We start from the raw sequence: 72,089 nt of genomic DNA on the forward strand, positions 1-72,089 counted from the left end.
TAGGATGCTAACATAAGAAAAAGTACCCCTCACCTCTCTCTCTCTCTCTCTCTCTCTCTCTCTCTCTCTCTCTCTCTCTCTCTCTCTCTCTCTCTCTCTCTCTCTCTCTCTCTCTCTCTACATATGAGGGGAAATGAATGTAAATGAAAATTGGTTGAGGAGGAGTGAACATAAATAGAAATTGATTGAGGGGAAAGGATGGGTTGGCAAAGGCAAAGCTTTGGTCAGAAGTTCGGCGCCAAGGTCGTTCACCGAAGAGAGAAATTGAGGGATAAAATATTAGGGTTCAAATTCGTTCTTCCTGTAATGGAAATAAAAATTGGTTGAGGAGTGAATGGAAATTGATTGAGGGAAAATGATGGGTTGGCCAAGCTTTGGTTAGAAGGCCGAGATCGTTCGTCTGAGGGAGAAATTGAGGGATGAAATGTTAGGGTTCAAATTCTCAATTTCTCCCTGTCATTCACTTCCCTTCACACGAATAGAGAGAGAGAAAGGTGAAAGGGGGGTCTCTTTACTTTTTCTTATGTCAGCATATTTGTAGGATGTCATGTACTTAATTCGAGCCTAGTTGACAGTCGTAACCCTAAGCCCCAATTTGTTCAGCTAAAATCTGGCAATTTTTGGTCGGAAGAATTAAAATTGCTACTAAAATAAAACTTACAAGATTAAAACTGTCAGTCCAGTTGGGACTAATTTTGCCACCTCCTATACATATAGAACTAATTTTGCAATTTTATTATACTGAAGTATGAATAAAAGTATATTCTACAACACTGTTTTATTGTGTTAACTTCTTGTGTAAATTTGTGTTGTTTATATCCCAATAAAGCCACAAACCAAATTAACAATTAAGTAGTTAGATTGTGCATTGGATGACAGCTACAAAACCACTACTGGAGGTTGGATCTGAAATATTTCAAGTTGAGAACCTTGAAACTAGCCATTGAATGCTTAATTGAGACTTGCACTAAGTGTTATATTCATTAGGTGGGTGTCATGTTTCACAGGTCACAGATGTGGGCTGTTTTTGCAACTTTAGTGGATGGTTGACATGGGATGTCAAGCCAACTAAACTGGCTAGCGAGTAAACATCATACAGAAGCCTTTGAGACTTGATCGATATAACTGGTATTCCTCGGTTCCGACGATATGGGATCTAGTCCTTAGACTTGAGGAACTATTACAGTCACATATATGTGACTACTATATTTTAGATTTGGCGAAAGATGATAGTGTCTATTATGTGGTTGTTAAAAGTCTTTGCAAGTGCAGTCAGAGTACAACGAGGATGATGGATTCCAAGAGAGGATTCATCACCTGTCAATATTTGACAATCAAATCTCCTATACACGTTTAAGCTCCCTGAGTCTATGGCCACAGCAAGTGACCAAATAGGAAATGGTCTCTTGTGTCAATCAATGGAGTAAAAGTGTTAAGAGTTATGAGCATAGTTATCTAGTCCAGTATGGGAATTGACGCCCAATTGCATGCCCTAAACTTAGAAGGGGAGATAGCTAATGATGAATCATACTTGTATGGTACTCGAGAGCCTAAATATTCACGCCAGCATTCACCTAGTTTCTAAATCATTGTTTGACGGTCACCCAAGTTGAAATTAACCTCGTAGTTAAGCCATGCCCAAGACCTTGTTTTCGGATTTATTTTTGTCCAATAAGACTTTAGTGGAAGGTTAATTTCTCACTCACAATATACTTTTTACATAAACGTTCTCACTAGACAAATCTGTACATGAATTTGAGAAAGATGGAACAATTTTAGCTATTTTCTCTTCGATTCAACTACCTCAAGCCTCTTTTATATATGTAGGAATAAGTCTACAAATTTGGCTTTTATCCTTGCCTTTCCTCCTATTTTGTCCCTCCAAAATCAGTCCTCTTGGTTAGTTTCCACGATGAACTAATAGAGGGACGAATTTTGATGAATTTAAGAAACGTCGAGGATGAAATTGATGAAGTCAAAATATGGAGTACCAAAATTGATTTAGTGTCTAACTTGGGAGACAAAAAATGAAATTATCCTAGCTTTTAAAATTCCAAAATCACCTTTTAATTCAATCCATGTCTTTGTTAAAATTTGATTACAATAGAAATTTCAATAGTTTTTAAATAAATGCACATTTACAACTTTTTTTTCCGCTCTTGCCTCACTCAATGTTCATTTCTTCTCATATTTCATTTTTTTTCTCCTCCCACACCATGCTTGTTTCTTTTTACAAACTTCTTTTGTCTATTCATTTTAGTAATGTTTATTCTTAATATGCTTGCGAGAATTAGTCAACTTTTTCAGTTCATTGTTGGGAACTAGCATTTTTAGTCTCATAAGTTAAGTTCATGTTACTTTTGATCTAATTCATTACGGGATTGACACTTTTACTTTCATAACTTACAAGAATTAACATTTCTGGTCCTCAAGCACTTTTTTATCTACAATTTAACGATGTAGTCACGTGCCTAGTACGTTGCAATAAAGTACTTTTGGTTGGAAAAACATTGGCATTTTCCCCAGTAGTAGCATATGAGTGTTTCATTTGGCCTACTTGATTCGTTTGTGGAAGACATGATTCTTTATATTGCTTCTATTTGACTTCAACTTGTACAAATATGGGAATGATAGAATTTAATTTTTGTAAGAGAAGCGAAAAATCGCTATACTCTTTTTCCCTAATTTCCCCCTCAAATTAGTTATATTTTTCCCCAAAAATAGTCCCAAGCTGAAAAACAAAATAATTTTATCTTCAACCAAAAATACTTAACGATCACATGTTAAGCACGTGCACTATACAGTTAAATTCTAGACAAAAAAGAACGAAGACCAAAAATGCTAATTTTTATAAATTGCAGGACTAAATATACTAATCTCATAACAAATTGAACCAAAAGTAAAACGGATCTAAAGGACAAAAAATATTATTTCCTCATTCATTGCTAATGACTGGCAAAATACAAGTCGAAGCTAGTTTTTTTTTCCAAGTCTTTTTAAAATTGCGTTAAGTTCCAAATTCCGTCTTGCCCAGAAGATGGGGAGAATTGTTTGCTTACCAATTGTGTCCTTGAATATTCACTTATTTGCCATAGAAGGCCCTGTTGCTCATTAACAACTATGCTTTAGTTTGTCTTCTACACCAAGTGCGACTGAAGGAAATTTTTTCTCTCGAAGCGAGGATGGTGGCAGTGTTGAGGAAATGGTCCTTCTAGTCCACAATCTCCACCGCAGGACCCTATCGAGTTAACAACGGTTGAATTCACATCCGATCCCTGATTGGTTGATTGTCTGCAATTCTACTGAGAAAAACAGGAAAGAAAGAAAAAAGAAGTGTCCTATTATTTTAACTTGATTTTTGCAAATTTTCTGGTGTTATAATGATGTCCACATGGGCAAGTGCTGAAAATGTGAAGGCTGCTCAAGGTTTGGATGATATGCCAAAGGTTATTTTAATATCTGTTAATGGGAGGTACTTTAATGGCGAAGTGCTGAAAATGGTTTGGGGCATTTTGGGAAAATATAAATTGGTCCACATATTAATACCGAATAATAGTTAAAAGTAAATAATATACTATTTATATCCATTACTTTATCAATACTAGTAACATAAAATTGAGTCACTAAATATTATCACTTTTAACCTAATCCCAACAACTATCCAAAAATTATCTATACCACCTAAATCTCATCATTCTAAGTAAATGGGGCCTTAATGTTTTCTTACTAATAAAAAGTGGGATTAAGAAATAAAACAGACCTTCCTTGAAATCATCATTTTGTGTCAATTTTCCTTCGTGTCGACTGGATGACAAAAGTAGATGTTCATATCCCCCTAATGGAATTTCATGCGCTTATAGACAAAAATAGCGATGTCTTAATCTGTCAACAGTAAGTTTTTGCATTGATATAAGAGCAGGTGAGTTCAAAACAAAACTTGACCAATTTGGGCTGCAAAGGAACCCACCAGAGGCTGCTCCAGCTTAGGTCACAAACAGGAATCTGAGATCAGCTTCTGTCAGTTTGGCGAGGGCCTCTGAAGATCCACCCACAGTCCTGCAGTTGAATAGCCCGGTTAATCAAAGATATGAATGGAAAATAAAACAAAAGATCGTGGTTGAAGTAGGAGGATTATGAAAAGTGGAAGGAAAAGCAAAAGATGTTTCAGGGTAGGTCCATTAAGTACTCTTAGGTATTTATACTAACCGTTGTGGCACGTCGTTTTTACGTGCATAATTGAATAAATTTTTCGCATACATTAAGATATATTAGAAATAATATTATAAATAAAGTAAAATATATAAATCAATATATTACATTAAAAATAAAAAGTAAAGAAAAAAAACTTATTTAGCAATTAATGTAAAATATGGAAAGTTAACTAAGTTATTTCATCGGTGGCATTTTTGACTTCAGAGAAAATTGGTGCAATGGTGTCATTAACCGTCGTTTGTGAATTTGAAAGACCTTTTCTTTTCATATAGCATAGATATACATATACAGAGAGATGAGAGAGAGAGGAAATGCACAAATAAATACACATCTTAACTTCCTGGAGGGCACTAAATAGAGATGACACTATAATCAGAGTCCAGAAATTCAGAATCAGCTACATCAGCTTCTCCATATATATTTCACACACAAGAGAGTTTATTTTCTTCTCTTATTAGTAAGTATATTTCACTAGTTTAACATAAATAACATCAAAGAGAATTTAAACTTACCCTTCAAACACTAGTTCCTTCTTCTCCTGCAACTTCAAAATCCTCTCCTCTATTGTATTTTCAATAATAAACCTAATAATCCTAAGAACCAAAGACAACAATAAATACATAAAAAAAAATTTACTGTTTGTAAATGGAGATACATGATGTATTAATGACTGGGAAATGGTCAGAGAATACAAATCATGTGTTAAACTTACCTGATTGGTTTATATTGGCCTATTCGATGTATTCTATCCTGAGCCTGCCGCTCCACAGCAGGATTCCACCAAGGATCCATCAAGAAAACCTGGCGACATCCAATAGAAAAAGAGCCAATGATTGGAGTGAAACTAACAACTAGAAAGAACAATGAGGGCCATTAAATACAACAGAATCTACTCTGCTAATGAGTTCACGCATGATAAAAGTGATATGATGATCACATCCTCCTATTATGAGCCAATTGAAACAGGTGTGCTTTGCTTGTATTTGTTTCTAGCTTATCTTGTGATACATGAGAGGATTCTGAAAAATCCCAGGTGAAAACAAGAGCAAAGTTATTTCGCAGACAGCATATTAATACAATCATCTTTCAGTCAATAATCAGGACTAGAAGGATGTGAGAATGACATAATAGGATAATGAAATAATAACTGTCTAAAACTAGATCACGACAGCGTAACATAAAAACAAGAGTCTTACATGTGATGCTACAGTGAGATTGAGGGCAACACCCCCAGCTTTCAAGCTCATTAGAAAAATTCTGCAATTAGGATCCTCAGTAAATCTTTTAATAGCAGTATCTCTTGCTCCCATGGACATGGACCCATCTAACTGAACACAGTTCACCCCAGACTGAAAAGAAACTGAAATTATTGTATGGTTTTTTCTTGCCATAATACACATGACAACAAAATCCAAATTTTTACAGATACTCTACCTTCTGAAGTTTTTTCTTGCCATAACACACATGACAACAAAATCCAAATTTTTACAGATACTGTACCTTCTGAAGAGCGTAATGTATGAGATCCAGAAAAGACGAGAATTGGCTGAAGACAATACCCTTGGCAGAGCCATCCCTTTCAACCATAAATCTAATTTCTTCTCTCTGAAATTAATTTAATTCAAGAAATGAACAAATGCAACAGATTTATGTAGAATGCATGCTACACAACTTAATTTTAGCTGGCAAAAACAACAGAAAGCTTTATATGTTCTTGGAAAGTAATAGTAGTAGTAAATACCTTGAGCCATTGCACATAGGCAAAATTACAAAAATCGAGAAGTATAGAAGAAAAGGTAGAAGACAAGAGATTGTTCCAATACTATGTTAATTCCTATTGCTACCTTCAATGTGCAACGGAACTTCTCTTTATTAGATGAGACTAGTAATACTGGTCAACGGGAACTATCATCTTCAGAACCAGATGGCATCTGAAGAGGGCGTTATCAGCCTCATTTCATGGAAATATTTGCGAAGTTGGACTCTTACTCCATGTTTATAGGTAGGAACTTTGAATGTACTTAGAAAAGTGCAGAAAGCCAAACTTGATGAAAATCATATCTACTTGCATTTTTCTACTATAAGAAAATATTTCAAAACAGATGAATCAATCAGAATCTTTCATAATATAGTTTTTGCAAATGTTTCCTTCATGCTTTCAATGTCAAGCAAATAATGAAGCATGACTTCCACCATATTTTCTTCATTCAAATGCAAGATCCAAAATAGTATGTTCGGACTTCAATGTAAAACAGTTTGCATCTCAAAAATTCCATCACAATCGAAAACGAGATAAATCTGAGATTTCAAGCCGCTTGGGTAAAAGACCATCTTCCTCCAAATTCTTATTAAAAGTTCTCATTATCAGCTCTAATTAACGCTTTTTAGTTTCCAGAGAATTTCAAAATGTGAAGAGAAATAAAGAGGCAAGATGCATGAAACTTGCAATGCAACGGGCAAGCACAAGCACATTCTTAGAAGCCACCCAATCGCTGAACAGGAGACAACAAGCTTGGCACTGAAACTGAAAACTATGGATTGGGGCTCTGGTCACATCATAAGGGTAGTTTGTAATGAGTCATATGAGCAAGGTTATATATGGCTGATAATCACAGGCATGCTGGTGAAGTACCAAGATCCTAGCCAAAGAAGGATCAACTTAAAGTGGTGCAAAATAATGTCATAAAAGGGATGACAGTACAGCAGAAGTGAAGGTTAAGACCAGTGAAGGAATGTGACACCAAGCACCATGAGGCATTGACGCTGGCCCAACTACACTATCACAGTGAGAAGATAATATGGCATTGTGAACTTAATTGTCACAATTCTAATAACCGGCTTACTTAGGGATAGTACCTATTCGTTGTTGAAATCCAAAAACAGAAAACCCAACCTAAATGAAAAGGAAAAACAAAGGAACAAAACTTCACCTATCAGAACATTGAATAGAGAAAAGCAAAAAAATTAATGCATTTATCTTATTATTGCCAAGTTACGCTTTTTGCTTTTAGTTCCTATTTTTTCTCGTCAGTAGGTTGAGATGATATTTCAATTTCACATACCAAAGCATCTATTTTTGTACTTGTCTGGAAGTCATCAAGCTGAATTCTATTCAAGATACTTGACGGTCTGAATCCTTTAATAGTTGTTTTTGAATTCTGCCGTTTGCCATCCTTGGTGGCAGTGAAATCAACTGTGAGTGGCTTTGAACAAGAAGGGCAGGAATTCTGTCCCATGGTAGCACCAAAATCTATCAAACAAGGTTTGCAGAAAACATGGCCGCATGACGTGACCTATTCCATCCCAAGAAAAAAAAGGAGATAAAAGTTATAAATAATTAAAAAACTAATGGTCCATGAGTAATGCAAAAACACATTGAGGCTCAAAATAAACTTTATCAGAGCAATTTAGAATATTAAACACAGCAGAAATCCAAATAGATTTGCTTAACTATCTCTAGCTTTTCAGCATAAAATAGGCTAAAGATTTAGTGTCGGCTAACATATGAAATATTCCCTGAAATCAAGAACAAGTCAATGTAATAAATGGACCTCAATAACAAAAAGAAACCGTAGTATCTTATAATGATATACCAATCACCAATGAGTATAATCATACATGCAACATAAAATGCAACTCAAACATATAAAAACATGCTTTCACTTATCAGAATCCAATCAATCTAAATCTACTCGAGACCATGTAGTGACGTAATACTGTATAGGCAACATGAAAAATAGTCTCCATCAAGTATCTAAAAGAAATGTGAATTAAACTACTTAAACATTCATTAAGCATCAGTTCAGACAGTGAAAATACAAATTAGCATCAATAAGCGTCGATTAAACACACATCCATGCAGGCTAGTATGTAAATAGCTGCTCTAAAGCTAAAAGATTTCTGAAATAGGCTTCTTCAAATGAAAATGTGGCACATTCTGAAAGAGACTTTACAGAACTAGACAGATGATTTAGTCAAAAGTTTGGCCCGGGCTGCCTATTGCCTATGAAAAACCAAAACTACACAACATCGAATTAAAATAACAACTCAGTGACTCACCACAGTATCTTCTTCATGGTCATTACATAAACTACATTTTTCATCATTGCTAGTATCAACTGTTTTACCCTTTCTTTCCATCGAAGTAAGAGAATATTCGACAAGGTAAGGATGATCAACTGCCTGCATTGCATAAGAGAGATCAATCAAACGTAGCACAATGCAATATGGACTAGGTTGAGGCGCCAGAATAAGCATCGTATACTTGATGCATAGGACCTTAACAATTTAGAATAAACCAAAACTAATTCTGCAATTCTATCAACATGAAAGATGTTCCATAGCTAGAAATAACATTAGTAAGTTTGTTGCCAGTCCTAGACATAATAGCCATATATTAGCATACTAGTGCTTTGATTGCACAGAAGGTAATATGCATGTTTTTTTCTTAGCTATCTTTTTCCGCAACTCTTTTGTTTTGGATTCATCATAGGAATTATTTACTCCATTTGTTTTGGATTCATCATAGAAATTACTTACTCCGTTTGTTTTGGATTCATCATAGAAATTACTTACTCCGTCTGGCCCTTCTGAACAAAGTAAGACTTAAACGATGCACTTCTCTAAGAATTATGTTCATAGCCATAAACAACCTATGTTTTCCTACATCATTTTGGACCGAGAACCTAATTATAAGCTTATACTTTTAAAATATCGGAATCAATAATAACAGGAAGTTGCAAGTAGAAATTAATTGTTTCAAGTAAAATGTGTGTGCAATGGACAATAAAATAATGTGGATAACATTGTAATTTTCAATTTGCATCTTATAAAAAGGAAAAAGCAAAAGTATGCAGCAACTCCAAAGCCTCCATATGCTTGACTCACAAAAAACCGAATGAGGTGTCTAGTGTAACGTAATTTCCAACTTCAATCCCTATTGACTGTATCCTCCTTCAGTTCATAAAAGAGAGTTAGCTCACTTGTTCATATCCTCCACATCCACACTTTACACAAGGACATAGTAAACTTGTGGATGAGGATAAAACAATGAGGGGGAAATTGCAAACTATCATTTGGACTGGAATCCTTCGTTCATATCATATCATAGCATACAAAGCTTTTTTTAAGGTTAATTACTTTAATGAAGAGGGGGCTTTTTTCATTATAGAGGCTATATTGAATAAAGCTGAAAGAGTTTGGCAGGCAAAATATTCCACAAATAGACTACTGTTTAATCACAGAATGATATGAAAGCTGCTATAATATTTATTTGTATTATTTTGCAAAAAAACCGATTCCCCAACAAAAATATATAATGTCTTTTGAAATAATATATCTGAGATATGTTGCTGCTTGTTGTAACTCTACGCATATAGAGGGAGAAGGCAATTGCCAAGCAAGTTCTCTCTCCTTTCTTTATCTTCTTCTACCTTGCTTATCTCAATAGAATGCTAGTAAATTAATATTCTCGTTAATGCTATTTTTGGTGGATTCATACTATAAGCCTAGCAGCGGAAAAAATTCTGTTTCCCTTACTGCTTTTTCTCTTACTCTTTTCTTCCAACATATGGACTTTCATTTCCCATTAAACATTCATTAAGTTGGCCCCACTGATAAGTTGTTATTGGCATGGTCCTAAAAAGCAAAGTGTGATAATGTAAATCATTTACATGAAATGATTAAAAAGCAAATTCTGTTTAATTTATTCCTGGAAGTCTCGAACAACAGATATGCATAACAATGACAAATTCAGGGTGGAAAGCATCAAGATCTTAGCACATAGGGAGATTCCAGAACCTGTCGGAGGCGCGTCAGAAGATCAAATATGTGGGCGTAGTTATTCAACACTGTTCCCGCCTCAATATATCTGCATAATAAAAAATAATATGGTCCAACAACACAAGAGAGCCTTAAGTAACATGGGAACATTATGTAAGAGTGTGGCAGAAGAAAAAAGAAACAAACGAAAAAAAGAAGAAAAAAAAAATGAATTGTTCCCAAAGAACACTTCCAAATCAGAGAAGCACACTTAAGCACTAGTCCCTAAATTAGCATATAGAATTTATGACTAGCCCACCTACTTAGGTAGGCACCAAGGTAAATTGTGAACCATTAGGTGGGACATGATGACATCACAAAGTGAAATGCTGACAATACCATATATTTAATGGTTTGCACCCACTAGGTAGACAGGTACATGACCACTTGGGTGGCATAGCATGAACCACCACTTGAACTCGGGATAAATGAAATTGTTTAGCAATTATACATAGCTGTAGCTTAAACAGTATCAAGCCTCCGATCTATTAGTTAAAAAGAATATAGCAGGAGAAAAAGATAACATACGTATTAAACTGTGCCTGACTCTCGTTGTACAATGCTGTATAATAATCTTCTTCAACAACATCCAGAGCATCCCGTCTCAAAAGTGCCTGAATTTCAACAGATCTGGTTTTAGTAAAATACTAAATCAAACTAAATGTTCAAATTGAAATGGCTTGCTTAACCCTAAAAGCGTACAATTCTAGGAGGAAGTGCAAGATCAGCTGCCCTGCCCTTTTTGGTACGTCTCAACACTATGGTTTTCAGAATTTTGTGCTTTAACAAAAGCATGGCGTCTCTACCAGACCCAGTATTTCCAAAATCTTGTATTGGTGAGGAAATATACTGAAACAAGAAAAAGTTAAAGTCACCAACATTGCATCATGTGTAAAATACAAAATGTGGGGCTGAAAAAGAAAAGTGCAGCTAGTGTCAGTTGACCTACTTACTTTATTCCACCAGCAGAAGTGCCGAACATTTCTATGAGGACAGCCTGGACATTCAGCTGAGGTGCTGTATCATACACAAGGGTCAGATTTTTTTGCTGATAAACAAATTTGACTATGATGGATAAAAGAACCAGAGAAGCTAAAAATAAAAGGACAGAAGATGACTGAGGTAAAATATTTCTTTCATGGTGGCTCAGAGACTTAGCAATCATAATTTACTCAACCGATCAATCCAATAGCTGTCATCGCAAATGTGTATAAACAGACACATGGTAATTAGTAATACTAAAACAACACATTAACAACAGAAGGAGGCAACGGATATTGCTTTAAAACACAGCATGCTTCCATGATACCAATTATACGGGGGGTTGTTTGCAGAGGAACATAATAGGAGGACTGTGAAAAATCCTCCATATAATTGGTACCATAGAAGCAAAAGAAAATAAAGCATGTCCCCTTGTTTGATATTTTAAAAGGCAAGGAAGTCAACTTCTTACAGTCAATGCCTCTGCCAACTCCTCAATATTAGGAGGGATTGAAAATTTTACATGAAGGGAGACTCACTACTCTTCACCTCCCCCCAAATCATTGCATCCTACCAAACAAAAGCAGAGGTATATAACCCACACGCAACCTCTTTCTTCTTCCAATACCTCCTCCAAGCCTTCGACCTTCCCTCCCCAACATATCCTAACCCAACATACTATACTTGTTTTGACTGCAATGAGGAAAAATAAATTGAGCCTATGGTTTTGATGACTACAAATGAAGGAAATCAAATTCTGACAGAAACCTGCACTCATCTACTATTGACTGCAAAGAACAAGCAGAAAAATTTCTTAGTAAAGAAGGCCTAAAAGTTTATCCATGAAAATAACGATGTTATGGGAAAGGAGGGGAAAAAGAGAGGAAGCAGGCAGAAGGGGCCTTCACCTCTAAAACTATCATGAAATGCTTAAGCTATACCTGTAATCAAGAATACGGCAGTCACAGTCCTTGCAGAAATAATAAGAGTAAGGAACTATCTGCAGAAAGCGAACCTGCACAAATTACATGTGCTTTGTTAGGCTAAACAGAAAACTCTAGCCAGCACAATCCTTTTCAACACTGACGTACAAGTGAATAGAGCTCCCCCACTCGATTCTGAAGGGGAGTGCCACTTAAAGCCCATTTATATGAAGATTGCAAAGCAAGAACAGCTCTAGTGGTATTGCTGCGTCTATCTTTTATATAATGAGCCTGTGTGAAGAAAGTCGATCAACAAGAAAGCAGTCACTTATACGGCAAAAAGAGAAAGAAAAACAATGGATGGCTGACAAAAATTAGTCATATTGACAATTGGGTAAGATGAATTCCAGACAGACGGCAAGAAAGTGAAATCTAACCAACCGGGCGAGAAACAGACAAATTGCCAATCACAAAGAAATTAAGAGAGACTTTTCACCATCTTTGCCCTTGTTATATAATTTATTAAATAGTTTGAAATGTTGTGTAGCAAAACGAATCATGCATGACAAAATGCTTTAAAAAGACGCTATAAGGTCTTTAACATAATCAGGGAACGTTCACCATGCCACATCATTAAACAAATAAATGAACTATTATCTTAATGAACTTGAAAAACTAATATATATTACAAGCATAAGGAAGATCATAAACATCAACCAACGACTAGAGGAACATAACAATAAGGTAACAGTTTATTTCTCATTCTTGGTCCTTTCAAAGAAATCCAGTATCATAAAAAATAAAATAAAATAAATGCATGAGAAAGCAAAGACTAACACCACATCATTAAACAAATAAATGAACTATTATCTTAATGAACTTGAAAAACTAATATATATTACAAGCATAAGGAAGATCATAAACATCCACCAACGACTAGAGGAACATAACAATAAGGTAACAGTTTATTTCTCATTCTTGGTCCTTTCAAAGAAATCAAGTATCATAAAAAATAAAATAAAATAAATGCATGAGAAAGCAAAGACTAACACTACCTCATCCAATATGATACGCTCCCATGTAACAGAATGCAAAATAGATTTTCCTTCAGATGAGAGTCGCCCAACCACAGCTGAATTCTCAATGGAATGGTCATTTTCCATTTCCTTGTTGCCACTGCCATGCTTCTTTCCATCATTTCGACCTGTACTCGTGCTTACCTCAATGTCGGATATTTTCTTTGGCTTTTGTTCTTTTCTCTGCTGCTTTGACTGCTTAGCGGTCTTAACAGCACCAGGTCCACATATGTACTTCAAGTGAATTTTCAACTTACGATCGTAGAATAATTTTCCACAGTACTGGCATTTTTCTTTAGGGGGCATTACGTATTTTCTGTATTCGGCCTCAACAATCGAATACGTCGTTATAACAAAGTCATACTCAGAAAACTGATAAAGATTTTTTGCTCTGTTGGCACCATGATAAACCAGCACCTTGGTGCTTCCTTTTGAAGTGAACCGGTCGATCTCACTTACCCACTGCATCACTGCTACCAAGGGGCATATAATAAGTGTGCCCTTAATTGCTGGTAACTCATTTGTGAAACTGGCTGAAGATGGGGGCAACTGATGCCCAATTCCTCTCGAGATACTTCTTTTAAGAAGAACAAGTGCTATTGCCTGGAGAGTCTTGCCCATCCCCATCTCATCTGCAAGGATGCCTCCCCTGACAGCAGATTCCTCTTGTTTCAAAGACCAAGCTAACCACTCTTTCTGGTATCTCAGCAGCGGTATTATCAAGTCATCTGAAGGGTCAACAGTTTCTGCCACCATTTCATTCTGATTTATCAAATCCATATCTAATTCCAAATTCTCTGCAACCCATCTCTCATTTTCTTGTTCCAATACTTCCCACATCAGTACACTTTTATCCCGTCTCTTCTTCCTAGTCTTCTTTTTTCTCTCATACTTCTCCGAGACATCAGTAAAATTAAATTCCTCTGAGTTACCATACATTTCGTTCTCAATTTCTCCATTAATGTATTCTTCTTGCTTGTCCTGAACCTTGTGACTCCATCCTCCCTCGTTCTTCAAGGAGTTCCTTTTCCTTCTCCTGGGGACATTATGCAAAAGATCATCATTGCCAATTTCAACTGCAGCCTCTAACGCAAAATTTAAGTCCCAAGCCTCTTCCCTTCTATCATCTTCAAGACCATCCGACAAATCTTCACCTAAATTCACAAGATGCACAATGAGTGGGACCTCCAAAAGGGGGGTTGGGAAGGAGAGAGAATGGCTAGAGAAATTATGAAGTGACAAACTAGAATTTCTCCTTAGACAGAAAAGAAAAGTAATTGCCAGTTCTACAATTTGAGGAACAGTAAATGCAATTGACAAATCAATAACTATATTATAGCAAAACAAGTTACCCAAATCAACATATGACTTTACCAAGATTTCAATATCCAAAAGTAAGCATGCAAACCAATTCCTATGCAGACAACATTATCAATGATAATACATGAAGCAGAATTTGATCATCACATTTTTCTAGTGAGGTTTCATCATCATTATTTTCTTTCATTTCCCTTACATTCATTGACGTACTTTTAGTAACTTCACTAGAATGATCCATGAAATCCCTTCTTTGTTCTTCCATTTTTTTTCTTCTATTTTTGCTTGCTCTTCCATTTTTGCTTGCTTTTCTGTATACTCTACAATTTTGAATGCTTTTCCTTTCCCCAACCAATTTCTAAAAATTAGTTTAATCAACCCGGAGATATCAAAAGAAAAAAGATGCAATTTTTTGATTCTGTCCAAAAAAAGAGGGGAATGCGCATTTGTTTGAAACAATTTCCAAATAACTATTTTACGCCTTTGAGCCCGCATAGAACCTTTGATTATATCTCGCTCAAAGTCTGATTGTTGTGAATAGCGTATCAAAGTCACCTCGTCTGTTTCATCGGGCGTATTAGTATCCGTAGTATTAGTATTCGCTGAAACTTTTCAAAAAAATTCAAAGTCGGAGAACTTCATGAAAATAAATTAAAGAGACAAAAAAAAAAAAAAAAACAATTCAGATGCAGAAGCGAGTTTTGCAGCTATAGCACTTTTAGAGTTGCCTTTCTTCAGGTTAAAATAAGATCTATTATCTTATAAGTTACAAACACATCTCACAAATAGTTGGAGCTTGCAACATCATTTAAATATTCTGAATTAGACACCCTCTCTCCAGGAAACCCCCCAAATCAAAACCACATACACATTCACGCACATACCTTCAACACTGTGCAAATAATAATCAGAATCCGAGGACGTCGCCCCATGACCATCCTCATCAGAGCTCTCTCTGTACTTGAGCTTCTTTTTCCCTGCTCAATTTCAGTTCTCAGCGACCATAGACAGAAACAAATATTACCATTTCCACAAACCCACAACCAGACCCACACGCACACACATACACAACCTTATACACCAGTTCTACACACACAGAGCGTTCACCACAGAAAAATAACCCAAAAAAAACCAGAAAAAATAACAACAGAAAACGGAATGGAGAAATAAATTCTATATTAAAAAAGAAACACAGTCCATACCTTTGGAAGAAGAAGGGCCCGCGGCATGAGAGCGGAGCTTCATTGTTTGATTCCTGAAGCGGAACGAAGAGTGAAAGGGAAGTACAGGAAGTAGGGTTTAAACAATTTTGTGGTTTGTTTGGTTGAAACGGTTCAGTAAACGTGTCTGTTTGTATTTCTCCTTTGCAGACGCTCTCTGTGTGTATGTGAGTGGAGAATCAAAAGACAAAACTCAAAAGGAGAAAAAATAGAAAGCGGGGGCGGGCGTGGGGTAGTTGGGTGTGTGGGCCATGTCAGAAATTTCCCGGCGGGAAAGACCCCGAGAAAATTGTATTTTCTTTTCATACTAATTCCCGATATTTGAGTTTAATTATAAAATAATTTTTTTTATTTTAACTTAGTTAATTTAATCCATAATTTTTTTATAGGATTAAAGGCAATTTTAGTCCCTTAACTTCAGGCACTTCTCATTTTAGTCTTGTAACCTCTTAGGGTTCCATTTTAGTCCTCTATAACTTTAAAAAGCTCAATTTTAGTACACATTTGGTTGGAAATTTGGTTAAGTCACCGAAAAAAGGCACCTGGCCATAACATGACTTTTTAATTGGGGATTTAAAAACGCGCTTACATGGCGGAGGACGTGGATTAAAAAAAATAGGCAATGACGTGGATTTCTTATCCACATCATCTAATGACATGGAATTGGGGGGAAAACACAGATTAATGCATCGATCTTCAGCCCCTAATCCCTCTTCCATCGCCAGCCCTAAAAAACGATCTCCTCCCAACACCTCTGTGAAGAAAAGCAAGATTCACAATACACAAGTGAAGGATGGTGTTCGTTAGGCAAGAGAGGTATAAGGGTATGCCTCCTTCTTAATACCGTAAGTGTCTGTTCCCTTTTTCTTCATTTTGTGTACATAGAAAGGGACCCTTGCTGGGTTTCTTTGTTTATTTTGTGTACTGTGGACCCTCGCTAGGTTTGTCTCATTTTTTTTTGTGTTTGTCGACCATTGTTGCTTTGTTTTATGCTTTTAATGGTTGTGATCTACAGTAACTCGTGATTTTTTTCTTTGTGTTTTTTTTTAAATTACAGACCCTGACACTGATTCCATTATATTGTCTCTGCATTATAATGGTGTGGTAGACATGTCTCTGAAGCTATGTATGTGGGGGGTAGTGTCTCTAAATATGATTATGTATTACCCTAGGAGATCAACATTGAGACTTTAAACCTATTTTGTGATAGTCTTCGGTTAGGGAAGGGTAGGTATTTTATATAATTGTGAATAAAGGCTTTAAAATGTTAATTGATAACAATGATATGAAGAGGGCATGGAGGAAAATTAAGAAGAGCATAGAGATGTTTATTATGTTGAAGTTGAGGGGGGTAAGGGGCTTGCAGAAATTGAAATGGTTTAGGGGGGTGAAGGGCTTGCAGAAACTGAAATGGTTGAGGGGGGTGGAGGGCCCTTTACTTTTTTGGGGGGCAAAAGTATTGGGGGGGGGGGATATGCTTGAAGTTGCAAAAAGGCTGAAAATTGCTGAATTAATGGCTGAGGGTGGTCATGATGCTGCAGAGGGTGAGGGTGGTCATAGTTCTGCAGGGGGTGAGCGTGAGGGTGGCCGTGGTGCTTCAAAGGTGAGGGTGTTGAGGGAGATGAATTGGTAGATATGATTATGAGGGACTAGAGGCTAAATTAATGGCTGCAGGAGGGGGGGGGGAGTGGTCATGGTGATGAAAATGGGTGGGTTGAAGGGGAAAATGCTAGGGATTCAGACAATAGGTAGTCTAGTGATGGTGAAGAAGTGGATCCGGCGGATAATGAGGGTGACTTAGATGAGAAAAGTGATTCAAATAATGGGGAGGATGAGGGACCTTCACACCCTCTTTTCAATGTAAAAGAAACATATGACCCCACATTTGAAATTGGCATGTTGTTTAGCAATAAAAAAGAATTTAAAACGGCCTTACAATCCCATGCAATCAAGACTAAAAGAACATTGAAATTTACGAAAAATGATAAAAGAATGATCTATGCTGAATGTGGGGATGTTGATTGTGAATGGAGGCTGCATGCAATTAAAGTAAAGGATGAGGAGACATTCCAAATCAATCTACTAAAATCTCACCACTCATGCCCACAAATTTTTGATGTGAAAAATATGAAGACAAATTAATTGAAGGATGGGTACTTTCAGAAATTTAAATTTGATCCAAAAAGAAATGTGAAACGGTTCAGAGAAGATGTAATAAATGAACTTAGGGTCAATGTGTCAAGACAGTAGGCTTATAGAGCCGAAAAAGCTACACCAAAAGGAGGAGAATCCATACTAAGGCAATCGAGGATTAAATTTAAGGGTTGAACTGCGGTGACCACTTAAAGATACGCATTGGAGAACCCTCGATGAAAAGGATCTGTTTTAGCCATATTCGTGATAGATCTTCTTAGTTATGTAGTTTGATGAGTACATGCTTAAAGTTAATCACACCAATGGAAAAGGCCCCTCGTAAGCCTAGCCGGAAAAAATAGGATCGGATTGCCTGCGTGCTAGGATAGCCGTGAGAGAATTTGCCGGCTAAAGTAAATTTCAGATGTTTCGCCAATCATTTTGTCTCCTCCATTCAGAAATTTATTACGCAATTTCCTCAGTAAAGACATGGTCTGTCAAAATAGTTCTATGACTCTGATAATATTTTCTTTGCTGCCCATGGGGAAAGTGGCTCGATCTTCTCCTAGGAGGGTCACCAATAAGGTGTGCTAGAAAAGAACGACGTCGATCTAGGGGTTCCGGCGGCTGAATGTTCTTTGTAGGCTTTGGAAGAGGTTGTGGGGCCATGGACTCTTTTTCACCACAATTTCTTATTATGATTGTCATTTAATTGTGAAATTATTAAAAAATATTAAAATTACTAATATGACCAAATTCGGATATTTGGATACAATAGACAACAACTCCTACTCGGGGTGTAAACAAGTCGAGCTTGACCTTTTTTGGCCAGCTCGAGCTCGATCTGACGAGCTAGAGCTGATTTTTTTTTTTTATTATTATTAGATTAAATCATAGAAAACTCCATATTTTTACATAAATTTATAATTAATAAAATAGACTGCATAATGTATACTATGTTATAAATATACCAAAATATAGTATGAAATTTTAATTTATTGTTATAAATATAAACTACTAACCAGTTTAAGTAGTAATATAATTAGTAAAATACACAAAAAAAATTCATACTGAATAATTTAAAATTTGTAAAAGAGTATCAATTATCTGGAATAATGCAATTGAAATATATAAAAATATTTTATAGTTGAGATTAATATTTTCACAATCTGCAATAAATTTATATATTTATAAATGTTAGTATTACTTTGATGTAACTATCATTTTACATTGTTGAACAACATGGGTTAATCAGGCCATCAAAATTCAGATTAGACGTTTATATATGATCAAACTTATAGAAAAATATATTTGGTAATTTTTTTTGACTTATTGGATATACAGATGTCGAGATATCATACTAGAAATATAAAAATAATCATTCAAAATGGTGTATCGTCAAATCAGGCCATGTGATTTTAAATCATACCGTCATATATGATCTAATGGATACAGTGTTATATATATTTAAATTTGGTATGAATTGCGTGCTCGGATTTTAAGATATCCTAATTGTTGATTAAACTTTTTGATATCATTATATATATGATAAAATAATAATTAAAATTGTTCAACCGTCACTATTATTATTACTATATCATTATTTTTAGATTAATTCATAGGAATCACTAAATTTCAACATTAATTTATAAGTAATAAATATATTGCATAATGTGTATGTATGATATAAATATAAAAACTCAGAAATAGATAAAAAAAATCATAAGTTAATTACTTGTCAATTTAAAAAAAGTATAACATAAAGTTTATATATGTAAATAATAATAATTTTAACTATAAAAAATATTATAATTTACTAAGTTGTTGATTAAATTTATTTTTGTATAAAGATTAAATGTATAAATAAAAGTACCATAATTTATTATTATTCAAAATAAAATGTATGGTATTAATTATTAATTATAATATATGGTCAATTTTGAGTATAAAATTGATAAAGTATTTATATATAAAAATTTTATATATAAAAAAATAGAAAAAGCTCGTGAGCCGGATGAATAGAGATAATTGTACACAATAAATATAATATAACCAACAATTCATATGTGCTTCTTAAAAGAAATTGATAAATATATATGCTTACACCAAAAATTAAATATTTTTTAAAAAATGAATAAATATAAATATTTTATCATATCTTTTTAAAGAAAATATATTGAAAAAAATCTAATTACTCATTTTTATTTAAAAGAATAAATAGTTAATAACTTTATTTTATTACCAAATTAGTAAAATTTTTGCAGAAATTGTTTTGTGTATTTTTTTTTACTGATTCACTACTTAACTTTGAGCCTGTAAAATATAACAAAATTCAAACTATTTAATTGACTAGTTATATATTATTTTATTATAATTAAAAGATATTTTTTGATATTAAGAATATTTTAATTAAACTTAAAATGCAAAATTGTTAGAAAAAAAATTCTTTGAACTATATATACAATATAAGACCAATATTGTCCACAAATTTAATTATAGAGGTAAGCGTTACATTTGTTAGTTTATGGGGTAAATATTAATAGTTCAGGAGTAAAGTATATTTTACCCTAAATATTATTAATTTCTTTCATACTTTTAATTTTTATTCATTACATGTATTCATCAAAATAAATCATATTCTAACCAATAGGTTATTGGATTTTTTAAAAAAACTCTTTTAGATAATCATATTAATTGATTGAAGAAAATTGTAACAATTAGACAAATCCCCCATTGTCATAAATGATTGTCCAACTTTGACTCCTTTAATTACAGAACGTACAAAAATAATGATAATTCAATAATAAATTTTATGGTAAAATATATTTTGTCCTCCTAAATTATTTAGGGCAATATTATTTATAAATTTAATTTTGTAGATAAATGTTATATTTATTAGTTCATGGGAGTAAATATTATATAAAAAGTAGTTAGAAGGGCACAGTCATTTTACCCTGAATTTTAAGCTTCTTTCCCCATAAACTTTGTAATAATAGTATTATAAATTGACGGCACAACATATTGTAGCCAACGACAAGCCATGGAAATCTTAGCATTCTCCAACATCATCCCCGCCACCGCACTTGCATCCATGCCATGTGGTGGAGCCACCACTTTCCGGCGTCCAAAACCCATCTCCGCCGCTGCTAATGCTAAACAGCCACCATCACGATCGCGCCACCAAAAACTTACCCACCAAATGCCACCAGAAAAAGTTGAAGTCTTCAAGTCACTTGAATCATGGGCCTCCAGATTTGTATTACCACTCGTCAAGCCGGTGGATAAATGCTGGCAGCCTAGCGAGTTTCTGCCGAACCCCGCCAAACCTGCCGACGACTTCATGGACGAAGTTAAGGCCCTACGTGATCGGACAATCGGGCTCCCTGACGAGTATTTTGTGGTATTGGTGGGGGATATGATCACCGAGGAAGCACTACCGACTTATCAATCTATGATAAATACATGTGATGGGGTCCGGGAAGAGAGTGGGGCAAGTCCGTGCCAGTGGGCTGCTTGGGTTCGGTCTTGGGCTGCCGAGGAAAATAGGCATGGTGATTTGCTTAGAACATATCTTTATCTCTCTGGCCGGGTTGATATGTTGATGGTTGAGAGGACAACACAACACCTAATTAGAGCTGGAGCGGTGAGGAGATATTTGTTTTCTTTTTTCTTTTCAATTCTCACTTTTATTAACTTGAAACATGTGAATATTTCCGTCTGAAATATTTCATAATCTTTTCATGCCCTCATTATTTTTTGGGATAATTACACTCCCCTCTCCTAGAGTTTGGTGAATTACACGTAAACTCACTGTGATTTGAGAAATTTCATCTAGCTAGCAACCTTGAGTTTTGCTTCTATTTAACAAATATATTCCTTCATTAGTCAAAATTCATTGAACTTACTTATGTTAACAAACTTCAGAGGTGTTAAAAGTAATTTTTCAAATCATAGGGGGTCTACATATAATTACACCAAGTTTCAGAGGAGGAGAGTGTAATTATCCCCTATTTTTTGTACAAACATAAGTAGGTTTAATGCAATTTACCCTATATGATATTGCAAGTGAGTAGATTATCTCCCTATGATAAAAAGATAACAATTTACCCCTCGTGCTTTATAAAATGAAGTTATTTACCATCCTGTCTAAGGAGGTAAATTGTTTCATTTTAAAAGACAAAGGAAAGGTAAAAATTGTTGTATTTTAAAAAATATAAGGTGATAAATTTTTTTTTTCATAAAAAATAGTTTACTCATTTATAATATCACACAAACTTGTTTTTCTCACCGTAAGTATATTTTAATTCTTACATAGAACATAATATATTATTGAGGATTAACTCTTCACAGGACATTGGGTTGGACAACAATCCTTACTTAACGTTCGTGTATACATCATTCCAAGAGCGAGCTACATTTGTGTCTCATGGTAACACAGCTCGACTAGCAAAGAAGGCTGGGGATCCAATTCTTGCAAGCATATGTGGGACCATTGCGACTGACGAGAAGCGCCACGAGAATGCATACGTAAGAATTGTTGAAAAGCTACTCGAGGTTGACCCAAATGATACCATGTTAGCCATAGGTAACATGATGAGGAAGAGAATCACAATGCCAGGTCACCTAATGTGCGATGGTCAGGACCCTATCCTTTTCCAGCATTTCTCAGTCGTGGCTGAACAGATTGGGGTTTACACGATTGACGATTACATGGAAATCCTGGAGTTCTTAATCGGACGATGGAGGCTAGAGAAACTCGATGGGCTAAAAGGGGATGGGAGGCGCGAACAAGAATACGTGTGCAGTCTACCAACTAGGATGAGGAAACTGCAAGAGCAAGCAGTTGAACGAGGTAGGAAAATGGAGCCACATGAGCAAAAATTTAGTTGGATCTTTAACAGAGAAGTTACTATTCAGGTTTAAATGCAACAGGCTCATTGTGAATGTATAAATAGGTAAAACTTGAAATTCTAACCCGAACCAAGTTTGGCCGAACTAAATTAATCATAGAGCAAGTTGAGTAAACCACTCCCCTAAACAAAAGAGAAAGGCAGTTGAGTAACTCTCTGACGCAAGGGACAGAACTGTATATCAAGAAATTAAAGGATGCTATATAACATTAAGTACATTGGTATATATATATAATGGATGGGGTTAGTTTGTTTCCAGGCTATGTATACCATTTCTTTTTAGTAATATATCGATTCAATTAATACATTAATATGATTAAAATTAATAAATGAATAAAACAAATAAATAACTCATATAAATATTCAATGAGACAAATACTCACATTATACGAAAAAAAAAAACCCACAAATTCAGTTGAACTAGAAGCCACATCTCGATTTTTTCTATAAAATCTTAGTCTTAAACTCAACCACAGGACTAAGGCATTATTGATTGGCTATACCATTTCTTTTCTTGTCAAAACTCTTAGAGGCTGTTTGGTTGTGTTTTCATTTTCATTTTCAGTTTTCAACAATTGGAAATGTGTAGAAAAAAGTTTTCCTAAGCATGGAAGAAATTATCTACTCAGAAAGCATGGAAGAAAAAAGTTTTCCTAAGCATGTGTTTATTTTTTGAAACACAAGAATGAAGTTTTTGTCACATTTAAAAGGTTCAAAACACATATTGAGAAAGAAACTAATTTTTAACTGAAACCTCTAACGATCGATAGAGGTGGCGAGTTTACTTCTATGAATTCAAAGCCTTTTTGTGAAAAACATGGAATTTGACATGCTATGACTGTTCCAAATATACCACACGAAAATGACGTTGCAGAAAGAAAGAATAGAACAATTCAAAAAATATGGCGAGAATGATGTCGAAAAGTATTTCTTTACTAACTACACCAGTTAAAGTGCACAACGTATAATATGATTATTCCTTTTGTACTTATTTTGTCATGGTCCGTAATTTGAAAGAGCATAAGCTATATGCTCTATTTAGTGGGTGTTTAGCTAAGTTTATAAGCTAATCGAAACATCTTAAAAGATGTTTGAGAGTTTACAAGCTCTAAAAAATTGTGTTGTATTTTTTTTAAATAGTTTATAAAATCTCAAAATAAGATGTTTTTGAACTTATAATCTCTTTAAAAAAAATTAACTTCTCAAAATAAAATATTTTTGATCTTATAATCTCTTCAAAAAAAAGTTAACTTCTTTTAACTTTTTCAAAACATCTATAAGCTCTATAAATTAATATGTTATGAAACAAAAAAATCCTTATTCCCACACAAACACACTCTCTCTCCTCTCTCTCTCTCACTCACACACATACACATTCTCTCTTTCTCTCTATAATTTAAAATATTTTATTGCTATTTATTCTTTTGCATTTAGAAAAAATACTTCATTATTTAATAGTAATATAGTTAAATATAAAAAAAATTGCTATTTATATTATATTTACCGAAAAACACAAATTCAAGATATTATAAACGACTAAAAATAGTTATTGATAAAGGAAATATGAATTATATATCTATATTAATATTCGACTAGCAAAAATATAAGAAATACTTTTATATTTTTTGAAGAAATTATCTATGGACTTTTTATTTAGAGTTAAACTAATGTGAACTACTTATGAAAGTATTTTAAAAATACTTAAATACAAAATATGTTAAGAAATAACAACTTATTTCAGCAATAAAAGACCTTATAATGCCAAACACCCTAACATTTTATAAGTTTTAACATCTTATTTTATCGAAACGATTTTAAATTTTATTTTTAAAATAGAATCCAATATTTTATAATCTCGTAAAATATCTTATAAAATGCAGGAGCATATAAAATATTTTAATAAATTTAATCAAACAATCATTCCGACATTATGTTAAATGAGATCACATGAAGTTAGGTGCTACTAATAATGACTTGAAAAACCCCTACTAAAAGAGGGAAATGCTGAGAACAACTTTTTGCAAGGGAAAGGTGGTCAGGTCCTCAACTGCACATTGCATTTTGGGAAAAATGGAATTTTGGTGTTGTATGTTAGGAAGTGCATGGGATATTTTTAAGTCTTGTCTGAATATATTTTTATAATTTTAAATTTTTTAATATTTTTAATTTATTTCCGAATCGAATTAGATGAAAATTGTATTTGATTTGCACATAACTCAATTAAATTTCAAATTCCTACGGAAAAGGACTAAAATTAAAAATTTAAAAGATATATGACTAAATTATAAAAATTAATTCGCGCAGGGCCAAAAAAGTCATTCCAATAAGAGGATGTTTGGCTAAGTTTGTAAGCTTCTCAGAACATTTTAAAAAAATATTTGAGAGCTTATAAACTCTTAATATTTGTTTGGTTTATTTTTTTTTAAAGAGTTTATATGAGGGTAAATTATATTTTTGGTCCCAAAAGTGGACTCGGTTCCAATTTTAGTCCATACTAAGGGCAATTCGCACATTTGGTCCCGTAAGTGGATTTTTTTTTCAATTTCAATCCCGGTTAGGGATTTCCGTTAAAACTTAACGGCAGCTGCTGAAATCCGTTAGGTGCTGTTAAATATGGAAGGAAAGCATGTAGAATTGGAGGGAAAGCATGGAGAATTGGAGGAAAAATCAACAATTTGGTGGAAATTACACTATACCCAAGTAACGATTACAGATATTTATCGGGCACATGCTCGGTTAAAATGATACCCACCATTGACAGGCCAAGTATAGCTTGATCTTTATTTTGTGTTGTTGACGATGCTCCCACACTCATTTTATACCATATGATGAGTCACTATAGAGTTCAATGAGTACTCAACAAGTTCCAATATTGGCCAGATATTATTTATTTCATAGTTATATTTTGCAAAAACTATAATTTTAATCATGTAACTTAGGAAGACTGACATTTTTTATCATAATTTGGGTCTGCAATTTTTTTAATTTTTATAATTTTAGTCCTTTTTCAGCCAAATTTATAGGAAAATCGTATGCGACTTACACATGATTTTAATATTAGTCCTGTAAATCAATTTGTATAGTCAAAAATGCCAACTCCCAAAAATTATATAATTAAACATGCCAACTTCTCCTAATTAAAGACTAAAATTGCAATTTTATTGGATCATGTGCCGGCCACATGTAATTTTCTGACCAAACTGACTTTACAATGACGAATTGACAAAACTATAAAGTTACAAGACTAAATTTCAAAGATCAATTCGTATAGTATCAAAAAATACCACCTCCATAAACTACACGACTAAAATTACATTTTTTTTCCTATATTTTATATGCATGTGACTTTGTAAATGATCTTAATATCCCAAATAATTTTTCGATGAAGCATTATAAAATAATTGAAGTGGATCATTTTAAGCAGTCACTAAGCCAAAGGTTGAGTGGTTGGTAGGGCATGCTAAGGTAGCATTAAATAAACAACCATCGTAGGTGTCTTGAACGGCAACTACACCATCCTATACGTAGGTAGTAAATGTAATGGAGGGCGTTTGGTGATTATCATATTAGCCTTCGCTTGATATGATCTTTCTACGAGTCATTAATACGTATATGATTCATTTCATTACTTTTATTATTTTTTTATTATTTGGTATTTAATTCTACACTCACACAAGGTTGGCCTCAGTAAGTGGTTTGAACTAACCTTTCTCCTGTCCTGAATGACATTCTTTCATCATGAATAAAAGTTTCCTTGATTTCAAAAGAAGAACAAAAAAAAAAAAAAGAAATATTGACTCTAAAATCACAAAAAGTGTAACGTGTGGGACGTAAATTACAATTTTTGGCTTGAGAGATCATTAAAATGAAAACCTAACTTTTGAATTGTTAGCTTGCTTCATCAAATGACTACTTATCTTTGATTGGTCACAAATGTACTAAAATAATTAATAGTTTAACAATATTTTCTATTTCGAACTTTTCGATGATAACAATATAAATTGAGGGTTAAATCCATTTTGACCCCCTGTAATATGTAAAAATATTAAAAATTCCCGTATGAAATTTTTAATATAAAAAATCACCCCTATGTTACGAATAAATACCGACCCTGGTCAATTTGAACCTATTTTTTTAGAAATAATGACTAAAATACCCCTTCTAGTCAACTGGTCAAGCTAGGCCTATTAATATATAATTTAATACTATTAAAATATATTTATAATATATAAACATATAGTTTATAAAAAAGATAAAATAATAATTATAAACCCCGCCACCCCCCACCCCGTCTTCTCCCCCCACCCACCCCCACCCTTCTCGTGCCCTCCCTGCGCAGAAAATGGGCGACGACCGTGAAAGGGCATGTGAGGGAAGGACAAAAGTATAAGAAAAAAAAAAGGTACTTTCATATAAAAATCGCAGTCAAAACGCGTGTGACTCAAATTTTATACGAAGGGGTTTTTTTGAACTTTATTTTATATCACAGGAAGTATTTGATACTTTAATTTTTATAGGAAATTTTTTTAACATTCCTATCATCACATGGGGGGTCTCTGAATTTTTCCCTATAAATTGATGACATAACTTTAGTTGTAGCATCAGGTCAATAGCCATGAAAACTTTACTATTCTCCACCACCATCATCCCACTTGCATGCGGTGGAGCCACCACTTTTCGACGTCCACAATCCATCTCCGCCATCTCAAAACAACCGGTGTCAACACTGCATCAACGTAGAATTACCCATCCAATGCCACCAGAAAAACTAGAAGTGTTCAAGTCACTGGAATCATGGGCCTCCGATTATGTACTGCCACTCCTCAAGCCCGTGAACAAATGCTGGCAGCCGAGTGACTTTCTCCCTGATCCCACCCAGCCTACTGACGACTTCATGGATGAAGTTCGGATGTTGCGCGAGCGTACGATGGGGCTTCCGGATGAATATTTTGTAGTATTGGTGGGGGATATGATTACTGAAGAAGCACTACCTACATATCAATCTACAATAAATGCATGTGATGGGATTCGAGATGAGAGTGGAGCAAGCCGGAGCCCATGGGCTACTTGGCTGCGATCTTGGACTGCAGAGGAAAATAGGCATGGAGATTTGCTTAGGACGTATCTTTATCTTTCGGGCCGGGTTGATATGTCGATGATTGAGAAGACAATACATCAATTGATTGGAGCTGGAATGGTAAGACACTGTTTATTCTTACTTTCATTCTCAATTTTCACTTTCATATTTTCAAATTGAGCACATTATCTCCTTATAAAGATAATATAGCAATTTACCCTCCTGTACTTTTTAAAATGAAGCAATCATTCTAAAAAGTATAGTGAGGTAAATTGTTGTATTTTAAAAAATACAGAGAGATAAATCGCTATTTGTTTTTTCATAAGAGAATAATTTACTCATTTGTGATATCACAAGAGGATTACTTGCATTTTTTCCTTTTTTTTTTTTTTTATCTCAAATGCCACCAGTTGAAATATTGTAATAGTTTTTGTGTGGATTGTAACTAATTTTTTTTTTATCACAAATCCCACCAGTTGAAATATTGTAATAGGTTTTATGTTATATATATATATATATATATATATATGATATGCATATAAATATGGATATGTAAAGCTGTGTATATTGCATATACAATCACATATAAGTATAAAAATACATCTATATATGATTCAAATAGCAATTTATATATATTTTTTAAAATAAAAATGTTTCATTATTTGGTTCTTACGGCTCCCAAGTTTGAAAAGTTGTGGTATGGAGTGTTGACGCGGCTTGTTACTTGATCGATCCCCATGCATAAAATATTAACTTTATATGAAATTCATAATTTTCTTTTTAAAATGCATCTTGCTAGGATATGGGCCCTTAGGGCATTATAGACTGGACATTATATATCTTGTGCTATAGAGGGGCAAATATTTTTTAGTCCCATAAAATAAAGACATAATTTTTTTTGGTACCGCAACAATTATGGCAGGTGATATTTTTAGTCCCATGAAACTCAAAATCTCGCCTTTTTAGTCTAAAAATGTATGATTTTGGGACATTTTCGTCCCAAAATTCCAACAACCAACACTACAAGAAAATGACTCAATAGATATAAAAAAAAATTGATACTAAAATCAGTGTCGAGCTAATTAGTAAATAAAACTTTCGTTGTTAATTAAATTATTTAGCATATAGTTTAAACAATTTGTTGTTAAATTTGTTAGTAAGTAAATTTTCGTTGCTAAATACACTATCAAATAAATTTTTTGTATTAAATAATATAGAGTAGCAATGAGAATTTTACTTGTTAATCAGCTCGGAGCTAATTTCTTATCATTGCTATTGAACTATTTTCTTATAGTGCAAGAGATCGTGATTTCGAGTAGTGTGGATATAGGTATATATCTAGTCTATTTTTAATAGCACGTAGTCTATTTCTTTGTTTACTTTGAATTTATTGATTGGTTTAGAAATTATGCATTGCTTACGTGAATATTAATAATAATAATATGTTAGTTAATTTAAAATTAAATAGCAATTTATTTTTTAAAAAAAGTAAATAAATCTTTTACCTCTCACCATAATATTTATTCTAGGGGCTTGCTAATTTAAGTATTCATACTAATTAAGTACATTTTTTAACTTTTATATCCTTGATTCTAAAGAAATGTCTATGTTAAGTTGACATTTTTTTCTTTAACTATTATCCAATTTGCAAGTTCCTATCTTCATTTTTTTGTGTTTTTTGTTTAACTTATATATTACTATTTTTTAGAGATTAATTTACCCATTTACAATATTATAGAGGGTTTTTTGCGTTTTTCCTATTAAATAAATATATACACATCATGTGTATAATTCTTTGAAAATAAAACAAATGATATGGACATGTAGTAGAAGATATTTTGTTGTCCATGAAATATCAACTTCATTTATTGATATGCATCAACCATCCATAGGATGTCGGGTGGGACAACAATCCTTATCTAACGTTCGTCTACACATCATTCCAAGAGCGAGCCACCTTTATTGCTCATGGTAATACAGCTCGACTAGCGAAGGAGGGAGGGGATCCGGTTCTTGCAAGGATATGTGGGACGATTGCGGCCGACGAGAAGCGCCATGAGCATGCATATGTGAGAATCATCAAGAAGCTACTCGAGATCGATCCAAATGAAACCATGCTAGCCATAAGTAAAATGATGAGAAAGAGAGTCATAATGCCAAGTCACCTAATGTGCGATGGTCGGGACCCTCATCTTTTCCAACATTTCTCATCCGTGACCGAACGGATTGGGGTTTACACGGCTATTGATTATATCGAAATCTTGGAGTTCTTGATCGAAGAGTGGAATTTGGAGAAGCTCGAGGGGCTAAAAGGCGACGGGAGGCATGCGCAAGAACATGTCTGCGATATACCGACTAGGATGAGGAAAGTGCTGGAGCAAGCGGTTGAACGAGTTGGGAAAATGGAGGCTAAAGGCCAAAACTTCAGTTGGATCTTTAACAGAGAAGTTACTATGTAGGGTTAAATATAACAATTCTCTGTGTGAAAATATAAAGTTAAAAGGGTTTTCTTAAATAAAGAAAAGACAATGTGCGCGACCCCCTGTTGCATAAGGTAGTGATTTTTAGTCTTTTTAACTAATATTATGATTTAATGTTAGACTTCTGTGTAACATATGTTTATATAAGATTATCAAAAATAAAAACAAGCTTTTTTTAAATATGTCAAGTGAAATTATTTTATATTAAAAAAGAAAAAAAGAAAAGAAGCATTCCGCCTCTTGGAGGCAAAATGCTTATCTTGAACATTTCAAAAACAGAGGCTTTATGAGGAGAAAATAATAAACTTCAGCACATTTAGGATCTGAATTAATGATCTAACAAGTGCAATATATTTGTTGTTTGATTGGTGTATTATTTAGAAAAATAATTAATTACATGATAAGTATATCATATTTACTCTATAGTTAGTTAAGTTAGAACGAGATTGATTTAATTAAAAAAAAATTGACATCAACAAATACTAACTAACTACAATAGCTGCAATGGGTGGAGGACATCTATGAACTACCTACAATGGGATTTGTATCGGTAGATTTTTTAATGGGTGGAAAACATCCAAATTCGAACCCGCTACAATAGCTCATACCCAAATACAGACTCAATAGTTTTTATTAGGTATAGGCCCGAATTCATACTTTTTGGAATAAGTAACAACTATTAATATTTATTGCGTTCAGCTCCGAATTGAATGATGCCCGCCCATTCACATGTTTATGTACATATTACTCGAAAACTTAAAGACTCAAGCTAGATAACCAAAAGTTTGGAAATTCTGACTCGGACTCGATTCGACCAAATATGAACTAATCATATGGTAAGTGTAATACACTTACCGTATAATAGGTGTACAGTTCAGAGCAGGTAACCAATCACATAACAAATGTGATACACTTGCTTTATGATTGATTTAGTTTGGTCAAATCTGATTCGGGTATGAATTATTTTGAAATATGAAAAACCTGACAATGTATTATGGCACCAAATCTACCCACAAAAACCAAAAAATTAGGAGAGAGAAAAGACGAAGAAGAAGATGATGAACTGTAAAAGAAAGAGGGGAATTTTATAAAAATTGAAACAGATCTGATACCAACTCCTCTGTACATCTCCTCAAACTAGAATTCTCACTAAGTACAACACTCTGTTCTCTAAATTTACACCTACTGTCAATACTAATTACACTAATATTTTCACTCTCTCTCACTGTTATCCACCTCTCTCCCCATTCCCATCTCTCCCTCCCTGAATTCATCGACAACTCCTTCACCCTCTGCGCTGCACAATCCAACAAATCTTGATGCCTCACCTCATTTATACCTTGTGAAAATTCTTCCTCAATTGAGCTCCAAATCCCCTGATCAAGAATACTCGTCGGCGAGCCTGTGCTGTTCATGATCATTTTCACATGGGAAGATTGAAATTCCTGGAGAAAACGATGTCCGAGGAGCTGTTTAGCTGTCCATCTCTCTCTTGGATCAACCCTCAAACACTTGCTCAAGAAATCCCTTGCTATATCGGACAAGAACGTTGGAATCCTAGGCGTCTCGCCCGAAAATGCAATCCGGTGAAGTGTGGACGGTTCGTTAGGCCACGGGGACTTCCCGGTGGACATCTCAATTATCGTGCAGCCCAGAGCCCAGATGTCAGCCGGGAAGCTTTGCTCCTCTCCACGTGCGACTTCCGGCGCCATGAACATCGGCGTGCCACCGATGGATGCCTCGTCGGCTGCCTTGGCACAGCCAAAATCAGCGATCTTGACATCTTCTTGGCTCAATAGTATGTTGCTCCCTTTAACATCGCAATGCACTATTCCCCTTGAGTGCAAGTACTCTAGTCCCTTTAGTACACGACTCGTGTAGTAACCGATTGTTGATTCGTCTAAGCGGCCACCCTGCCGGCGAATTTCATCAACAAGCGTGCCGTCGGGCGCATACTCAATCATAAGATTGAACAGAGCCTTGCCATTCTCTACGCTAACGCCGCACCCCTTGTAACCAATAATATGAGGGGAATTCAAAGACGAAAGAATTCTCTGCTCACTCCGTAAAGACTTTGACTGCGATAGCTCGGCTGATTTCACCGCGAAGGTATCGCCGTTCCGGCGGCAGACAGCGGTCGACACGGTGGCGGAGGCTCCCTGGCCTATGGTGTGGCCTCTAGTCCAGTCCATTTGGTGTGTTTTGTGTGTGTTTTTGACACGTTGTAAGTTTGGTTTGGAGCAACATATATATATAAGTACGGAATGATGAGAATTATAAGGTGGCAATTTGGGATTTATACAAATGTGAATATGTTGTCCAAATTAGTTGGGAACTGGTGAGTTGAAGGTTGCTTTAACGGGAACTTAAAACGTGGCGACATATTTATGGTTTATTGGCCAATGAGAGGCCAATGGGGTAGGCCGATGGGGGTCATTACATGGCCAGGTGGGCTGTCGACACGTGGCAACTTTCCGAACAAGGATGAAGAGTCGAGAAATATGATTACATGGACCATACCACATCAAAATTTAAATTAATTCAATCAATTTACAACACGTAACACTTCAAGAAAAGAAAAAACACTGTTTTTGTGATAGCATTAGTTTAATGGAAATTATATTTAATTTGTAGTTGCTAAATATCTCCAATCGCAAACATTTTATCCTAACCTTTTATGTTATTAAAAAATATAATTAGTAAATCCTTTTGAAAAAAGATCGTTGGCGAGAAATATTAAGAATATTAACAAATTTAAATTATACGCTCTCTATAGTTTAATTTATAAAATTTTAATTGACGACAAGTGCATAAATTTATTGTAAGTATGACCTGACTTAATTAGAATATTGATGTTCGTGAATATGAGGTCGGGAGTTGTAATTGCATTTATACATGGATATTAATTTATTTTAATAGTAGTTATTTATTTATTGTAATAGTAATTATTAATTAATATATATGATGTAATTATAATTAATTTACTAAAAAAAAATAAATTATCGGCACCGTATAATAATTGTATAGTGTAGGTAGGTGGATGGCTGAGATTGGATAATCGAAACTGGATGCGTGAATTTGTAATGAAGTGGGGAATGACTTTGAAGAATAAAGAAGGGAGGTGTGGTGGGTGACTGCTGAAGTGGGTTGAGCCAACCAACCGATGTTTGATTTTTATTTGAATTTTTGTACCTTTATTTGGTTCACACCTTTGAATTTTTTAAGGGTTCATTCCTCAACATTAATATCTCCTTCCCACATACATAGTCAATTTTTTTTAAAAGAAAGTCAAAGTTAAAATAGGTAACTTTGTTCAACTTGTATAGTTTAATTTAAGAATAATTACACTGTTATTTCGGAAATTTGGTGTAATTATATGTAAATTTATTTTAAATTGAGAAATTACATCTGATACTTCTGGCATTTGTTTTTTGCGTAATTATTTATAGACTCATCAGTTAGTTAAAAATCATAAAATTTACTGATATTAACAAACACGTTGAATGCAAATCTGTATTTACTCCAAGGTCACTTATTACTGGCATATTGCGAGTCAAATAAATCTTTTTTGATCAGACTATTTTTATATGGTATCTTCACACGATAATGCATGTGAAAAGGTATATATGTATTTTGGGGAAGCTAAATTTGGACCGTGCCAAGAATATTTGTTTTCATGATTGAATTATGAGGTGTGATTTTGGTCTTTTTCATGATCACCTTCTAGATGAAACACAAGCAAGGAACAATCATTTTTTTGAATCTTAAGACATAAACAATCCATCTCATCAACACTAAAATCGTGTGTTGTAGCAGCGCTTCCTAACTTTGAAAGGAAGAATAATTAACTGAGTTTCACTGAGGAAAATACGAGAAAACTAAAGGTTGTCACAATTCATTTTCTTCTAATCAATAAATCGGTTATATTTATTTTATAAATCTCAATTCTAATTATTATATATACAAATCAGTATATCAATTATCATCACGTAGTAATATTTAGGGTTAACGACATTTTATCATTCGAACTTTGATCGTTTTAACACTTTGTCATCTAAATTTTTTTTTTCGATGTCAACTTACTGTCTCAACTTTAGAATATTCTACAATTTGTCATTTATAACTGTCCCCTCCCCCCCACCCCCAAGTATTTTATCGTAAAATATCACATGCGGGACACATGTGATATTTAAAAGGTTATGTGATGTGATATTTTAATATACGCACAACATGTGATGTTTTTCCGACAGAAAAAAAAAAAGAACAAAAAACCTGTCATATATAGCAGAGTGCAAATTTTGCAAAGTTGAGATGATAAAATATAATTTACTCTAATATTTATAACTGACAAACAACTATTATTATAAAAATAAACCAACACCCATATATAAGCATGGGATTTAAATTCATAATATTATAATTGAGTTAATGCAATTTACCTGATACCGCAAACAAGTAAATTACCCCCTATGAAAAATAATAGCAATTTTTCCACAAAAAGGTAAATTGTTTCATTTTAAAAAACATAGAAGATAAATTGCTGTATTTTTAAAAATACAGAAAGTTACATTATATTTTTTTTATATATAAAATAATAATTTGCTCATTTATAATATCACAAAAAGTATACTTATAACTTATATTTGTGAAACGTTGGACTGTCGTAACTCCAAAGATGTATGTAGCTAGGAACGTCACTACACATGATTGGTGACTACTTATTAAGAAAGCTATTGAAAAGTGATGAGCTACTTTTGATGACTATGGATGACATGTGTCCCACTCATCACTACTTATCCAACTTAAGGGTAGGAGGGATATTGGGAATGATCCATTTTCTTGAGTTTTTTCTTTTTAATTTAAAAAAAAAAAAAGTTTGTGCCATGTCAAGTTTTCAATTAGTTATATTACCATACTTCAAGATGAAGCCTAACATCATTAGAAAACTTAGACAAGTAATTAAAGTTAGTTAAGTTAGCTAGTAAAAAATTATTTAAATAATAATAAGAAGAAGAGATAATTACACTGACACCCATAATTTATGATCTGTTTATACGAACGATCTTTATCATTTGTAGTAATTACAAGAATAGGCCTCGAAAGCTAAAAGAGAAGTGTGATTTTGTGTAATGATGTTGATTTTCTAGGGGTGTATGTGTGACTTTTTAAAAAATTAAGGGGGTTTGTGTAAATAAAATCGATGGTTTTCTAGTGGGTATGTATGTAATTTTCCATCACACGTGCAAAGAAAAAGTAGAAATTGTAGATATTTTTTTTTTATTTGAAGAGATAAACTGTTATTAATTGAAATAACTGGATTACAATCGTTTTCGTCAAATATCGATAATACCTAACAAAGACAATTATAACAATCATACCCTGATCAATAACATCATATCAATGGGATTTAAACAACACATATCATTACAGTGGGCAATACCTATTATGCAGTATAACAACATCCTACATGTAAAGCGTTGTGTACGAAACCACGACTCTAAGATCATGGGCCTCAATTTCGCCAACTGAACTAAGCCTCATTGGCTGAAATCATAAATATCTATACTAGAAAAAGACAAATTGATTTGAGTTGATACAAATTAGAGAATTAGGAGTTGATAGAAAGACAAAATAAAGAAGAATATGTTTGAAAGAGGTTTGGAGTAGAAGTCAAAAGGCATTCAAGAAAAGGGTTTCATAAGAAGTTGCAACTAATTTTACCAAAGTTTAATTGACAAACACTAGACAACAAATGGTGGAATTTAATTATAGTTGTAAATTAAAAAGGGTTCTTTTATTGTGTGTTTTTTTGGCAGGTTAGTCCATCTGCTGCCCATTGCCAACTCTATTGGTTAGCTCTAGTTATCTAAACCATACCCCCTCTGTCAATATTTTAATATTTAATATTTTTTTTATCTGTAATTTAAGTTTAGTATATTTTTAATTTAGGGATAATTACACGTTTCTCCCTTAAAGTTTGGTGTAATTATATGTAGACCTTTTATAGTTTGGGATAAGTTACTATATTAGTCAAAATTCACTGAATTTGCTGATATTAACAAAAAAAATAAACTAAATAAAAATTGATATTTACCTTCAGTTAATTGATTACTGAATTATTGCAGGTCAAATAGTTTTTTTTAGAGCTAAACTACCTTTATAACGGTAAAGATATACCTTCTCATGTGCATTAACGCGTGGAAAATTTTAACATGTAATAAGTTAATATAAACTTTTTCTGATTTCTTTTATTTATATTAGCAAATTCGATGAGTTTTGTCTAATGTAGGAACTAATTTGTTAGAGGGAAGCAAATATCAGGAATGTTAGATGTAATCACCCAAACACAGGGAGTCTACTTGTAATTACACTAAATCTCAGGGAAGAAAAGTCAATTATTCCTTTAATTTAAATATTTATGAAATTCTTAAAAATAGTTCAATTGCGTATATCTGAGCAGTTGCCGCACTTTATGGTATGAAACGTCGTTAGGTAATTAAACTCATATTTTAAAAATATTTTAGAAAATATCAATTACATAACGAGCATATACTATAATTATATAGAGTTAATCTCTACAATATCATCGAGTCAATTGCTTATTTATGTTGATAATGATGATCAAGTACAAAATAATCTACACAACTAGCCCTCACTTGTATAATGAGTATAGACACCGATGGGGTAGGAGAGCCGTTAATGAATTTTAGGTGAATGACTACGCAGTGCATGGCGTAGCTTTCAAGACAACTGATGATTGACAAACTGTTGTGCCGTAGGTCAAACTGAGCAGTTGCAGCACTACTTTATTACAATTAGCTTATGATTAATTGCATTTTATTGTCTGAAAATTTAAAAGAATTATATATAATAAATTATAGGGTAAAATATACTTTGCCTCCTTGAATTATTCGTCATGTAATATTTACTCTTGAAGTAATAAATGTAACACTTATCCCGTTGATTGACAAAAATACCCCGCAAGTCTTGATCAATAATATTATTTTTAATATATTTTAGTATTTTATACGTTAAATCATCACTAAATTATTTTTAATTAATTTTTTTAATAAGTGAAGAATTTAAATTAAAGTGGAGTATAAATTCATATATATATAGTAGATACACAATAAATATAATATAACCAACAATTCATTTATGCTTCTTAAAAGAAATTGATAAATATATATTTGTGTGATTAACCAAAAGTTAAATATTTTTATAAAAAAATGAATAAATATATTTTATCATACTTTTTAAAGAAAATATGTTAAAAAAAATCGATATTTATTATTTATTTTTATCTAAAAGAATAAATAGTTAATAACTTGATTTTATTACCAAATCAATAAAATCTTTTCATGAAATTTTTTTGTGTATTTATTGTACTCATTTATTAGTTAACGTTGAGTCTGTGAAAAAAATAAAATTTGAGCTATTTACCTCATTGATTATATTTTACTTTATTATAAATAAAACATATTTTTTTCAATTAAGAAAATTGTAATTAAACTTAAAATGCAAAATTACTAAAAAAAATTCTTTGAACTAAATATGTATATATATGTAATATAAGGGCAATATTGTTTAAAAATTTAATTGTAGAAATAAAAGGTAATTGTTACATGACGAATAGTTCAGGAGCAAAGTGTATTTTACCTAAATTATATATATTTTCTTAATATAACTCAACCACTCGTCAAAAGAAAGTGTAAAGAGTAAGTGGTTTCACAGAACATAAGTTGCACCAACCTTCTCCAAATGGAAGATAATTAATTAAGGGAATTTGATTTCCAGTCCTATAATATAAGGGAAATTACAAGATTGGCACTACTGGCCCATTTGGTATTGTTTCCAAATGCACACTGTTTTGGATTTTGAAAATAGGGTTGATTATAGTTTTCTTTTCTGAGATTTGGTGTAATTACATATAAATGTTTTATGATTTGAGAAATTATATTTAGTATTCTTAATATTTGTTTTCATCTAACAAATTAGTCCATTTGTTAGTCAAAGTTTATCGAATTTACTAATATTAACAAAAAAAATTTATATTTACCCCGATAGATTTATTACTGACCTGTTGCAGGTTAAATAAATTTTTTTATAATTAAATTATACACCTTCACGTGTTAATGTATGTGAGGAGATATATCTTCACTGTTATAAAGGTAGTTTAGTCCGAAAAAAATATTTGACTTATAATAAGCCAGGTAAATATTAATTTTTCTATTAACATCAGCAAATTCAGTGAATTTGACTAATAAAAGAATTTATTTGTTAGATAGAAACAAACTTCAAAAGTTATATATATAATTTTTCAAACTATAGAAAATTTACATATAATTTCATCATATTTTAAAAGTGGAAAACATAATTATCCTTTAAATATGTTTGGTCAGGCACTTCCATTGAGAAGGCGCAATCCCACTGGCAAATGCTTCACAAAGCAATCTAGTGGAAATGGCTTAAGTGAAATACTTTTTATGCCCTCATAATTGTTTTCTTTCCCCTGTGCCAGAGGCGTGCAAGTATTCTTGTAACGTGACCTCTTACCTACAGTAAAACAACCTCTTCTCATTCAATCTTCTGACGCCCTGTTTTATTATATTAACGGATAATTATACTCATTTTTTCTAAAAAAAGGTTTTGTGTAGTTACACGTAGATTAGTTTGAAAAATTATATCTTATATTTTTTATATTTGCTTCTGTTTAAAAAATAAGTCTCTTTATTAGTTAAAATTTACTGAATTTGCTTATATCAACAAAAATTGATATTTATCATCGATGTACTTATTACTGACTTATTGCAAGTTAAATAATTTATTCGGACTAAACTACCCTTATAACAGTGAAGATATACCCCTTCACATACATTAATATATGAAAAACTATGAGGGTAATTTGATTATAAAAAAATTTATTTGACTTGCAATAAGTTAACTGGGGCTAAAAATAGATTTTTTTTAATTGTTTTTGTTAATATCAGTAAATTCGATGAATTTTTAGTAAAGAAAGTACTTATTTTGTTAGATGGAAGCAAACCTTAGGGTGCAAGATGTAATTTCCTAAAATACAGGAGATCTATGTGTCATTACACCAAACTTTAGAGGAGAGGAATGTAATTATCCCAAATATTAAATGTTATGTATCATTTTTAAGAAATTAACTTATGATACCAATAAGATTTAATATTTTTGACCTAATTATATGCAACTTGATTACTTTAATTTGTAAAAATTAGAAAGTATCAAATGGATTTGGAAATAAATTGTTGGATATAATACAAATATATTGAAACTTTAAGGTACTAAATTGAAATTTTATAAAGTTATTAGAGTTAAATTATATAAATTTAGAAATTGAGGGCCAATTTTTAATTTTAATAGAAGTATAAAAAAAATAAAAAGAGAGAAATAGAAAATTGGGAGTCTGATGTGGTGGTGTGAAGACAAAGTCACACGTGTTGCCATTTCAAATTATTGTGTCAAGATACATACATATCTATATAAACAATGGGAGTGTTTGCGGATACTTTAAAAATACGTTTTTCAATTTTGAATCCCCAAAAAATATTTTTGAAGTGTTTGGATGTATTTTCAGCTTTTTGAAACGGCTGAGCAAAGCATTTTTAAGCCAAAAGTTCGAAATAGTTTGGGGGGTGCTTCTAGCACTTTGGTTTTTTGCAAATAAATTCAACTCTATTTTGGTTGTTTTACCCTTGTTATAATAATTTTAATTCAACTTTTATTATTTTTAATTTATTTTTATAATTGTACATTTAAAGTTGATAATTTGAACAATTTAACAATAATCAGATTTACACTTTCACATATTTAATATTTTAAATTTTTTAAATTTTATTTGCTATTACATCTAATTATATTATTTCGTTCACATATTATAATTTGATTAAACACAGTTTTTGTAATATTTTTTAAAAAATAAGTATTAAATATACTAATCGGAATAGAATTTATTATTTTTTTGTGAAAAAATAATTATTAAAACAAACAACAAGTTAAAAAATAAGAACAAAATAGCATTTGTTTAACATAGGGAAAACAATTATCTTTAATTAATTAAGTTTATTTTGGAAATGATTTTTTTCTCCAAATATTATCAAATTTAGTTTTTAACTAGCTTTTAATTTTTTATAGAAACACTACTCACTTTTGATTCTACTATAATTTTCAACTTTTTCTACAAAAATCACTTCTCTATAAGTAGAAGTTTTTGCAAACACTCCCAATAGTAGGCCCAGAAGGTGTTTGGCTAAGCTTATAAGCTCCTCAAAACATCTTATAAGATGTTTGAGAGCTTATAAGCTCTAAATATTTGTTTGGCTAATTTCTTTTTAAAGAGTTTATAAGATCTCAAAATAAAATGTTTTGGATATATAAGCTCTTTTAAAAAAATTAACTTTCCTAATTTTTTTTTATAAAATTTTATAAGCTATATAAAATTAATATGCCATAAGACAACATCGTTCATACATGACGTGGGGATATTTCCTACATCCCTTATTGAGACCTTCACAATTGGGATTAAGACCTACAGAGATCAAGACAAACAACATTTCTGAAGGTATGTTTAGTGAAAGGTAGGGCCTTGGAGGACCTATAGCGCGAACGTATTGGAAGGTTATGAGAGACCTCTGTACACAAAGGACGGAATGTTAGAAAACCACTGCCAGAGCCGCCCGCACTACTCTGTTTGCACAATGTTGGTCCCCTGGACCACCTCTTGTCTTTATCAGCTGGGCTAGTACCCTCCTGCAGAGACTCTTCAAGCCAAAGAAAAAAATACGTGAGATCATACCAAAGCTAGAAAGGATGTTCAAAATCCTCCGTACTATCAATCGACACAGATGCCAATGGCATAACCTTTGACAATTGGGATCTTGCGGATATATACTTCCCACATAACGATCCCGTAGTCATTACTGTAGATTTAGCCAACTTCGTCGTACAGAAGGTGCTAGTAGATAGTGGTAGTTCAGCTGATATCATTTTAAAAAATGTGGTAGAAAGAATGGGTTTGCTTATGACGGATATAAAACCAATTAATACCCCACTCATGGGGTCCGGAGGGGGAAGCATAGCCCCCGCATGAGTCATAAGCTTGCCAACATCCCTTAGAGCAGATCCATGCCAAAAGACCATAATGGTCAGGTACTTGGTTGTTACATACCTTTCGCATATAATATTAAACTGGGACAAATTGCTTTAATCAGTTTTATATGGTGGTATCAACTTATCACCTTAAAGTTAAATTCCCCAATAAGCAATGGAATGAGACTGGTGAAAGGAGACCAGGAACAAGTAAGGAAGTGTTACATCCCAACAACAAAGGGAAACCGTGTGCCAGGAAAGAACTTTGGAGCCAAAGAGAAAAAGAAGATGGCATACCTTGACATTCAACCAGAGATCAAGAAGAAAAAGATGAAAAGAAATTGAGACTGCTGAGCACAAAATAATTGATTTGGTCCCAAGAGAGAAAGAGCGTACAACTCGGATTGAAAGCCAACTCCCCGAGGACATGGCATACGACTTGTAGAATTCCTAAGGAAAAATGTGAATATGTTTGCTTGGTCAGCATCCGATTTCCAAGGTATCAGCCTTGAAGTTATTGACATCGACTGAATGTGGATCCGAACGTGAAGTCGATAAGGCAGAAGAGAAGAAACTTTGGGCATGATAGGAACCTGATTATTGAGAACGAAATGAACAAATTGCTGGCAGCAAGGTATGTCCAAGAAGTCCAATACAAATGTGGTGATCGTCACCAAACCCGGGGAGAAATGGAGAATGTGCATTAATTTCACAGATCTCAACAAAGCTTGTCCAAGAGATCCCTGTCCCTTGCCCTGCATGGACCAACTAGTAGATTCAACTGCGGGCTATGCACTCTTGAATATGATGGATGCTTTTTAGGGATACCATCAAATACTTATGGCAAAAGAAGATTGTGTGAAAATTTCATTCATCACGAAAAATGGCACATACAGCTACAGGGTCATAACTTGCAAACTGAAAAATGCTAAGGAGCAACCTATCAAAGATTGGTGAATCAATGTTCAAATAACTGATTGAAAAAACCATGGAGGTGTATGTTGATAACATGTTAGTTAAAAAAAATGAAGCAGACACAACACTTGAAACATTTGGAAGAGTCTTTTATGATTATGAGAAAGTACGAAATAAAGCTGAATCCAGCGAAATGCGCCGTCAGGGTCAGAGGAGAAAAATTCTTGGGATAGATGGTCACTGAGAGAGGAATAGAGGTCAACCCGGAGAAGATCAAAGCGATCTTGCAAAATGCCAATGCCAAAATCCGTGGAAGACATCCAAAAACTGGCAAGAAAAATGGCATCTCTTAGCAGATTCATTTTAAAGGCTGCAAATAAAGATTTACCCTTTTTTAATATCCTGAGAAATTTTAAAAATTTTGAGTGGACCCCTGAGTGCGACAAAGCTTTTAACTATTTGAAAGAATACATGTCTTTACTCCCCTACTAGCAAAGCTTATAGAATGAGAATCGTTATATTTGTACTTGGTTGTGACAAAATATGCTGCAAGCTCCATTTCAATAAGACTTCTGAATCGTGACCAGCGACCAGTTTACTATGTGGTCGCATGTTCAAAGGTGCAGAGAAAAATTACTTGCTGATTGAGAAGTATGCATTAGCCTAATAGTTACTGCAAGAAAGTTGAAACCAAACTTTCTGTCTGATGCTATAATTGTGTTAATTGATTAACCTTGAAGCAAGTCTTAACAAGACTCGATGCGTCAAGAAGGCTAGTGAAACAAAGAATTTCACATAAACCTATTATCATCTAGAAAATAGTTTATTTTTTCAATCTAAAACTCGTGACCATAATGCATTAAGATCTGTAAAAAACTTGTGTAACCAAATGAATCACGTCTATGTATGTCTACATATCGTTCAAGTCACACCATGAATTACCCTATACTATGTCGAATTCTGTCTTAGTTCATCAACATAACTAATTAAATTTAAGAGTTGATCATGCTCGCAAATTATAAAAACAAGAACAAGAGGTGGTAGTATTTCCTCGAGGTGGTGCTTGATTCTTTGCCAATCCACTCTACTAGGCCCTTGTTCTTATAATGTCGCTTGTCACCATTCTTGATTTTTCTCTTTCTCATGTGAGATTGATTCCATGCCTTGGTATGTTCCTTGTACAATTCGACATTCTCGCAGGCTTGTTCCCTTCATCTCTTCAACTTATTAGGTCGTCGCCCCTTGTTCTCACTTGTCTTTTTCCAAGTAGACCATGCTTCAACTGGTGCTTTTACTTTTCGATTGGAAGTACATATTCATTCAAAAGCAACACCTTCTCTTATTTTGACTTTAATTCTTGTCCAATGTTTACAACATTTGTAACCTCTTTATACTCTTCTTTCGTACCCTACAAATTATTCCCATTAAAATTTTCTGTGTAATTTCATTTAAATCCTCACATTTGACTAAATGTACATGATCAGCCCTAGGGATATCAAGGCTACCAATTACAAATATATCATGCTCATGTACAAATTGAAGTAATCAAAACGTTTTCTTCCTTTTTCTCCTTTCAGCAGCCATATAGTAAACATGTATCGCTCTTTCTTTTTTGCCTTTTTTTCTTAATTTGTTATTAGATTATACTAATTATGTTAATTATATGTTTAATTAGTTAATCATTAACTAATCATTACTAATTAAACTCTAACAATTCTCCTTAATTAATTGTTAAGTCATTGATTATAAGATTGTTAGATATAACTATATTATAAATAATATTTATCATATTCTCCTCAGACATTTCCTCACCCGCCCACTTCATCCCCTTACTTGCCGTCAGCTCCTGTCTCCGCCTCCCCTCCTCAGCCGGTCTCTCTCTCCCAACCACCTCCTCTGCCCGTCGCCGTTGCCTTCTCTCTCTCCCTATATATATATTTATCATCTCTTAAGATTTTGTATAATTACATACAAATTTTAATTTGAAAAATTATATCTAATATCTCTAAGGTTTACTTTCGTCTAATAAATAAGTTTTCTATTAGTTAAAATTCGTCAAACTTGTCGATGTTAACAATAAATTGGATAACAATTTCATACTTACCCCTATTGACTTATTAGCGATTTGTTGCGGGTCAAATAATTTTTTATGATCAAATTACCTTTATATATTTTCACACATTAATGCATGTGAGGAGGTATATTTTCACTATTACAAGAGTAGTTTAGTCAGAAAAAAAAATCGTTTAACCTGCAATAAGTCAGTAATATTAATATGAATAAATTTAATGAATTTTAACTAATAGCAAGACAAACCTATTTGTTAAATGTAAGCAAGTTTCAGAGATATTACATGTTATTTTTCAAACCACAAAAAATTAATCGATAATTATACCAAATCTAAAAAGAACATGTCCTAATAGTCTATAATAAAACAATGACACAATATTTTATCCTTACAAGTGTTGGTAACAACTTTTGTATAATTCTTGTCATTATTAAATTACAAAAATCCTTATCGTGATCAAACAAAAAATGTCACTTAGTACATATATTAGTGATAATTTTTATGCCACGCTTTAATGTTTAATCCCTAATAATATATATATATATATATATATATATATTGGTAGTGTTTAAATTTAGTTGAGAAAATAAAGAAGTTTATTTTACCATATGAATTACAATTCATGATTGACATTTTATTACTTTCATAATCTTATTCCACAACTTCAAAACCTTAATTCTAAAAAATAAAATCTTACATTAAGAAACATGTTGTAAGACGTATGAACTTATAGAAAAATTTAGATTACTTTAGGATTGATTGATTTGAATTTGCGAGAAAAATTTTAAAAAAAAGTATTTCAAATGACTTTATGACAAAATAGTTTAAAATCGGACAAAAATCCCTTTTGGTCCTTGTACTTTTGGTCAAAATTGATTTTTGGTCCCTAAATTTTTCGAGACACAAATTTGATTTTTAATTTTTACAATTTTGATCGAACCATTAAAATTGAATTTTACAGATGTTAAGTTTGGAGGGAAGCGAATGGACCAAAATCATAATAATTTGTAAAATTTAGAAACCAAAAAGTCATACCTCAAAAGGTGTACAGGCCAATATCATAATAATTTATAAAGATTATGAACTAAAATTGAGTTTGTCCCATAGTACAGAAACCAAAAGTCTACTCTTTAAAATTGGGAAAAATGCAACCAACCCCTTTATGATATCACAAATGAGCAAATTATCCTTTTATGAAAAATAAATAGCGATTTACCTCCTTATATTTTTTAAAATACAATAATTTACTTCCCTATGTTTTTTAAAATGAAGCAATTTACCTCCATGTATAAGGAGGTAAATTGCTTCATTTTAAAAAGTATATGGAGATAAATTGCTATATTTTTTTCATAGGGAGATAATGTGCTCATTTTTAATATCACATGGGTAAATTGCTATTCACCCCTTTAAAATCTATTAATATTCAACAAAATATTATCTAAATCTAAAATCCAAGGATTTGAAATCCTTTCAAGTGTACAATTATCCAAATAAATTAGTTAAACTTAACCAAACACCCTCTAATGAACAACCATTGATGAACTTACAATTAAAGGTAAAGCTTAGTTGAAAATGAACTTTCACATTAACACCAACAATGCAGAAGAAGATGAACAGCTATTATTTCCAACAGTGAACAAGAACATGGTTTCTGGTACCCGACCTTGAAGGGTCAATCCATGGAGAATTACAGGAGCTTCAAAGTCATTCAGAGTATGTAAATATCACAACATACAGTGTTGAAGATCTGAGTAGAAATCGGAGAAGGATACGTCATATATATACACTCTCTCAAGCAGCTTCAGCAAAGCCAACTTTCATATTCCCGTAGTCAAACACAGTGTGATACTGCCCCATGAAAACATCCCCCAAGATCCTGTAAAATCATGCACACGACATCCACAGCAGCTATAAGTCGGGCGAGAGCGACCTCCGATGAGTCAATTGTTTGCTAAAGCATAAATGCATTTTTCATCCTATAAATTAGCATGACTTAAAACGTAATTCTGTCTATTCGTTCTATAATTTTATTCCACAATCTATTAGCTTACGAGCAACCTAGTCTAATTTGGTAAGCAATTTAAAAGTTAGCTTGAAAAATTCAATATTAGTCTAATTTTTAGCATAACATCGGATTTTATGAAATTTACCCCAAAACATCTCTATTTTTTTCCAATTTTCGGCCAATTTGGTTAGGTCCGAAGTGTGTATTTTTCCCTTGAGTATGTACAATAAGTAACAAGAGCTTTGGTTCATTGGCTAAGTTTACGAGGGAATGCCAAATATTTGTTTAGGAAGCGATAATAAAATGTGCGGGGAAGTGCAAGAAGCATTCTACTAATGGAGAATGACAAAGCGGAAGATTACCATAGAGGGCCGCGAGGCGGAGGCACATCTAAGGCTGTGAATCCACTAATGCACTGAGCTGCATCACCCTCACCGACTTTGAGGACATACTGACCAGCAAAAACAATAAAACACGGAGGTAATGTAATTACGCATAAAACATGGACCTTTTTATGCATCCAATCAACTAAGTAACAAAAGCAAAGGAAATGTGTTGTAGAATCACAGCATGTAGACATCAAGGAAATGCGATGGACAAAATAGGGTTAGGAAAATTTCGCACACCCCTGGAACAGTGATGAATAAAGAAAGACAAACTTCCAGAACTCAATTTCTTGGGAGGCATGACAGTAATTCTCAAAACTAGGAGTGAAGAACGTACATGTTTACTCTTCCGTTATATGTCAGTGTGAGCAAGCTCTTCCATATTTCATTCTTGCATTAGAAAAGACATTTTACCCTTTTTTTCTTTATCAACGTTTCTTCATTTTCTACCTCATTTAGTTCCACTTTCTCCATTTATCAAATATAGCTCTAATTTCTAGAGTTCTCTCTTTCCCTTTCGCAGTTGTGGGATGATGAACTACATGTTTCTGTAGTCACAGTGATCTTATCAGAATCTGAAGATAGACTGGAGGCCGACGTATGCCCAATTTCATTTTTATCTTTATCTGTTTCTTTCCAAGTCAGAAATAAGATTTTTAGAACATTATTGCAGTTGAAAATAACATCAATTGGAAACAAATTCACCAAACACATCAATGCGGCATTTCTCAAGAATGTCAACACATTGCTGCTCGGAGGTGAAGCAAGCTAATCAAATCAAAAATGGATGACAACATCTAGAGCTCAATACTAATTTCGTTCTACCTCTTACAATGGAGTCTATATCCTGCATAAGTTGTTCACATGTGCATTCAAACCAAGGATAATGAATAGAAAGGCTAATTTCCACTAGAACATAGCACGAATATTTTTAAGAAAGAAAAAAAGTGCATATAAAGGTAAGATGGAAAAGAAGTCCACTTTGCATACCTGCTCTGGGGTGAGATCAAATGATTTACCACCTATGGTAAAGGAAACATTTGGCATAGAAGAAAGGACACTGCAGTCGACAGCTGATTCTCCCATTGGACTTGGAAGCCGGTCACATAGCTGGCGTTCAAATTAAAGCTTTCAGACCACACACACACACACCAAAAAAAAAGGGTATAGACCTCTCCAAGATATGGATTTTCTCTACCTCGTTAATGTAGTCCAAAATCTTTTCTTCTGTTACGTTCCGTCTAAGTTGATTCTGCATCCATACAACTGCCATTTGGCAAGCGGTGCACATCTCATCATGGAGACCATATGAATCTTTAGTGCTGTCCTTGTCCACCACACTCTCAATAATCATACTGAATATAGTGTCAAAATGAACTCCATGTCAAACATATACAATTGACTCCAGTTGACAAGAAGGAATTAATAGCAATTATCATGCAAGAAAAAGGTACTTATCTGAAAGCACTGAAGTTGAAATCAGGAGAATATGATGTTTCATAATAGTTGCCCAAATTTAACAACAAGATTTGGTCATGATATAGAATGATTAAGCCAGCAACAAAATAGAATGAATACAAGGATGTACGAATATTATTTGATCTACATGACATTTTTACTTTTAAAAGGTTTAAAACACACTTTACATGTGTGCTCATAGTTGCATTCACCCTCTTAAAGAAAAAAGGTAAATCCCTCATGGAGAAAAGATATGGCATTGATGAAAATTTTTAAGACGAAAATACCCTCCCCCCCCCCCCCAAATATATATATATATATATATATATGTGTGTGTGTTTTATAACAATAATTCCTAGAAGCTAATTTGAGTATGTTGAATTTTTTATCTAAATAAAATTTATTTGTAACTAACATATAAATATGTAAAAACTCCATAAGTTGAAGATCCTTATATTTTTTATGTAATTCTTCAAAAAATTTATATAGCATCTATTTCATATCATCGTATCCCTAAAATATGTGTATAAATTTTTATAAATGACATTGTAAAATATTTGTTGAAAAGCACCTCAATTAATTCTTTAATATCTAACAGACAAATAAAATAACTACTGTCCATATAAGTGTATGCTATATGCATTATGCCATATGTATTAAAACTTTACAATGTTCATACATATAAATTAATACCTAAAATAATTATATCAAAATGGGTAATTTGATTTGGTTATGTTCACACACACACACACACACAAACATATATATATATATATATATATTAGTAATTGCACAAAATGATGTCGAACTTATAATATATGCATTGATGTGCATAAAATGTAAGTGAACATATACAACCTGTGCATATATAATATTAATCTACAAGAATGTTCGATAATTTTGTGAATGTCTTAGCTATAATTATCTTAAATATTTATCTAAAGTAATTGAATATAAAGCATATAGTTTGTATATAACATAAAATATTACTTTTATAGAACTATGTATACAATATACATAATTAAATAACAAGATATTACAGATATCATGTGCATTTTTCACGTAAACAAATTTTCTCTACGAAAAGCAGTTCTTCTACACATTTCTATACTATATATATTTATACAAATTCTAAACTTTAAACATTATTTTACAAATAGAAGTTTAATAAGAATTTAAAATCACAAAAGGTAGTCATATGGGGTGTTTGTGACAGAACATACAAGGGAATTTTCAACCTAAAACTTTTGGTTGACGCCACGTCCTTTTTTCTAGGGGGTTTTTAGCTACCTTTTAACCTTGAAGGGGGGTAAAACATGTATTTAACCCTTAGTAAGAAAATAATTGAACCTCACCTAACATCACGAATGCCATCAGAGGAGCATAAACCTATTCTTGAGCAGATTCTCTGAGGTTCTTCCTGTAAACAACATGAAAAGCAGAATTCAGCTGTTAGAAAAGTAAAGTAGCCTAATAAGTAATAACTAGAGTGTTACAGATATGATATTCTTCAATTTATCAACTGATATATTGCAGTTTATCAAATATTCTCGAGAAAAAAATGAACTAGAGAAAAATGCAGAATATAACATACCTTAGATAACAACATCTCCAGTATGGTTTTGCCGTATAGGGAAACGACAGATTTGCATTCCTGGCTTACAACACCAGTAGCTCCAATGGCATGATTAATTAAAGTAACAACAGTCTGAAAATAGGATTTCCAACATGTTACCATTAAAGAAATAATAAGTGTCACTCTTGTTGCACTTACACTAATTCTGATCACAAAAGCTTCAGATGCACCATGTGAATTCAGAAAAAACTTACTGATGAACATGACATGTGTGATATGATAGGGTTAACACTCTTTCTAGCAGCTTCAGCAAATAATAGATATTTATCCCGAAATAGGTCATTCAGGTTGCAACTACCCTCCACTAGAATCACATGCTCAACCACTAACTGCTTTTGCTTATTTTTAGTTCAAAAGAAAAAACAATGAACTCTTCAAAGAGCGTTTCATATAGATTTCTTGGGTGGTCAAAAGCCGTCCAGAAGCTTTGTTTACTTTGTGGTTCTTAGCAAACTTTTGCCAACAAAGTCTTCAGAATCCACATCATTGCTTCCTCTCTTTGGCACAAGTCAAAAGAGATACAATATGATGTAAAGGTAAAGGCTTGAACCTCAAAAATCACCAAATGTAATGTTTAAGAAAAATAATTGGGGCACCTCTTGCCTTATAATGCAAAAGAATAGTTGGCAATGCTTACCAGAATACGATAAGCTTCTGAATGCATACATAACATTCACTTAAAAATGATTTTTTACTAAGGTGACATGTGTTTAATCTAAAAGTCTATAGTCATAATTATGATATTGTTGGAGCAAATAAATGGATTATGGCTCGCTGCTCGCGCTGCCTTGTGTATGAAATTTCTAAATGAGAACGTGAAAAATCCTTAAATAGAAAAAGAAAAAGAAAATGTGAGAGAACGTCTTAGAAGTCATCTGTCATGTAACATCCATCTTCATATGCCATTTGGCACCATTGGAGAAGAAATGAATTTGATTGTAGGTTGAATAAGTCACTGAGAATACATTTGAAATAAGCTACTGTAGGTTTAATGAGTAATTGAGAATACATACAGTTGGTCCTGCTAATAAGGAGGTTCCAGAGTCGGCTATTGCAGAGCAACCACCAGAACAAAATCCTGGAGAAACGTACAGATTAGATCTATGAATTTTGCTAGGAAAGTAAAGATAAATGGTAATAAAACCATCAAAATGCACAAGCAAGATAGAAATAGAAGTTCCATAAATCACCAGTTGTCTCCCCGCCAATTAGAACTTCACCCATGTCAAACTGAGAACAGAGAAAGTCAAGGAAATGAGTGCAAGCATGCAAAGATATTCAGAAAGTGAGAGGTTAAGAAGGAGCACCTGCCAGTAACCCTTTTGAGTAACAGGAACATATGTATGTTCCCCCTTGAAATGATTAGGATCAACACCACCAAAAACAAGTTCACCCCCATCTTCCTCGTTACCTTTTCGATTTAACCAAAATGAAAAAACTGGGTCTTTCACTAGACCTTGATTCACCATATTGTACCTGTTAGAAAAGAAATTGGATGAATAGAAGAAATATTGATGCAGAAACTACCAAATGATAGACCACTCACTTTAGCATTTGAAAGAGGATGATTCGAGTCTTTCTATCAAATAGAAGTAATTCATTTTGATTCTAACTGTTTTCTACGACTTGGGATATTTTGTTAATGTAAAAGACAATAATACTTTTTTTTATTTTGAATTCACAACAATTCCATCTATTAGTCATAGTTTTACATTCTCACTCTCTTTTGTTTGAGTTCATAGTAATACGGGTTCAGTTTTTCTCTGAGTTTATAGCATTAGTGTTTGATCTTATACTAACTTGCAATCTACTAATTCGATAGGAAAGAGGCCTTGTTATATTTACGTGCATCTGGACTATTCCAGAATTAAAACTTTTTTCTAACTGTTTGTAGGACAATACTTATACATACTTGTTCTACATCAGCTGTCCACTATAAGAATGTTCATACATCTTAGTGGATCAGCTGTCCTTACTTCAAATCAGCAGACAGTTTAAGTGTGTGTATCTGTCTCTTTGTTTAAATTTCTTACCAGACAGGAACAGCATTCCCAACAGAAATTTCCTGAAATCCAAGTCCAAGAATACCATCAAACTTGGCTGCCAAGAAGGTAATGCCTGGCTCTTTTGTCGCTTCAATGAAATCCTAATGACAAAAGGATATAGAAGTTAATACAAGGCAAATTCATAAAATGGTTTCTCATTTTTATTTCTTTTTAAGATATACCTGATCCTTAACAACAAGGTTGCCGAGTTGAACGTGATCTCGGCTGAAAAAACCGGAGATAGATCCAGTTCCATAATGGATTGCAGCAGATTTACCTTCATAAAGAATAAATCCATATATGAAACTTCTCTTGTGCATGGTACACAGCACAAAATGAATGTGGGTAGCAATGAGCATTTTCATAGTGCTCCATCCATTGAGAAGGCCATATTTAGATATTAAAACAAGTTCGTGCCATCATGATATACATTAACAATCAATTTCTTCGGAGCATTGATTTTCTTCAAGCATGTGCAAGATACCCCATGAAGTTATTTAGAGATGAAACTGGGAAACAACAATTGCTCTCATATTAATCAACTGTTGGCAAAAAAGAACCACCAGTACTTGGAATGAGCTCATACATGTCGTATTTCATTGTGTCACCAATAAATTATCATCTAATACATATAGAAAGAAACCAGACTTGAAAGAACTTTTCAGTTTTCAAGTATTCATTGTCAAACAAATGCTAAAACTTATGTCTAAGGAACTTCCCTAACATTGTATAAAACAATTATCATAAATGCATGAGCCACAGTTCACAAACTGCCTATTGTATTTACATACTCAGCCCACAATGGAGGAACAATAAAAGAACTATAGTTACCATTCTTTTTGTAGGTACTTGAACGGCTTGACTTATACTTCGAATGGAAAAGGCAGGCAACCTGCAACCAATGGAAAACCCATAAGCAGAAAAAACACATGCGGAAATGCAGTAATACTTTTCAATAATATTGATCAAACAATAGTAACAAGAAGACTCACAGAAAAGTAGCACTTTGATGATGGCACCCAAAGATTAGAACTTCCAGTGTCAAAAATCACAGTGAATTTCTGGGGAGGTGTCCCAATACCAATCTCACCAAAATATTGAGCATCCAAGTAGTTCTTCAGAGAAATGATATCAGTACCCGAAACTTCATTAACACCACCTAAATTATTAGAACCCCCCTGCTTTGAGCCAAGAGTTTCCGAGAACCGGTTGATCTGATTCAGCTTCCTCTTCTTTAGCCCAATTCTCAACAACCCATCAGCACGGGCCGAAAACACAGTAGAAAACAGCAGAAAGAGCAGCACAAGTGCAGCAAAACCGTATCTTTTACCCATTGCACAAACTGCAAAGAGCCATTTACAAAAGCTCTGTAATTAACTTCAACCCCTATGCGTTGACCCATAAAAACACTAAAGAGTTCACTGATCATGAGCAAAAATTTGAAGGGCCTTTAATAGGAATTATAGGACTCCCATTCTCTTGCCTAAAACTAAATGGGCTGTTTTTCATAAGCTTTTTTCATAGTAAACTCCATATTCAGACACCTATTGCAATCGGCAGACTATTTTCTTGGTCTATTGATTGTTTTTCCAACTACCTAGAAGCCTAAAAACAGCTACAAAGTATAGGATCGTAACAAAAATTCATCATCTTCAATTAAGTGATCTTCTGCAAAAATAATTCAAGTTTGTAAAAGTTACCTGAGTCCTGAAGGAGAAGATGAGAGAAGAGGACAAAAACGAGCAAACCGAGAAAGAAGTGTAGTCAATGGTTTGGTGGGAGCCTTGGGGGCTGAAAAGTGACCAATTACGCAATATACTCGCAGTGAAGGCGCATTCAATTTGTTTAAATTTTTAAGGGATAGTTACACTCACAATCCAGAGGTATGATTTAACGATGGAACCCACTATTTCTTTATTCATTTAATCTTTTTTTTATTGACTATATTTTTGACACCTAGCAAAAGAAAATTTCTTATTTCTTTCGTATTTCACAGTAAAATACCTAAAAAAAGAAAAAATCGTGGTCGGGAAGGTTATAGTAGCCAAAGCCATTGGAATTTGTATAAATCTTTATATTTTACAAAATTATATTTAATATTTTTTTAAATTTATTTTTATTTAATAAATAAGTTATTTCATTAGTCAAAATTCATTGAAATGATGATATTAACCAAAAAACTAAAAAATAAAATCTATATTACCCCCAATTGATTTATTACTGACTTATAGTAGATCAAATGAATTTTTCTATAAGCAAAATTACCTTCATACGTCTTCATACTTTAATGCTTGCGATGAGATATATTTTCATCATTATAAGGGTAGTTTAGTTCGAAAAAAATTATTCGACTTATAATAAGTTATTAATAAGCTAATTTACGGTAAATATCAAGTCTTATTAAGTTTTTTTGTTAATATCAGCAAATTCAGTAAATTTTGATTAACGGGGGACTTATTTGTTAGATGGAATGGAAGGAAACTCAAGGATGTTAAATATAATTTCTCAAACCACAGGGGAGCTTTGTGTAATTACACCAAATCTTATGAGAGAGGAGTGTAATTATCTCAAAATTTAATTTTTACAAGTGTGGCGTCGTTCTTACGTATAATTAATACTTTTTATATTTTAAAAATATTATAAATAAAACTAAAGTATATAAATTAATATATTGCATTGAAAAAATTAATTTATTGATTAATAAAAAATTTAAAAAGTTGAATATGTTAATTACTTTCCCACTTATAAGCGCATAATACAGCATTGTCATTGACGTGTTTTGTGAGTGTGGATAGACCTTTTTAATTTAAATTCTCTTATTATTCAATTTTATTATTTGTATTTCTTTGAAATAATTACCTATTTTTTTTTTGGTTTAGTAATAAATAATATGATTGAATAAAAAATAGGAGAAAAGAGGGTGAAAGTATTGGAGCCGAATTATGAGAAATAATATAATCATGTTTCAACTAATATTGATCTTTATTTCTCACTCTAAAACTCTCTCTCAACAATCATCTTCTTCAGACTCCCACCACTCCTCAGCCGTCGCCGGCGACACCACTCGCTCCACTTGACCAGCTCATCACCGCCGAACCCTCCCCCCGTTCAATTTCTTCCTTCGCGCACTCACTGTCTACTGCTCACCGCCGCCAGCTCCGCCTCACCTCAACCTTTATTCTGCTGTCATTCTCCCACCTGTTGAAGCTCCCATGGCAGACCCCCACCCTCAGCCCTCTTCCTCCGTACCAACTCCTTTGATGGTTTTCCCATGAGGATTTTCAAGTGGACCCCAGACTTTGATCCTCAAATTGAGTCTCTTATTGCTCCAGCCAGGCTCAAGCTGCCGAACCTGCCCTGTCGTCTCTTTGAAAAAAATGCCCTCTATAGTATTGCTAAGCAAGTTGGCAAACCCCTCAGGATGGACGAAGCAACGCAGATCTATCACGACGAAATCTGGCAAGAATTTGTGTGGAAATTGATCTTACAGCACCCACAATGCAATGTCCGTATAATTTTTCACATAATTGAGATTAATTGGTAATTATTTAGAAATTTAAATTTAATTATAAATAAATTATACATTAAATTTGAATATAATAAAATGTGAACGGATTAAATTGGAGTTTGTTATAATATTTATGGGCAAATTATATTAATTAAGAAATTAGGAGGACGTAACGGGTATTTTTAAAAAAAAATTAAATTAAATAAAAAAAGAGAAAAGAAAAGAAAATTATAATTTACTAGCCATTTATTTCCTTTTATAGAATTTTCCATGGGCTGAAAAATGGGGGTTGGCAAATTTTATCAATTAAGATGCAAGGCCCAACGAATTTTTATTTAAATCTAATTTAATAAAATCCACCCAATTGAGCCCAATATGTATTTAATTAGATTAAATACATAAGCTCATATTGTCCTCATTAATAAGATCCAACTTATTAAATGATGAGGACAAGCCCAATATAAATTAATGCCATTAATTTATTCTTGGGATTTTTCCATCCATTGGAACTCTTATTTTGCAAGTAATCCAATTTACTTGTGAAATTAATTCCAAATTAACTCATTGTTCTTTCCCGATGATTTGTGTATAACTCTTTAGGTTCATGACCCTAGAGACTAGGTGAATGACCGTGTGAACATTTAGGTTCTCGAGTCCATATGGGTACGGTCCTTCCGTCCTGTCTCCCGGCCTTAGTCTAGGCATGGAATTAGGTGTCGATTCTCATCCTGGACTAAACATCTATACTTAATACTTAAGATTGCATTACGCCAAGTTTCTCAACATAGAAGCCTCCTTTTCATATTCAATCAACGACTATAGCCATAGATTCATATAGTGTGAACACATCTCCAAGTGCATAGGAGATACCTTTGTCTCATACTAACAGGGGATGGATCCTCTTATTGGAACTCACCGTCTTCGTTACATACTCCGACTGTATTGAACAAGGCTTATGATAATTATATTTATGATACAATCACCTCTCGTGCACATCCAAGATACAGTCATCGTATGCACGTGACTGCCGTGATTCCTCAAGTCTGAGGACTACGCCCATATTATCAGAGTCGGAGATTCGAGTAATACTGACCAATCCTCCAAGGCTTCCATGTGACAATCCCTGCGAGTCAGTTCAGTCAGTTGACCACCTTGTCAATTAACCGACTGAAATTGCATAGACCTCCAACGTCTGTCGCTGATGAAATGCGACACTCATCCCATGAATGCAATACTCAGTGCAAGTCTCAGTAGGACTCTCGATGTCTAGTCTTAGGTCCTCGACTTGAAACATTTCGGACCAACCATCAGAAGTTGGTTTCAAAATCGTCATCCAATGCGCAACCCAACTCATGGGTTATTAAATGGTCTGTGGGCATCTATTATGACGTCGAAGCAGTGCTTAACGTAATTGGTAAGCACAACAGATACGTGTCCAAAGATGAATACTTATCATATTCGTTGGAACAATATTACTTAAATAAAGATTGCTTTAACGATTCTCAAAACTACCAACCCCAATTGACTTTTTTATCACAATATATTCAATTCAATTTCACTATTGATAGTCTCTTTCCACGATGAAATAAATACATATTATATATAATACCATTTTTTAAATATTTTGCAGACTTTGTGAAAACGACTGTGTGCTGATGCTGACGATGCCCAAAAAGGAAAAAAAAAATGATGAAGGAAATTCACAAAGGAAGTTCAGATAACCATTCTTGGGCTCATCCTTTGCCAAATAGGGCTCTCATTTGAATTCTTTGGATTTTATGGGTCGGGTAGCAAAGACGTCATTGTAGTTGTATTAGAGTTTTAGTATAAAGTGATACTAAATATTTAAAGTTCTATATGTTCTTTTGTACTAAATATTAAATTTGAAGTTATCTAAAGTTCTATATTTTCTTTCAATTTGAAGTTATTTATTTGTTTATGTTTTGATTTTCTATATAACTAATCCACTAATTTCTTTAGGATAGGAGAACATGAATTCCAATATTATTGGAGATTTAGCTCCAAGCGTTCTATCAAATTAAATTCGGAAAATATACAAGCAATTTTCTTGTATTATTGTAAAAAAATAAATTATTCCTATAATAATAATAATAAAATAATTTATCTTTATATATTTTTAAAAATATATTAATTTATCTTTTTGTGTTTTTAAAAATAAAACATTTATCTTTTTAGATAATAAGGTAAATGAATATTAAATTTATATATAGAGAGAGAAGGGCAGGGTGAATGAAGGGGACAGAATGGCGGCGGCAACATGGAGGAGGGAGAGGAGGCGACGGCATACAGGAGGGGAAGGTACAACGGCAGGATAGTGAGGGGCAGTGTGGGAAAGAGGGGGCAGGCAGGGGCAACGAGGGAGGGGGGAGGAGGGAGATGAAAAAATAATTATAAAAATATTTTTATATTAGAAATAATTACACTCTTCTTCCCTATGGTAATTAGTGTAATTATACGTAAACCTCCTGTGGTTTGAAAAATTATAATACCCCTGAAGTTTATTTCCGTCTAACAAATAAGTCCGTTTATTGGTCAAATTTTCTCGAATTTACTGATATTAACAAAAGAAATTGAATAAAATTTTCATATTTACCCCGATTGACTTATTACTGATTTATTGCAGGTCAAATAAATCTTTTTGTGATAAAATTATCCATATACATCTTCATATGTTAATGCATGTGATGAGGTATATCTTCATTGTTATAAGGGTAGTTTAATCAGATATTTTTTTTAACCTACAATAAATCGGTACTAAGTCTCGAAGGTAAATATCAATTTTTATTCAGTTTTTTTATTAATATCAGCAAATTCAATAAATTTTGACTAACAGATGGATCAATTTGTTATATAAAAACTAACTTCAAGAGTATTAAATGTAATTTTTCAAACGACAAAGGATCTATGTGCGATTATATTAAATTTCAAAGGAGGATAGTGTAATTATTTCTTTATATTATTATCATAAATATTAATATTTTTTAGGAAAAATTGCATAATACCCCCTGTGTTATGTTAAAATTGCACGAAACTTACCTGTGTTAAACAAATAGCCATAAAAGACCCTGTAAATTTTAAAACCCTGCAAAAAAGACCCCCTCCGTCCAAAACTGACGGAAGGTGCTGTACACGCGGGGGAAATGAGAATGGGGGCCTTTTTTGACTGTATTTCAGCCTTTATGGTAGTGTTAAGGTCTAAAATACCCTTCCCCTCCCATTACATATACACTTAACTTCCTCCCACAAACATACTACACAAAATTCAGATTTTAGGGTGCTGCAAGCTTAGTTTTCTCCAGGTAATTTTTTTTAATTATTTATTTAACATTATTTTTTTAAAATATTTATTTATGATATTTATTTATTGTTCTTTTTGTAGCAATGTCTTTTGCTTCTCAAAAATCCACTTCGAAAGATGGAAAAATTGATTTACGATATAGAAATTCAAAGTGTTATTGCCAAAAAAATGCCGCAATTAGAGTTGTAGGTCCAAGCAAAGAAAGTGAAGGGAAATTATTTTGTAATTGTAGAACAAATGAATGTAACTTTTTTTGTTGGTTGGACCCTATTAGTATTTTTGAAAAATTTTCACAGTCAACATCAACACAATCTATTAAATTCGAAGAAGAAGCCCAGTCCAGACAGATGAAAATGGAGGACGATTTTGATGAAGTACTATCTATATGCAAAGATTTGGCATCTAATATCAAGAGACTTGAAGCAAATGAACGAATGATGAAGGCATTTTTTTTAATTCTTATTGTTTTGCTTGTTGCAATATTATTCAAGTAGTTATATGTTGTAATTTAACGGATGTATTTTGGATGTTCACAATTGAAGTTGATTCCATTTTGTATGTATTTTCCCTGTAAATATACTTGAAGAACAAAGTAGTACCAAAAAAACCAATAAATATGAATAATTAAATTCCTGTAGCACAACAAAACACTTAGCTAAATAATCATTCACTGTAGCACATCAAACACTTAAACAAATACCATGTTAGATTACTAGAACTTTGCCAAAACACTTAATATTTCACAGTACCACAACAAAACACACTTCATTGTACCACAACAAAATACACCTCATTGTACCACAACTTAAATAAAAACCCATCTTACATCTTACAAAACACACTTCATTTCAATCTTTCTTCGTAGATGCATCTAGCCCCTTGGATGAGCTTGACCCAGTGCTTGGCCTATAGGAGGCAGAAAGGTTTTTCAACTGATTAGTCAAAGTTGGTTTGCTGGATCGACAACACTCTCTTTGGAAACCAGTACTCGTACTTGAACCTTCAGATCTTTTTTGTATTTTTGTTGATGTGGATATCGGGACTGGTTGTTTTCTCCTTCTTGGAGCATTAGACACCGACACATTCTTATTGGATGGTGGTTGGCTAGTTGCAGGTCTTTGTTCAGTATCTAGGGGAATCTAAACCAACAATATTTTGATTAATTTACAGGTGGAATATTATTATGAATGAAACCAAAGTCCAAATTCTATAAATCTACTCACCTCAAATGGTGAACTAAATTGTGTAGACCTCGGTGGTACAAAAGTTGGCCTTCTTAACCTTTGAAAAACTCCATGCTTCTGTAGGATATGATAATTGATGTATGAATGTTAAGTAAATGACGACTTTTCATTTGTTTTTCAATATATGAAAATTGTAACAAATCTACCTCATTTGTCCTTATCCACATTTGGAAACCATACTCTACTACCACCTACATATTTAATTATAGGCACCCATTCAATTACACCACCAATCTATATATCAAAATCAGCATAATCAGCCAACACCATTCTGCAATTAAATATACAAATAAAAAATTCAGCAACCAACATATACAAGTGGGGACACAACCCCTTTGCAAATAACTGTTAATTAAATAAGAAAGTGGGGACACAACCCCTTTGCGGATAACCCCTTTGCATAATTAAATGAACAAATATAAAATACAACTTTTCAAGAAAATGGGGTTAGGGTGTGGGGACCAACAGTGGAAGAATCCACTATTCAAAGCATTTGGTGGAAATTTACAATAAATATTCGGTCAAAAAGGTAGGAAAATATACCTTTTTCGCACTGTTATGCCTCTAAACGTGTTATCTCAACAGCTCGATTTCGACCAAGAATTACTCTTGAGCATCCAAGGGTACTGGAGCATGCAAATAATACAGTCTTCATTAGATTCTCTTACAACCACTCCAAGCAAATTAGTTAGAAATTATACCAATTTGCATATACAACATGGGCACTCCAAATTACAGCTTGTATCTTAATGAATTTCAAAAGCAACAAAAATTAGAAGCCATTGAACCCTCCAACTTTCCCCTATTTCAACAAGGAAATCCTGCACATTGCAAATACTAAACTGACCCTACACATACATTTACCTATGTAGAATTCTTTGATTATTTTTTACTAATCCCAATAGAACTCTATAATTTTTTATTATAGTTCACATTATCATTATAACTAACATCAGGTGTTCAAATTGTCCCGTTCCTTTGATTTTTTTTTTAATCTTAACAATTAACAATATCCTTGTCTCCTCGGGCCAGGTTGACATATATATTAACAATCTTCAAAAGAAAGAAAATGGTAGCAACATCAGATATGGTTGTCATGTAATATATTAGAATTTGTAGGTTGTTAACCCACTCAACACCACAACAAAAGGAAAAAGAAGAAATATAATATAATATATATATATATATAGAGAGAGAGAGAGAGAGAGAGATAGACACAGATAGAGTACACATACACACATATATAGAGAGAGAGGGAGGGAGTGAGGTCTGATGATCCAAAATATGGCTCCAAAGCAATAAAGTGCTTATAGTCGCAACACGTACTAGCGGCAGACAAAAGTTCACTCTGAACTTGATGTAACTATTTATAACCAAAACTACCAGAACATCTCCTCAACAAACTCTCTGAATATGTAAATAATAATTATTACATTCGCAAGCATGAAAAAAGTATTTCTGATACCTGCTTTAGTAAATATCAATTTCAGAATTATTCCACAAATTCGAATTCACAAACCCTAATTTTTACTTCGTTTTCTCAAACAATAGCTTCACAAAACTCGATTTTAAGGCTAAAACAACTAAACTTGTGCAGATATTGGAGAATTTTGAAAGATTCAACCAAAAATTGCAAGCCCTAACCTGTATGTCGTCGTCTTCCCCTCTTCTCCCAACTTCTTCACGGCGTTGAAGAAAGAAAATGAAACATTCACCCTTTTCTTTTTTTGTACTGTGGTAATAAGTTAAAAAGGGCATAACGGGGACTTAAGCAAAAAATTAACTCCGTCAGATGGCAGAGATGGAATTGGGCAAGTGAGAAATATTTATAATTTTAGGGAGTTTTTTTTGCATATAAAAATAACACGGGGGGTTTTTAGCCGAGTTTTCATAACACAGGGGGGTTTTATGCAATTTTTCCTATTTTTTATATATTTGTATGTGAAATAATATTCTATTGTTAAAAAATTCATGCAAAAACACACAACGGGAGCAAGGAGAGTTTTCGTTTCATTTCAAAAAATAAAAGAGGTATTTTTATTGTTATTTTTTTCACATAATCCTTTTTTTTTTTTTTCACATTTCTTGTATATGTAGTGAAATTGAGAAGAAGAACAAGATCAAATTAGGAAAGAAATAATAAGGTTAGGGCGAAACTAGTTGGCTACGATTGGGTCGCATCTCTTGCTCGATGAGGACACGCATGGTGTGGAGCTGAGGTTGCTGGCAAACGACGAAGCAGAAGATGATGTGCGTGTTCGAAAAGTCACATTTAAAACTTTTTAAGCACCGATTGGCGGCAGAGACATGGCGATAACGATGGAGGTTGGGATTAGTGAGGTGTTGGTGGGTGGTGGTTATGTGGTGTTGTCTATTTTCCCTCCAGGACCAGCCCTACATGGGCTGGCAAGGTGAGTTGGCAGGAGTGATATGATTTAAAAAAACCACATCATCCCTGTCACATGAGCACAACCTGAAAAATATTATCAGCACACGCCAAGTCGTGGGAATTTGGAGAAATTCTCAAAATTAGGAGGTCACGTCCGCATCATGTGCATGATTTTTCAATTAAATTAGGATATTTTGTCCTTAAATTGTCATTTTCTAAAAATTACACTCTTAATTCGCTATTTTAGATTAGACATGGCTGTAAATAACTTAACTATACAAAATTGGATTTTTCCGCATAATATATTATAAAGGAGTCAGATGATAAGTATAAATTAAAATCAAATGTGATGATCCAATTCATTTGAATACAAATTAAAATGAAAAGTCATGGAAACCGCGTCAAACGTTATCCCATCAATATTAAACAATTTTTGAGGATGTTTCTATTGACTTGGTACTTGACTGCTATCTATGAATAGGACTTGAAAATTAACACCATCTACATGCAACATGCTCACCATATTTCTCCCCTTCTTTAATATTAATTCCTCTCATCTCTCTTGTTTTTCTTCCCAAACTTTTGGCTTCACGCGGAGAATAACACAAAAGGCATTGACAAATATCTGCAAGAATTGAACAACACTTGCAAAAATCGATCCTCAAATTTCTGAATCCGTACAAAGGTAATCACATCTTTTCTATATTTTTCTTTCGTAATTCATATATCATTCTTTTTGACGTCTACATCAACATGACTATTACATTATTCAAATAAAAAAGAAAAAAATAAAACAAATGTATCATATGATTTCAGCCTTTAATTTTTATGGAGGAAAAAAGAAAACCCTCCAAGAAACCAAAAAAAACTATGGTAAAAAAGAAAGGGAAATAATGGTTTTCAAAGTTTTTACTTGATCAATTGACTTGAAACCCTGAGCTGCTGAGTTTATTGTTGCCATTGCTGTTATTGTTGCTGGTGGCAACACTGCCATTATTGTTGCTGCTGTTGCTGTTGTTGCTGGCGTTGTTCGGATACTGCCCACCGCCGATGAATGAAGAGATGGCTGCTGCTAAAGCAGCGGTGAAGTTTGGATCAGTAGCAAGAGCATTGACAGTGTCACTCAACTGGCCCTGGTGGACTGAAGGAAGTGTAGTTGATAGTTGATTGCTGCCTTGATCCATTTCTTGGGACATTTGGAGGCCTGAAAACTTGGACTGGTTGTACAATCCCTGCCCGAAGAGTTGAGGCAGAAGGCCTGGTGCCGGGTTGGCTGGCGTGCCGATGTTTGGTGGATTGTTAAGGAAGGGGAGAGGGAACTGTCCTGAGGGTCTTGGGAACTGTAGGGGGTTGGGGGACTGTGTTAGGTCTAGTGTGACGGTGGGGAATGGCGCTGAGGCTGAGATTGTGGCCATGCTGGAGGAGCAAGGGAGGAGTGTTCTTGCTAGGAAGTTGGAGTTCATTAGGCCGTCGGCGCTTGGCATTGATCCCGAGAGTAGCATTCTTGCGGCCGATGATGTCGTTGAGGCCATGGCCATCGCGGCAGGTGGCAATGGGTGGTTGTGGTTGCCTTCGTAGGTCGTTATGAGGATGCTTCTGTCGCCGGCGCATCTTTGGACCTGGATAGCATTGGGAGATCTATATGTTAATGTTGAGTTTGAAGTGTTCTAGATTGATGGGAACTATAGAGAATGTTTCAGATATCATAAGATACTTCTTCTGTCGTCTCATAAATGATGTCTTGATTTCTTTTTGCGTCCGTGGCACATATTCTTGTTTCATTTCCAAAGAATATCAAGAAAGGAAGGCAAATCGCAAAGAATTGAATGAAGACATATCAGCAAACATACTTGTTTCCGAACTGGGCAACCAGCAGCCATGGTGCAGCGGTAATAAGCCCGTGGGCACGGGTTCCCCTTCGCCATTTTCTGCCCATACTTGCGCCATTGGCATCCATCCGTGATCTATCATCATTCAGACCAACAAATTAATCCATTACGCCTTTACTATGTGAAACAGATTCAGACACAATCACATATATTAGCCAACATATATACCATGGGAGCCTCGGAGCGAGCACGAACTGAGACACGGGCCTTCCTCATAGTAGCCTCAGTGGCTTGATCAGCATTCCTAGAAGAGTGTCCGAGCCGAGCAACCTTGTTTTCAGAACACTGGTCCTGATCTCCTCCTCCAACGTCCTTGTCGGGCGTTGGAGGCTGTTGCCTGCCCGTCCGCCCCTCGGATGATGTCGACAACGAAACCTCATCGTCATCAGCTGCCGCTCCCAGCCCAAGATCCATAAACTGCCTAGGCACCACCTGTCCATTTCCCTGCCCACTTTTGCCTTCTTCTGCACTCCCTCCATTTTGCATCAGGGTGAGCAAGTGCATCTGAAGGCCGTTGTAATTGTTCGTCACCTGATTCAGCATCTCCCTCAGACGCTGATTCTCGGTATTCATTCTCTCCATTTCAGCTTGAAGAAACGCCATCTGCTATTGATTTTTACACAAGCGATCATCATCAAGACTTGATAATTACACACACACACACACACACACACACACACACATCTATATATATATATATATGCATGCATGTAGTATTATAAGCACTTTTTGCTGTATTCTGACCTCAGTTTTTGATCTTTTGTCTTCTGAATTTGAAGATATTCGGTCGTCCAAGATGGACTCATCACTACCAGTGTTTGCAGTGGTGAGAAGATGCAAACCAGTCTGCAGAAATCACAACCATAACTAAGTCATCAACTACTAAGACATTGCCAAGTATTTATTAGATTTTTCAGGGAAAAAAAAACTTACAAGTGAAGAAATAAAACATTAGCACCTTATAAAAGAAAGGAGTTTTCAACTTAATTTTTAAAATCTTAACCAGCTGCTTTGAGTTTGATCATATTAATTATAAAATTATCGTCAATACTAATACATCATGAGAGTCCGTAATCTGATTTTTTTCGGAGTTTATTTTTAAAATAATATTTAAAAATCTCATAAGTTTTGAAAGTATTTTATAAGATGTACGCATGGGTTTTAACTGTTACATTCCTAACCAGCCATAATTGATTTTTGTGGTTTGAAAATTACTTTCTGAGCATCCATGAACGTAGTTTTAGAACCCTTTTCAGATCAAACTCGATACATGGAAAAAATAAAATTATATAAATTTGGAGGGAAATATAATTATATATCAGAAATGAAGGTTGATTGAGATGACAGACATAAGTTAAACATACATTTACTTTGAAATCCAAGACTGAGTTAAGGCCGGTCAAATGCGCCGTTGCGTTGGCGTCTCCGGCGTCATCGCCGCCACCTCCACCGCCCTGTTTCTTGTCGGAAAAGAAATCCATTTCGTCGACGACCTTGCGCTGGCCGTTGGGATTGTCAGCTGGATCATGATCATGATCGTGGTCGTGGTCGTGAGAGGCGGAGCTGAGACTGACGGGGAACTGAATGGTGGGAGGTGGTGGTGGTGGCGGCGCCTCCATGGATGACGGAGGTTTTGGTTGAAGAGTGAGGTGCAGGTGTGGACGGTGGGAGTGGGTTTTGGGTAGAGAGAGATTAGAGGATTGGTGGGTTGAAGTTGGGTTGTGAAGAAAGAATGTGATGAGAGTGTGATCTGGATCAAAGGAGAGTCCACTGCCTCTGGCCATATATTCTTGAGAGGAACAGATAGAGCAAATGACTCGGCTATTGAATGGGAAGGTTGAGACTATAGAATGAAGACCAAATTATAGGAGAAGGGGTGGGGGTGGGGGGAGGATGGGGGTACTCAAAGTCACATGCAATATACAACTATATACATACATAAACATACATACATACATATATATATATATATACACACACTAATAAAAGAAATATAGTTTTCTATCATGATTAATTACTATAGTGAAAATTAAAAAAATTATCGTAGATAATAGCATAAATTATATTGATATTTTTTTAAATTAAGTCAAAATACACCAAACGTCCTCGTCTTTTGCATAATTACAACAATACCCCTTGAAGTGTGTTAGTGTAATATTTTTCATACAGGAGTTTGCATAAGTTTTGTCATTAAATCGAGAGTGTAGTTGTAATTATAATTATAGCCTTAAGGGGTATATTTATAATTTTTAAGAAATATAAGATAGTTGTGTATTTTATCCTAATTCCAAGAGTATCAATATAATTAGCCTAAATAACAATTAATCAGCACGGCACAAATACTGCTATTAGCTGTTATTTCTACAGAGAAGACTAATATATTAGTTATAGTTAATATAACCATAACTGTTGTGATCATATTATTTTATCGTTTAATAGTATTTTCAGTTCTATTATTATATTATTTTAGCATTTTAGTCCTATAATTCATCGGAGTTGTAAAATAATTTTTCACTTTTATTAAATTTTCAACCATCTTTGAAAATTTCAATCAATTTTGTCTAAAAATTGTGAAATTAGAAAAGATGAATGATCATTTTACAATCCAAACAAATTACAAGACTAAAGTGTCAAAAAATTATAGGGATAATTACACTCTCTTCCTCTGAAGTTCGGTGCAATTATACATAGACTCCCTCTATGGTTTGAAAAATTCCATCCAGCACCTATGAGGTTTGTTTCTGTCTAACAAATAAGTCCCTTAATTAGTCAAAATTCACCAATTTGTTTATATTAACAAAAAAAATCTATATTAACCCTCGATTGACTTATTACTGACTTATTGAAGATCAAATAAATCTTTTTATGATCGTATTACCCTCATACATCTTCATGCATTAATGCATGTGAAGAGGTATATTTTCATTGTTATAAGGATAGTCTAGTCCTAAAAAAAATATTTCACTTGCAATAAATCAGTAATCAGTCAATCGAGAGTAAATATCAATTCTCATTCAGTTTTTATTTTTTATTAATATCAACAAATTCAATGAACTTTAACTAACAAAAGAAACTCGTTTATTATATGAACGCAAACTTCAAGAATATCAAATGTAATTTTCCAAACCACAGAAAATGTACGTAAAATCACACCAAACTTCAAATGAAAAAATGTATAATTATTCCAAAATTATAATTATAAAACTAAAAATATAATTAGATAATTAATTGATCATAGCAGATAATATTGATTTTTAATTGGAGGGGAAGGGGGAGGGGATATATTGGAAGAGAAATTGATGGGATTTGATATATTTGGGAGGGGAGTGAGGTCTATTTTCGTCTTGTTTCCACTAACAATGTCATTAGTGTGAAAGTGGATCTCATACTGAGTCTTCTGACTCTCCGTCAAATCCTAACGTCGTATTACACTTGTCTTGTCACTGTCACTGTCACTGGCACAACCACTTATTTAGTCTTAATTTTAGTTTCCTTCGTTTTCTTGTTATTCCTGCAGTATATATGTTTTCAACTTGTTATGGTCAGCTGCTGTACAAATTGTTCCGCAAATACGGACCTCCATTTGTTTTACAGATCCAATCATTTCTGTTCTCATCTCTATTTTAATTTCATTGATAAGATTTATTTTTTACAATCATAAGATTTATCTAAATGTATTTAATTGCTTTTTTTTTAATTGGTTATTGCAGAAATAATAAGTTGATATGACGTTGACATTTATATGGACCGTGCCCAAATGTCCTTTGCTTCGTCAATTATGAGCAACAAAGTAAAAAAGAAATAAAGAAAGTTATAAAAAATAATGTAATACTATATTAATTCTAATCTACGTAATCATATATTAATTCTTTCCGACTAATTTAGACTTTTTTCTATTGTTTTTTCCCCTACTTTTATTTAGATAAAAAAAATGTATATATTTCAATTTTATTTATTCTATTGTTCATATATATATATATATATAACTTTTCTTTAATTATTTTCTCCTCCCACTGATAGTATTGTACGTAATCTTTAGAGAAAAATAATAAAATCGTTGAAAAATTATTGCATTGAAATTAATGATGAATATATTCATGTTCTTGTTTGATAAATATTTTTATTATTACGATTTTTAAATTCTTGATATAGCAAAATTATATTAGCATAACTTCAATTTGTTTATCTTTTAATACAAAATGAAGAGAAGGGTTATTTAATATAATTACAAAAACTTGTATTTTTCTTTTCAATCTGTTTTTCCGTACCGAACAAGTGGAAATATTTGATGTTTACTTCCTTTTCAATGATACCAAACAGCTTGAAGGAAAATTATTATTCTTTCTCTCCCCCTTTCACTTTCCTTTTCCTCTAATTTAAACCAAACGAACTCTAAGTCTGTTGCCAAATTCCAACCCAAGTTAGACCAATGAATCAGGCCAACAGTCCAACATCAGCAAGCTTAAGCTATCAACCCAATCAACCAAGTAATACCTCGACCCGTTGGCGAGATAACAATAATATCAAGGCATATCCTCTTAAGAAACATATCAACAGCATTCTATACCTTGGATACACATCACCACCAGAGTACGTCAGTTATGGACGAACATGCCAGTTGTAGCCTGTTGGATAAAGATGACAAATGAGCACTTTGATTTTCACCTACTGCAGCTTAATGAAAAGTTATTTTCCACTTACTCTCAAGTCTCAACCCTCACACGCGATTTTCAATACTCTTCAGTAATAAAGCTCTTTTATTTTTCTACAAATTCTTTTTTATTAATTTAAATATTGGAGTGTTGATCATTATTTTGCAAATTAGTCCTTTGATACTATTAAGATACACTGAAATATTTCGATATAGAAATTTGAGTAAATTATAATTATCTTCCCTGAAATTTGGTATAATTACGAATGTCCCTAGTTTTTTGAAAAATTATAAATACCCATTAAACGAAAAATAATTATATAGCCCCTAGACAGTGAGGTGGACATTATTATTTTACCCTTGTTGAATTGTTTAAAAAAATAAAAAAAATATATCAAAAAATATTAAAATATTTGAGGGTGGGTAAAATAAATAATTTAGAGGGAATATTAGTTCATAAAAATATTTTAAAAAATTACAAAATATATATGAAATTATAATTTATAATTGAAAAATGCATTTTGGTCAGTTCACCACAAAAATTGAATAAAAACATAACGGAATGGGCTCGTTGTTAGACTGATGTTAAAATCTTGGAGTTATTTGTAATTTTTCAAATAACGAGAAGATATTTGTAATTATATCAAATTTAAGAAAAAATTATCATAATTTACAAAAGAGGAGAGAAATACAACAAAAAAGTAAGTGGTTGAAGTCAAGAGCTACCAGTGTAGGATGAGATGTCCATATTTGGGATTGGCAATGGTGGGCCCAAATTGCAATTGGCAGAAGTTGTAGGTGCAAATTGCAAATTGACATTGATTGAGATCGTGGGATTTTGTCAAAGGGGATGAGTTGGACGCGTCCCTAGACTTCGCCGCCCTGATTTGTCCGCCACTCGCCAATCATACATTCATATCACCCCAATTTTCAAAATCGGGATTGATCGAATATAATAAAAAATAATATATCAGAATACATTACAATAATAAAAAAATACAAAACTATACATAATTTTTTTAAGCTAATGTAAGAATTAAAAGTATTCCAAAATTTGATGATAAAATCTTGGAGTGACAAATGGGTGGGTTGATTTTGGTATCGGAATCGCACCGATGACTATCGCATAATGCGGTGCTCTAACCTCTGAGCTAAGCCGGCCCACATAATATAAATTTTCCATGCATAGGGATGGATCGAATTCAAAATGTGTTTGAATTAATAAGTTGAAAATGGATCGATAATGCTCATTTCTTTATATTTAATGTTTATGAAATTTAAATTTTGGACCTATTAGAACCCATAAATTATTTAAACAAAATCATATCGGACTCATATTAAAAAAAAAATTGAAACCCATCCCGACCCAGAACTAGGTGGATTGAGTTGGAACTACGGGTTTCCACCGATATTGCAACCTCTAGTAAATCCATTGTTAAAGTGGTTAAGTCAAGAATAAAAATCGAAAAATGGCATAATAACAAAAACAACAAATTATTTACCATTATAATTAAGTCATAACAAAATTTTATTGCCAATAAATAATTAACATCTCATATTTTTAAAAATAAAATATAAATCTTATTCTATTAATTATGATTCAATTAGCATCATACCTAATCATAGGAGATAAAAAAATTATTAGATTATGAGCTTAATAAGTTTATTCATATTAATATATAATTCAAATAATCATTATAATGTGGTGTTGGTTCGTCGATAATTTTCTCAATTTTTATATTTCAGGGTAGGAAGGGTTATGAAGAAACCCTAAAATTCTAATTTTTAATAAATAAATTAAAAAATACATCAAAACTAATATTTTCTTCAACATGTTTTCTTAGATTTAAATGGGCATGAATAAGGTAATATTAATTAAAATAAATAAATTGATTTATGTAAGAACAAGTATGCTCAAGAATATTGTAAGCAACTTATATTTAATTTACCAACTAAAATTAATTTTTAACCCCTCACACTTAATAGACAGCTTAGATTCATGAACTCCAACTCACGTGAAGGGAGTGTTTGTGAACACTTTGAAAAAGCGTTTTTTATTTGGCTTAAAAAATGTATTCTTGAAGTATTTGGGATGTCGGCTTCTACTTTTGAAACGACTAAAAAAAACATTTTTAGACCAAAAGCTCAAAGCACATTGGGCGGTGCTTTTAACTGCTTTGACTTGTTTATAAATAAATTTAATATTTTTTGACTATTTTATCCTTATTATAATAATTTTAATTCAACTTTACCGTTTTTTTATTTACACTTTCACATACTTTATATTTTATTTTTTTTATATTTTATGTGCTATATCATCTAATTATATCATTATTTGATTAATTAATAAAGTAATAATTTTCTCAATCATGCAAATTTAACTATTGTGTATGAATCAACAATTATATTACTTAGTGGGAGCATTATTAAATTTGATATATTTTTTTTTAATATTTTTAAAAACATAAATACTGAATACTAATCGAAATAAAATTTATGATTTTTTGTAGAAAAATAATTATTAGTGACAAACAACAAGTAAAATACAGTATCTTTTTAACATATAGGGAAAAAACATCTTTTATCAATTAAGTTTATTTTAGAAATGATTTTTTTTTCAAATATTATCTAATTCAACTTTTATTTATTTTATACTTTTTTTACTAATACTTCCCACCTTTGATTCTGCTGCAACTTCCTTCTATAAATGCAGAAGTTTTTGCAGAAACTCACCAACTCTATTATGTACAAATCATCTTAATTGTCTGAATTTGGACACTTTTTAGGAATTTTTTCAGAAAAACAAAATGTACATTCTCAGTGTAGACTCAGGTCAATGACTTTAAGGAAAGAGCCAAGTACAGGACTAAGTGATGGGCCTAATGATAGACTTCATCTCTCATTTTGTTTGTCAATGGTTGACTGTTTTTGTGTTATTATCTACTTTCCACCTCTTTTCTCACAAGAATTTACTAAAATTGTTGATATTAATTAAAAAAATTGAATAAAAATTGATATTTACCCTCGATTTATTACTAATTTATTGCAGATCAAATAATTTTTTTAAACTAAACTACCCTTGTAACGGTGAAAATATACCTCGTCACATGCATTAATTCTTGAAAACATGTGAGGATAATTTGATCAACAAAAGATTTAAGTAGCGTTTTAGAAAAATACTTTTTAGCTTTTGGCTCCCGAAAAGTACTTTTAAAGTGTTTAGGATGCCAACTTCTGCTTTTGAAACGACTAAAAAAAGTACTTTTAGACCAAAAGTTATAAACACTTTAGGGGTACTTTTAGCGGCTTTGG

General features: G+C 33.2%; 6 protein-coding genes and 1 long non-coding RNA gene across 14 annotated transcripts; 2 read left to right on the forward strand and 5 right to left on the reverse strand.

The window, feature by feature from the left end:
• Positions 1–2,911: 2,911 nt before the first annotated feature.
• LOC105178493 (Helicase protein with RING/U-box domain-containing protein) lies at positions 2,912–15,734 on the reverse strand. Of its 6 annotated transcripts, none has more exons than XM_011101978.3 (17): positions 15,532–15,734; positions 15,214–15,306; positions 12,992–14,166; positions 12,105–12,227; positions 11,955–12,028; positions 10,986–11,049; positions 10,735–10,881; positions 10,561–10,646; positions 10,012–10,081; positions 8,272–8,394; positions 7,275–7,505; positions 5,713–5,817; positions 5,409–5,561; positions 4,925–5,013; positions 4,725–4,805; positions 3,968–4,056; positions 2,912–3,238 (listed from the first exon to the last, which is right to left on the reverse strand). In XM_011101978.3, exons 1-16 carry the CDS (start codon positions 15,572–15,574, stop codon positions 3,984–3,986), a joined length of 2,730 nt encoding a protein of 909 aa, XP_011100280.1. In that variant the 5' UTR covers positions 15,575–15,734; the 3' UTR covers positions 2,912–3,238; positions 3,968–3,983. The 6 variants fall into 6 exon arrangements, with proteins under 6 accessions (XP_011100280.1, XP_011100279.1, XP_011100278.1 ...); XM_011101977.3 differs by having other exon boundaries at positions 2,912–3,299; XM_011101976.3 differs by having other exon boundaries at positions 2,912–3,302.
• A 554-nt stretch (positions 15,735–16,288) lies between these two features.
• On the forward strand, positions 16,289–22,850 carry LOC105178492 (stearoyl-[acyl-carrier-protein] 9-desaturase 6, chloroplastic). Of its 2 annotated transcripts, XM_011101975.3 has the most exons (3): positions 16,289–16,394; positions 20,710–21,325; positions 22,033–22,850. In XM_011101975.3, the coding sequence occupies exons 2-3, from the start codon at positions 20,723–20,725 to the stop codon at positions 22,603–22,605; spliced, it is 1,176 nt and encodes a 391-aa protein (XP_011100277.1). In that variant the 5' UTR covers positions 16,289–16,394; positions 20,710–20,722; the 3' UTR covers positions 22,606–22,850. The 2 variants fall into 2 exon arrangements, with proteins under 2 accessions (XP_011100277.1, XP_011100276.1); XM_011101974.3 differs by lacking the exon at positions 16,289–16,394 and having other exon boundaries at positions 20,674–21,325.
• Positions 22,851–27,059: 4,209 nt separating this feature from the next.
• Positions 27,060–30,268, forward strand: LOC105178491 (stearoyl-[acyl-carrier-protein] 9-desaturase 6, chloroplastic). Its single transcript, XM_011101973.3, has 2 exons — positions 27,060–27,789; positions 29,562–30,268. The coding sequence occupies exons 1-2, from the start codon at positions 27,208–27,210 to the stop codon at positions 30,126–30,128; spliced, it is 1,149 nt and encodes a 382-aa protein (XP_011100275.1). The 5' UTR covers positions 27,060–27,207; the 3' UTR covers positions 30,129–30,268.
• A 940-nt stretch (positions 30,269–31,208) lies between these two features.
• Positions 31,209–32,414, reverse strand: MAPKKK17 (mitogen-activated protein kinase kinase kinase 17). Its single transcript, XM_011102109.3, has one exon. The coding sequence runs from the start codon at positions 32,339–32,341 to the stop codon at positions 31,235–31,237; it is 1,107 nt and encodes a 368-aa protein (XP_011100411.1). The 5' UTR covers positions 32,342–32,414; the 3' UTR covers positions 31,209–31,234.
• A 13,431-nt stretch (positions 32,415–45,845) lies between these two features.
• LOC105178490 (cyprosin) lies at positions 45,846–53,637 on the reverse strand. The gene is made up of 14 exons (XM_011101971.3): positions 53,478–53,637; positions 52,770–53,119; positions 52,609–52,669; positions 51,960–52,054; positions 51,766–51,878; positions 51,040–51,208; positions 50,923–50,962; positions 50,746–50,810; positions 49,691–49,804; positions 49,452–49,516; positions 47,837–47,993; positions 47,629–47,748; positions 46,615–46,703; positions 45,846–46,123 (listed from the first exon to the last, which is right to left on the reverse strand). Exons 2-14 carry the CDS (start codon positions 53,109–53,111, stop codon positions 46,039–46,041), a joined length of 1,515 nt encoding a protein of 504 aa, XP_011100273.1. The 5' UTR covers positions 53,112–53,119; positions 53,478–53,637; the 3' UTR covers positions 45,846–46,038.
• Positions 53,638–59,254: 5,617 nt separating this feature from the next.
• Positions 59,255–62,160, reverse strand: LOC105178489 (uncharacterized). The gene is made up of 5 exons (XR_849136.3): positions 61,493–62,160; positions 60,392–60,474; positions 59,995–60,119; positions 59,828–59,905; positions 59,255–59,743 (listed from the first exon to the last, which is right to left on the reverse strand). It is a non-coding gene; the product is annotated as an uncharacterized LOC105178489 (long non-coding RNA).
• Positions 62,161–62,882: 722 nt separating this feature from the next.
• Positions 62,883–65,961, reverse strand: LOC105178598 (WRKY transcription factor 6). Of its 2 annotated transcripts, none has more exons than XM_020699345.2 (5): positions 65,491–65,961; positions 64,871–64,972; positions 64,295–64,732; positions 64,088–64,201; positions 62,883–63,856 (listed from the first exon to the last, which is right to left on the reverse strand). In XM_020699345.2, exons 1-5 carry the CDS (start codon positions 65,908–65,910, stop codon positions 63,155–63,157), a joined length of 1,776 nt encoding a protein of 591 aa, XP_020555004.1. In that variant the 5' UTR covers positions 65,911–65,961; the 3' UTR covers positions 62,883–63,154. The 2 variants fall into 2 exon arrangements, with proteins under 2 accessions (XP_020555004.1, XP_011100410.1); XM_011102108.3 differs by having other exon boundaries at positions 64,295–64,729; positions 65,491–65,960.
• Positions 65,962–72,089: the final 6,128 nt, after the last annotated feature.

Source organism: Sesamum indicum, linkage group LG12, assembly GCF_026168435.1.
Source record: "Sesamum indicum cultivar Baizhima isolate 11 linkage group LG12, ASM2616843v1, whole genome shotgun sequence".
Taxonomy (NCBI): Eukaryota; Viridiplantae; Streptophyta; class Magnoliopsida; order Lamiales; family Pedaliaceae; genus Sesamum; species Sesamum indicum.

Bases quoted from the DNA above. Each gene is read 5' to 3' on its own strand.
- LOC105178493 (XM_011101978.3), bottom strand. From the start codon at position 15,574: ATGAAGCTCCGCTCTCATGCCGCGGGCCCTTCTTCTTCCAAAG. The intron at 7,506-8,271 runs GTGAGTCACTGA...GGGATGGAATAG, and splicing joins ACCATGAAGAAGATACTGTG to GTCACGTCATGCGGCCATGT. The intron at 4,057-4,724 runs GTAAGTTTAAAT...ATTCAACTGCAG, and splicing joins AAGGAACTAGTGTTTGAAGG to GACTGTGGGTGGATCTTCAG.
- LOC105178492 (XM_011101975.3), top strand. From the start codon at position 20,723: ATGGAAATCTTAGCATTCTCCAACATCATCCCCGCCACCGCACTTGCA. The intron at 21,326-22,032 runs GTGAGGAGATAT...AACTCTTCACAG, and splicing joins ACCTAATTAGAGCTGGAGCG to GACATTGGGTTGGACAACAA.
- LOC105178491 (XM_011101973.3), top strand. From the start codon at position 27,208: ATGAAAACTTTACTATTCTCCACCACCATCATCCCACTTGCATGCGGT. The intron at 27,790-29,561 runs GTAAGACACTGT...AACCATCCATAG, and splicing joins AATTGATTGGAGCTGGAATG to GATGTCGGGTGGGACAACAA.
- MAPKKK17 (XM_011102109.3), bottom strand. From the start codon at position 32,341: ATGGACTGGACTAGAGGCCACACCATAGGCCAGGGAGCCTCCGCCACC.
- LOC105178490 (XM_011101971.3), bottom strand. From the start codon at position 53,111: ATGGGTAAAAGATACGGTTTTGCTGCACTTGTGCTGCTCTTTCTGCTG. The intron at 51,879-51,959 runs GTATATCTTAAA...TTTTGTCATTAG, and splicing joins ACCTTGTTGTTAAGGATCAG to GATTTCATTGAAGCGACAAA. The intron at 47,994-49,451 runs GTGAGGTTCAAT...CACTATATTCAG, and splicing joins GATGGCATTCGTGATGTTAG to TATGATTATTGAGAGTGTGG.
- LOC105178598 (XM_020699345.2), bottom strand. From the start codon at position 65,910: ATGGCCAGAGGCAGTGGACTCTCCTTTGATCCAGATCACACTCTCATC. The intron at 64,733-64,870 runs GTCAGAATACAG...AAAAATCAATAG, and splicing joins ACAAAAGATCAAAAACTGAG to CAGATGGCGTTTCTTCAAGC. The intron at 63,857-64,087 runs GTATGTTTGCTG...AATGCTATCCAG, and splicing joins GTTGCCCAGTTCGGAAACAA to GTCCAAAGATGCGCCGGCGA.